Source organism: Thamnophis sirtalis, unplaced genomic scaffold (assembly GCF_051295495.1).
Source record: "Thamnophis sirtalis isolate CommonGarterSnake01/CBP01778 unplaced genomic scaffold, rThaSir2_p1.2 scaffold_18, whole genome shotgun sequence".
NCBI classification, from domain to species: domain Eukaryota; kingdom Metazoa; phylum Chordata; class Lepidosauria; order Squamata; family Natricidae; genus Thamnophis; species Thamnophis sirtalis.
In genome coordinates this window covers 1,557,293-1,627,218 of record NW_028261398.1, presented here as the reverse complement: position 1 = coordinate 1,627,218, position 69,926 = coordinate 1,557,293, and the positions used below count along the sequence as shown (strand labels likewise).

The window sequence follows — 69,926 nt, the reverse complement described above, 5'->3', positions numbered from 1 at the left end:
CATCTTCAAGTTGCCAAGGTTGAAAAACACTGCTCTAGAGTTCCTGTGTGAAGCTGCCTCTACTGTTCTGTCTCCTTATTTCAGAAGGAGCCGGTTAGCTTCCTTTAAGTGCAGGGCATTTCACTGTAGATCTGTTGTGAGCTGCAATTTTTCCTCTGGCTCCGTGGCTCAACAGGTACCGGATGAAGGGAAGGCAGGTTCTCCAAGCGGGTGGATCTGCCCAGAGGGAACCGGTGCATCATTTAACAATAGTGAGGTGGCCATTTTGAGATCAATAAAAGAATATCATTTATATCCTATCTATATTCTAAATCTTCCATCGTGTACGGATCTATGTGAAGCATCTCTCTACCATCCATCCATCCCTGTGTAGAAACCTCCATCTCCCTCACCATATTCTGGGAGGTTTATATCAGAGGTGGGTTCCTCCCGGTTCGGACCGGTTCAGCGCCATCTTGATTTTCTGTTCTGCACATCCACAGAACAATTTTCATTGAAAAAAAATGAATCCCCCCCCCTTTTCTTTTAATGTTGTGCGCATGTGCAGGCTGTTTTAAGAGCACCTGTGCACGCACGGGGAGCAAAGTTTTTTGGGTGCCAAACCGGTAGTAATTGCCGGCAGGAACCCACCCCTGGTTCAAATGCCCAGACTTTGTTATTGTTTGACTGTCAAATCTGAGGTCGAATTGCTTGGTGCCACGCCCAGCCTGTTCTTTGGCTCAAAACAGTTCAGAAATGTGGATGAGATAAACCTCTTACCGAAAACCGAGCAAGCACGAAAGCTTTGGAACGAACTCCCCGCGGAGATCCGGACCCTCACCTCCCTTCAGGCTTTCCGTAAAGCCGTTAAAACCTGGCTGTTCCGGCAGGCCTGGGGTTGACGAGTTCCCTTCCCCGCTCGAATTGTGTGACTGTTGATTGTTTTCAAATTTCCTCTGTATCCTGTTTGTTGTTTCTGCCTTGTCTGTATTACCCACCCCCTCCCCTGGGTTTGTTAGCCGCCCTGAGTCCCTCCGGGAATAGGGCGGCATATAAATGAAATAAACCTATAACCTAACCTAGCTCATCTTCATGGGGTTCCGAGTGTTTTACTTAACCGCAGAGTCCCCTGCCTCTTTGCAGTTGTCCTCATTGGGGACTCGGGCGTCGGGAAGAGCAACCTGCTTTCGCGCTTCACCCGGAATGAGTTCAACCTGGAGAGCAAGAGCACCATCGGGGTGGAGTTTGCCACGCGCAGCATCCAGGTGGACAACAAGACGGTGAAGGCCCAGATCTGGGACACGGCCGGGCAGGAGCGCTACCGGGCCATCACGTCCGCGTAAGAGACTCGGTGGCTGCCTTTGGGTGCCCGAGAGGGAAGCGGGGAGGGCTCCTCGGCTAGGCAAGGGTCTCCTTTTCTCACCCTCTGATCCGGTTCCTTGACCTGCATTCGCTGGTGAAGATTCCCTGCACCTCCGTCCTCCTCCTGCTTGGGAGCCCAGCCGAGCTTCACAGATCCATCTGTGCTAGTGTTTCTCAACCCCTGACAACTTTAAGCCGGCTGGACTCCAATTCCCAGAATTCCCCAACCGGCCATGCTAGAAACTGGACGCAAATGCCAATTCCTTTTGCAAAAACATCATAAATTGCGGTCACCCTCACCACCCTCCAGGCCTTCCGCATAGCCCTTAAAACCTGGCTGTTCCGACAGGCCTGGGGCCTTGCCCCCCTTCTCGAATGGTATGGTTGTTGTGTGTTTTTAAATTTTGTATTGTTACGTCTCGTCTTTTTTATCCCCCTGTCTGTACCTCCTTCCCTGATTGAATTGTGAGCTGCCCTGAGTCCCCTTCGGGGGAAAAGGGCAGCATATAAATGTAATCAATCAATCAATCAATCAATCAATCAATCAATCACCTGAGCACGAGAGGCTGGAAAGGGCAGTTCGGTCTGATCCAGTTCTGTGGGCTTAGCAAGATGCCCCCCTCCCCGTCTCTCTGCCAAGCCTTGCAGCCCCCTGTAAACGAGAGGGGCTCCTGTTGGTGGTGGGATGGAGACCCTGCTGAAGGTTCTGCTGGCAAGTGACTCTGCCTTCTGCTCCCCTCCCCCCCTGTAGCTACTACCGAGGGGCAGTCGGGGCCCTCCTTGTCTATGACATTGCGAAGTACCTGACCTATGAGAATGCCGAGCGCTGGCTGAAGGAGCTGCAGGACCACGCAGACGCCAACATCGTCATCATGCTTGTGGGCAACAAGAGCGACCTGCGGCACCTACGGGCCGTGCCCACCGACGAGGCCAAGAGCTTTGCAGGTGAGGCTCCCGGCCCACGGAGGAGCCTCTCCTTCCCCAGAGGAGATTCTGGCTTCCTCCGTTCCTCTTCGCCACAGGAAGTGACTGAAGCACATGACTCATCCGTGTTGTTAAATGCGCTCATTAGCCAAGCCCTTGGCTTAGCCCAGTGTTTCTCAACCTTGGCAACTTGAAGATGCCCGGACTTCAACTCCCAGAATTCCCCAGCAGTGGTTAGGACAGTGTTTCTCAACCTTGTCAACTTGAAGATGTCCGGACTTCAACTCCCAGAATTCCCCAGCCAGCATTCGCTGGCTGGGGAATTCTGGGAGTTGAAGTCCGGACATCTTCAAGTTGCCAAGGTTGAGAAACACTGGGCTAAGCCACTCTTGCATCCTGTGGGGAAGGGAGGGGAGCCCCGGAGGGTGGCTGAGTCATGTTGGCCCAGGTGGTTGGGCTCCCTGCTGGGTCTTCAAGGGTTTTGGCCAGGCCTGGAGCAAGGGGGTCGCCCTGCAGCTGTCAGTGCAGGGACGGGGGCTCAGCCGAGGGCCACAGCTCCTTCCTTGCCTTTTGTGTTACCGCTGCACAGAAGGAGCGTTGTGTTTGAGGGCCTTTTCCATTGGCCATTGGGGGCACGCGGGAACCCCAGGGGTTGTGAAGATGTCACTGATTTTTTTCCCATTCATTTTTAAATTAGGGTGGGGAGCAAAATCAATTCACTTAAAAACCCTTGTTTCCAGCAACACGATTCAAGATTTATAACTTTGAGGACTAAAAATGTGCATTTTTAAATTAAAAAAAAAAGACACCTAAGATCCCCGGATCTTCGTTCTGAACTTGGACTGTGTCTTCTGGACACACACAACGCTCCCCATCTTTTAAAAATGAAGGACTGTTTTAGAACATTCAGCCTAATTTTATTTATTGGTGAATTTGTAATCTACAGCTAAAAAGAGATTTTTCCCAAAGGGACTTACTAACATTTTAAAACCAGACGATGAATGATATACATTAAAGCATAACGTGGATCTGAAAAGCATAAAAAAAGTATTTAAAAGGGACAAAATCTGGTGGGGGGGGGCTCTCAGGTGCCACCTGCCAATGCTCTGAGGTTGGTGCCTAAACCTGGTGCCGCTCAGGGAGGGAAACCTCTCTAGACAGGTGGGAGATGAGCTCCAATGCGAACGGTTTGGCTCCCGGCACTTCTGGTGCTGAGCTCTGAGGAGCACCTGGGGGTTCGGTGGGGCTTCTCACAGAGGCTACCTGTGGGCCATGTGTGACTGGTGGTGTCCTTTTCTGTGTGTCCACCTAGAGAAGAATGGCTTGTCTTTCATTGAGACGTCCGCTCTGGATTCCACCAACGTGGAGACGGCCTTTCACAACAGCCTGGCAGGTATGTCTGATTTCCCTTCCCACCTACCTGGGTGGATGCAGGCTCAGATTCGCTCAGATCTGGGAGGGCAAAGGCAGGCGGACGCATCCCTTGGTGAGTGGGGCACCAACCCTGCCCCATCAGATGTCATCAGGAAACGTTACCTGGGGGTTCCCTGCAGGGGGGACACTAAGTTCAAGGCCAATTGGGGACTCCAAAGAAAACCAACCCCAGAACCACCAGACCCAAAGGCTTCGCTCGGAAAGCCTTTCTTGATCTCCTCGGGAGCTTTTAAGGTGGATGGATGTTAATTCTCCGGATTCCCCCAGTCAGCAGGCTGGTTGGGAGGAATTCTGGGAGTTGAAGCCCACCCACCGTAAAGCTCCTGAGGTCGAGAAACATTGTGCCTGACGTTAGAGCAAGAATGGGCGTTTGGGAGTGCTTGGTCGGTCTTTGACCCAGGAGGTCACGTGACGCTGGGCTTATTCTATCAGGTTGTATAAGGGTTGGTTCGTATTGTGTCTCCTTCCGTGACTGCGTTTCATTAGGCTATTTTATGCTTCAATAATGCCATGCAAGGCCGGGAGGTGTCTCTGGGTCCACAGCCTCTCCTCCTCCTCCTCCTCTGCAGGCGTCAGGAGAGGTGGCCTCTTCCCTAATTCTGCAGCACTCGGACTTCCCCTTCAGGAAGGCCGTGGCAATACCTGGGAAGTTTTACAGCCCAGCAGATGAGGAAGTCACCTGAACCCCACCCTTTGAGAGAGGCCTTTGGGAATTCCCGTCTGCTCAGTCTGTAAACCAGTGTTTCTCAACCTTGGCAACTTGAAGATGTCTGGACTTCAACTCCCAGAATTCCCCAGCCAGCATTCGCGTATAAACAATTCAGTGTCTAGGACAGTGTTTCTCAACCTTGGCAACTTGAAGATGTCCGGACTTCAACTCCCAGAATTCCCCAGCCAGCGAATGCTGGCTGGGGAATTCTGGGAGTTGAAGTCCGGACATCTTCAAGTTGCCAAGGTTGAGAAACACTGAAATGAGAAGGAACCACTTTGGCGGGACACCCGTGTTTAAGGACCCTCTTTGCCTTGAGAGCAGGACGTTGTGCCTTTGGAGAAGCTGATGACAACAGTGCAGCACTTGGTATACTTTAGAAGGGAGAGCAGTGGTGGGCAAGTCGATCTGTGGACCCAAGTTATTCTTTAGCTTGGATTGTCTTCTCCTCCCATGGCTGCTTCTGCTCAACCTCCAACTCCATTTGGCCTCCTCTCTGTTTTCTTCTCCTCCTCCAGAAATCTACCGGATTGTATCCCAGCGACAACTTGCAGGAGGGCAGCCTGAGACAGAGTTCAGCCACGGGACCACCATCGAGCCCATCAAAGTCTTGCCCACCCAGCAGGAAGCGAGGCAGACCCCTTGTTGCCAGAACATCTAACCTGTGGTGGGAAACCACCGGGTCTTTCCCTGGGGAAGGAGAGGGGCCAGCTCCCCTAAGGCCTTACTTGCTCTGCGCCCTGCAAAACCCATTTCTCCACACTACTTGAAGCTACCCCTTGGTTGCAAGCTGAGGCCCAGCCCTGGATTCTCCTTGGAGGCTGTTCTTCAGCCTCTGACAGATTTGGGGGGGGGGGGGAGGGAAGCATGGAGGAGCCTCTGAACAGACTCTTGAGGTTCTTGTGGTTTGCCAACTCTTTGCCCCTCTGGTTGGTAGGCAGCAGCTGGCCTGGTCTTGGGACAACTTGAGGGAGAGCCACAGGCATTTTGGTCCTTGAAGGTCCACCCTCCTGGGTGGCCACCAGCAGATGAAAAGGTCTCCTCCGCTCATGGCTTCTTCCAAGGCTGTTTTGGGGGACGGGATGCATCTTTAAAACACTTTCCCCACATGACCCCAAGTTCTTTGGATGACTTTAAAAGTCCCTGGGCTGCCCGGGAGCCTCGTGGCTGATTCCCAGGGCCAACCTTGCATCCAAGGTAGAGCCTGGCCTGCACGTCTGCCTCAGCTGGACCCCCCCCTGAGTCTGTGAGGAGTGGGGTTTCCTTGGGGATTGTCTCTGTGTGCCTGTCGCAGAAATGCAACTTGCCGGTCCAGCGTGACCTCTGAGGTTGAGGAAGACCCTCTTGGCCACAGGACTCTCCCAGGAGGTCAGGTCCTCCTTGCCGGTCACTGACGTGGACTTGAGTCTCACTATCCGACATCCCCAACAATCTACCTCTCTCCCCCTCCCCTCTTTTCCCCTCTGCCAGAATTGGCTCCTCCTTACCTTTGTGTCTTGCAAATATTTTCTGAGGCAGTTCTGGAAAAGGGAGTGTTACTTTTCTGGAATTCTTACACTGTTTGTGCCTGGAGAAACCGGTTCCTGTAGGGTCCAGCGGAGACCCCATTCCGATGGCTGCCTTTTGAAAATCCACAAGTGGGGGTGGGGGGTGGGGGTGGGGTGAACCTCCGAGGGTCTTTCTGGATGTTCTCCAAAGCCTTCCCAGCCGAGTTTTATTGCGGTTTTGCTCCAGTTGTGTAAATAATAAAACACGGGAATTTTAATGTGTGCCATGTGGTGGTCTGGAATTTGTGTTTAATGTCATCTGTGGGATTTTGAGTATTTAAATAAAAATGTCTAATAACCATGTTCTGGTCATAATTGAATCAGGCTTGCCCGCTCTCACTTTTGAAGCAAACGCTTGTCCTGGTGTTCAGATAGTGACGACGAGGAGGAGGTTGATCCTGGATCCTCAGAAGAAACACCTCTGGGGTAGTCCTCGACTTATGACTGGTTGCTTAGTGACCATTTGGAGTTACTACACGAGTACCTGAGGGGTTCAAAGTTCCAACGGTCATTCCCTCCCCGTCATGTGACCACACCTGGTGTGGTAACCAGGCTGCATTTACAGCTGTTTGTAGTACAGTCAGAGGGCCACATTTTACAACAGTTTTGCCCAAAACCTGCATTTACTTATGATGTCAAGTAATATCCGCAGTCACCCCCAGCAGCTGCCCTCCTCCACCCCGGCCTGGCCCTGCTTTCTCAGTCTCATTAGTTGCTGATGGGTGGGGAATTTAGATAAACTTGGTTTCCATATTGACAAAAATAAAGAAAATTGAGTCTGGGCATTAAAGGCATTTTATTGTTCCCACCATGCTTAAATCGCAGTTATCCAACCTTGGCAACTTTAATCCCTGTGGACTTCAACTCCCAGAATTCCAGATTGGAACAGGGGAATTCTGGGAGTTGAAGTCCACAGGGATTAAAGTTGCCAAGGTTGGAGACACCTGTTCTAAAGAGTTGAGTAGAAAAGTGGTATCAGCAGAATCTTGCAGCAGAGCCAAAAGAAGAAGAAGAAGAGGGGGGGGGGGGAGAAAAGCAGCCCTTGGACACTTTTTGAACCATGATTGAACCTCACTTTTGCATGGCAGCCTCTCAAGATGGAATGGGGGCTTGGGAATTCTGCAGCCGGAAGGAGGCATCCACCATGAGTCTCAGGACATAGAGTACTAGGGCTAGAAGGGACCTGAGAGATCTTCTGCTCCAGGCAGGGGTCTTCTGTCATCCCAGTCAAAAGGGTCTATTCTGAAAAGCCTCCAGTGAAGGAGCACCACAACTAGCCCTGGAGGCAAGCTCTTCCTCTGATTCATTGTTCTCGCTCAGAAAAGTTCTCCTTAATTCTAGGTTGGACCTCTCTTTGATAAGCTTCCATCCGTTGTTTCGTGTCCTGCCCTCATCAGGTGCTTTGGAGGATAGGTTGACTCCCTCTTCTCTGTGGGATCGTCCTTCAAATATTGGAAGACAACTATCATGTCACACAGCTAGTCCTTCTTTTCAATAGGCTACGCTGGACACACCTTGTTCATCATACAATTTGGTTTCCAGACCCTTCATTCTGTTTTTTCCACCTTTCTTATTGTAGTTTGTTGAACTTGAGAGACCGCCTGCTGCCAATTACCTCCCAAAGACCCATTAGATCAGTGGTCTTCAACCTTGGCAACTTTAAGACCTGTGGACTTCAACTCCCAGAGTTCCTCAGCCAGCAAAGCTGGCTGAGGAATTCTGGGAGTTGAAGTCCACAAGTCTTAAAGTTGCCAAGGTTGAAGACCACTGCATTAGATCACACAGGGTTGGCCTCCTCCGGGTTCCGTCCACCAGCCAATGCCATCTGGCTACTACCCGGGGGAGGGCCTTCTCTGTGGCAGCTCCCGCCCTTTGGAACGAACTCCCCGCAGGGATTCGGACCCTCACCTCTCTCCAGGCCTTCCGGAAAGCCGTCAAAACCTGGATGTGCCGGCAGGCCTGGGGTTGATGAGTTCCCCACCCCTCTCGACTTGTATGGCTGTATGATTCTGGTTTATTTTAATTACGTGTATTGTGTTTTATGTTCCCCTTTCCCCCCCCTTGTGTTGTTCGCCGACCTGAGTCCCTCCTGGAGAAGGGTGGCATACAAATAAACTAAATCTTAATCTTAGTCTAATCTTAAATTTCAGAGATTGTACTGAGTTGTAAGCCACTGTTTATAAATCACAGTGACTGAATTCACACACGTTAAAACAGAAACTACATTATTCACATATTAAGAAAATGCTACTCTTAAGCCAAAGAAGATAACACTGACTTTCAAAGAGGATAGGAAAGCCACTAAACTGAGCTATGCTTAAAATTCTGAGCGGGGAGGAGAGTCAACGCTGCAGAATTAGGAAACAGGAAGCAGAGCAGGAGATTGGGAAAGGTGGCGTGGGTGGTTTTGGGGGAGGGGAGGAGGGTGCAGCTGGGCTTGGAAGCCTTGGTGTCAGAAGCACCCTGAGGCTGAGAGAGGATCTGGGAGTGGGTGGCATAACGTGACCCTGACAGAGAATAAGCAGGCATTAGGGGCAGGGAAGAAAATTCTTGTGGTGATGGGCAGACATGGGAGTCGTGTGTGTGTGTGTGTGTGTGTGTGTGTGTGTGTGTGTGTGTGTGTGTGTGCACTCTGGTGCCCACCTTGGAGCTGCTGTCCCAAGCGGCTGGTCCAAGGGAGCTCCTAGATGGACCTGCCCAGGGGCACTGAAAGCAGCTCAGGGGGGCAAAACGCTTGCAGCCAAGTTGGTGTAATCCAAAGGAGGAACAGGAGCAGACTTTGCTAAGAGCTTAAGTTGAAGCCTACAACAAGTAGTAAGGCCGATGAGGAGGCCTACCTCCCTGCTCCTCTTGAATTGTTGAATAGCTATCTTAACAATTTGTTTAAAGTCCCATGATCCTTTTTGGAAAAATCTGGGCCAGACGATCTCCTGCATAGCTGAAGCTGCCCGGCGTCTGGAGGATAAGAATCACCTGAAGTGAGAAGCCAGCTGTCAAATCCAGTTAAGGTGACAGAAGTCGCATCTTGCAATATTCCCTGGCATTAGTTTGAACTTGTGGATCCTGGAGAAATGGGCTGCTACTCTGTTGTTGTTGTTAGCTGTGCTCTCTGCAGATTGGACCCTCTAGTACTTGGCTAGGAGAGGGGTAGATGGGGTTGGGTGCCGTTGGTGGTGAGGAGGGTTTTTCTTCCACCTCAAGAAATTATCACTCGCCTTGAATAATAATTGACCTGCCTCCCACCTTCTGTTTCCAGAAAAGATGTTTGAGAGGAAGATAGGATGTTTCAAGCTTGGATTTGGGACCAATATTATATTGACCACTCTTGATGATGGGATGGGATCTGGATCGTAGGGATAGTCCTCACGATCAAGGGCCATTCCAACAGGTAAAATGTCTAATTTACTTTTTACAATGGAATAGAACTACTCATTTAGGGATGGGTAGTTTAACCAGTCTAAAAAGTAGACATTTTACCTGTTGGAATGGTCCTTGAGCTTAAGTTCGAGGCCACAGAGACCAGTAGAATCGATGGGGGCATCTTTCAACTACTAGGAGACTTCCTTACAGAAGGAGACGGGCAGCCACTTCCTTCTCAGGCTGGCTTGATCAGCTGGGGTTGGCAAAAAGGATTTGCTGCAGGAAAACTGAAGTAGCAGCCATCACAACTGTAGATCAAGCTGTTAAAACTGCCCCTCGAGAGGCTTAACATTGCAATATAACATCGTGGAGCCTGGAACAGGTCTCTAAGGTTTCAAAGAAGATCACTTGGGCCATCAAGTGATCTTCTCACGCCTCCTGCAGGCAGAAACAGAGACGAGGAGACTTGGTAAGTGAATTTGCAGCGGCAAATCAGCGCTCCTTGCTGCTCCTTTTGTCATGAAATGCCTCCAAGTGGATCTTGTCAGGAGTTCTCCTCTGTCGCTTTGAGGTTTCTTTGTGTAGGTTTTGAGATAGAAGTCAATGGCTCTCGTGCCAGAGGTGTCAAATTTCTAAGCAGATATCAGTTGCTTGGTTTCAAGACTGCTAAGCGTCTGCTGGTTTGAGGAGGGAAAGGCTGGAGGTAGAAATGTTGAGTGGCAACAGCCGTGACTGTTGTGCGTGGCTAGGTTCTTGCCCTGCATGGCGATTCTTCTTCAGCTCAACTGTCTTGTTGAGGCTTCTCCCGAGCCAAGCCAAGTCACGCCAGGGAAGGAGAGATTTTGGGAAAACTGGACACTTCTCCATCAGATCTTCCTCAGTTAGCCGAGAAAAGTAATTCATTGAGCCATTATGTTGGCAGGTAACTCTGCTTTTTCAGTCCAAAATCTAACTTGGTGGATGAATTATTCAGAAAGTTGCAGAAGATTCCTGAGGGGTGGGTGGGTGTTTCTGCAGAAAAGAGATTTTTAAAAAGTTAAGATAGTGGCTACTATGTAAAAATAATGGATGGGGGTCCAATTCCAGGGCTGTGGTCACCATCTTTATTTTTTTAAGGCACCTCTATGCCTGATCCCACTGCTGGGGCAGCCTTCTCAAGCCTGGTGTCCTGCAGGTATATCTTAAGAGTCATTTCAGAATGTTTGGGGAAAATATTTGGAGAGCCCCTCACTTCATTTTTACTTTACAAATAACTTTGCAATCCGTCTTGCAGAAATTCTGCATCATTCTGGGAATCTTGCCTGACACTTCAGTGCCACACAAATATGAGTCAGCAATGTAGTATAAAAATAAGGAAAGGCAATTTTAGCCAGCATTAACGGAAGTACAACTTCCAAATATTGGGAATTTGTTTGTGTTTTGGCCAGATTGTACACTGAGTATTGTGCCCAATTCTGCAGCGCTTTAAAAACCGCGTTTTCCCAGCTCTGGCAGGTTTAAGATGTGTGGACTTCAACTCCCATAATTCCCAAGCCAGCTGCAGCTGCTGCGTCTCCCTTTCCTCTTGAGGGACAAAGTCAAAGAAAACCGGGACACATCTGGGTTGCAGAAGCACCTTCTCAAGGAGGCTTCTTGGGTGGTGGAGACAGAGCTGGATTGGTGATCCAGCTTCTTCGAGGAACTGAACTTGTCCATCCGGAGGAAACACTTGCTGGCCATGTCTTGAAACACCCTCCAGTGGTTTGTGTTGCTTCTGACTGTGACCAAGAGGCAGAAACCATGAGAGGCGTCCTTGCTTCCTTGGATGAGGAAGGGCCTGTCAGCCCACTGTCCCTCCATAAATCTCCTCAACCTTTTCCAAAAATACCATGGATGGGACTTCAATTGAATGCAATTTGGGGGAACCAGGGCAGGGGTGGGTTTCAAAAAATGTTCGAACCTACTCTGTGGGTGTGGCTTCCTTTGTGGGAGTGGCTTGCCGGCCATGTGACCTGGTAGGAGTGGCTTGCTGGCCATGTGTTCTCTCTCTCTCTCTCTCTCTCTCTCTCTCTCTCTTTCCTTCCTTTTGTCTCTCTGACCCTTTTTCCTTTTTTCTTTCATCTCTCACTTTTTCTTTCTTTTTTTTCTTTCTTCTTTCTTTCTTTCTTTCTTTCTTTCTTCCTTCCTTCCTTCCTTCCTTCCTTCCTTCCTTCCTTCCTTCTCTTTCCCTTTCTCTCTCTGTGTGAGTCTGTGTGTTTGTGTGTGTGTGTGTGTGGGTGTGTCAGTGGTGGGTTTCAAAAATTGTTGGAGCCTCTTCTGTAGGTGTGGCCTGCTTTCCGGGTCCACTGGTGGAATCTCTTCTAACCGGTTCGGTAGATTTGACGAACCGGTTCTACCGAACTGGTGCGAACTGGTAGGAACCCACCTCTGAACCAGGGTCTCCTTCTCATGAAGCTCTGCCTTGTACCCATTGGGGTCACCTTCTCTGCCTTTGGAACGGATCCAGGCCAAAGAAGAACCGGTCCAGAAAGGACAAGGAGGTTAACAGGAACTAGAAGCTGAGGGCACTCTGTTAATGGCCTCTGCTTTAATCTCTTGGAGCAGGCAGAAAAGCATGCTGGGATAACTTTCAGGTGTCCCCATGGCTGCCCTATATTCCAAATAAGGTTTGAGTACGGGTGGAAGAAAGATCCAGCTGCAAGACCACATGAGCAGCCACCAGAACTGAGGTGCCTCATGCTGATGCCTGAGCGTAGTCTAAAGCTCCAAATGTTCCAGCTGGCAGATATGAGGAGGGGGGCGTTGGGTTAGGCTGGGAAGACCTTTCTTGGGCAGCCCGAGGGCAAGAACCACAGGCAGCAGTTTCTAGTACCCAAAAGGTAGGAGTCCATGACCGTAGGCCTCTCAAGGAGTCAGCAGGAACCATTCCTGTCAATGAGGCATGGCAAATTCTTCACCCTACTATTAAGTGCTATATTAGGAGGGAAACACGGCTATAGGAGGCATAGAACCAGAAAGGGGCCATTTAAGTGGCCTCTCCAAAGAGCTGAGGATGGGACCAGTCAACATTCTGCTGGAATGAGCTTCGGCCACAGTGAGGGAAGCATCTTCCTGCTGTGGTGAGCAGAAGCCTGCAATCATTAGAAGAGGACGGAGTGGCTTTAGCTGAGGACATTTTGCCCAAAGAGAGCCGGGATGTTTAGCATCGGGAAGAGATGGCTGAGGAGGAGGAGGAGACTCCACTCCTCAAATACCTGTAAGAGTGCCAGTGCTTTTGTGAGGAGAGGGAAGGTTCTAGAAGCCTGAGTCAGGCCCTGGTCCACCAGCCCTCTTGGATCTTGGGCAACAACAATCAAAACTTTTTGGGAGAAGATTGTTGAGAAAATGATGGGGCTTCAGACAGAGAAGATTGTAGTGCAGTGTTTCTCAACCTTGGCAACTTGAAGATGTCCGGACTTCAACTCCCAGAATTCCCCAGCCAGCGAATGCTGGCTGGGGAATTCTGGGAGTTGAAGTCCGGACATCTTCAAGTTGCCAAGGTTGAGAAACACTGTTGTAGTGGATAGAACCCATAGCAGCTTGGCATTCTGACGAATGACCCGTGATGGGATCTGGAGAGAAGGATAATGATTTATTTAAGCAATTGACATGGCTGCCTGGGGATTCTGCACATTGCAGAAGGATTTGAGAGAACAATTGAACAAGTCAAACAGAGCAGGGCTCTCCAAACTGGCAGCTTTAAGACTTGTCCATTTCAATCATGATAGCTGGGGAATTCTGGGAGTTAAAAGTCCACATGCTTTAGCAATAGCAATAGCAGTAGACTTATATACCGCTTCATAGGGCTTTCAGGCCTCTCTAAGCGGTTTACAGAGAGTCAGCATATTGCCCCCAACAATCTGGGTTTAAAGTTGCCACGTTTCAAGACTCCTGTCCTAGAGTCACCATCCTTGTCCTCCTTCACCTGTCAGCAGCTTTGGAGAGGGTGCTAGGGGTGGTTGACGAGCCTTTCGTATCTCTGTTAGCGTTAGGAGTCAGGGGTCACCATTCCAGTGTTTCTATTCCCGCCTGAAAAGCTGGGAGCAACTGATGGGCCGCCCAGAGTCCCTAGGGAGCGGGCGGCATACGAATCTTATTAAAGTTGCAAAGTTGATGGAGTGGTCAGCTGTCTAGCTGCCCCATTAAGGAGCAACCAGAAATTTAATGTCTAAAAACAGACGCAACCAAAACAAAATGGAATAGTTATTAATTGGACCCCCCCAATGGGGCTCCTCCTACAGGCTCACATTTTGAGAAATCTCCTGGACCCTCAGCTCTCTTCGAGGAAACCCAGCTGGTGAAGCCTTGATTTTCTGGAAGAACCATTGGGATCAGACAACAGAGCTTTATTGTCATCTGTTCTTGCAGCATAATTGGTACTCTCTTTAAAAAATCTGCACACCGGTCACTTTCAGGTGGTGATAAAGCACACAGATGAAATAATAATAATAATAAGCACATTTCATTCAGAGGTTCAGGCTCCGTAAGGAGAGAACAGGGAGGGAGTCAGACTAGAAGATCCAAGGTCTCTTCCAGCCCCAGGATCTATACTTCGGCCCAGGACAGGAGTAGTGATGAGGCCACCATGAATACAGCAAGCAGATGGGTCTGTTTAGCATGTCAATCATCTCACTTGAAGGAGCTATCATTGCATTGGGTCAACTGTACAAATGGGGGGGGTTGGCCCTCACTGGCTTTATTTTTACAATTCCTCCAGGAATGAATCGAGTCCACAGCTGTGTGTTTCTTAAGTAACAATACTTTAATAAAATTAAGTTCTTAATGTAATTTAGCACATTTAATACAATAACCTTTTCCCTTCTTTGTTTTCCTACAAGTTGTGCAACATCATTATTCTCTTTTTAAAATTTTAACTTTTTAAAAATCTTTTTTCACTATATGCCTCAGCAACAACAATCTTCTTCTTCTTCCTCCTCCTCTTCCTCTTCTTCTTCTCCTTGTTCTATCTTTTTTTCTTTTGGATTTTTATATAGAGAGAGGAGAGATGGAATCAAAAACAAAATAAAATCTGAATCCTGCCAGGAATGTATGATCAGCGTCCAAAATTGACTACGAGTTTCCGATGTTAAAGAAATTCCAATATTTTAACAAAGAATGGGCTAGAAACACCCAGCATCATAGGAATACAAAGTGAACCATGAATATTAAATACATATGTGAATTAGAAAAACATTGCAACATCATATTAACAGAAAAAATGTTTAAGTCCACAATAGTCCTTATTTAACCTACAACAACTCTGATTCTTCAGATGTTGGGCTACAACTCCCAAAATCCACAGCCAACCAACTGCTGGCTGAGAATGATGGGAAATAGCTTCCATCATACTGGATGGAATCAATGCCTAAACCCCGTAATCTGAAGAATTTCAAGATTTCAGCCCATTCCTAACCAGTGAATTTAACATCCTAAACTGGACAGCAAACTTCCCATTTGTCCAATGAAAATGTGAGTTCAGGTGCAGAGGACTTTCCTCCTTGGACACCTAGAGAAGATGGTTTACCTGAAACTTAGAGATGCCCTCCCCCTCAGGAGATTGGCTAGAATTCCATTTTTATGGCAGTAATAGGTTTTCTACTTACAATTAGGTATTTAAGGGGAAGAGTGTGGAAAACTGATTTACTCTGTCAGGCTGCTTCCTTCCCTACCTCGTGTGCTCCAGATCTGTTGAAGGTATCTGGATGGCTTTCCTGAAAGATCTCTCAAGTCTCAGAAAGGACTGACTCCCGTCTGGACTAGAGAGACCATGGCTGTTTTCCAGGCCACCAAAGATGATGGGTTTGTGTCCTTCTTGTGTAGCTCTCAGCAAAACGTCATGAGAAATGTTTTGTGAAGATTGTTTCTGAAGGATCATGGAAGAACTCTATATAAGTTCAATCGTCCTTCCATTTGGAAGGAGAACCATATCTCCACTCCAAGAATTCCAGGACACTCGGAGTGCAGATTCCCCTTTTCTGCCCTCCAAGTGTGTTGGATCAGCTGCTCCAGAAGACAAGAGGTAGTGGAGGGCTCTCCATTCCTGCGGTCAACCTGGACCTGAAGGAACACCACAAAGCCATCTCTACATCTATCAGGTAGACTCCTTCTCCTTGGTCACCAGGAAGAAGTTGCTTGCTTTCCTCTAACCTAGGAACTGAATGTTGCTATCATATCAAAAGTGACTTCCAAATCTCAGTTATTCAGCTTTGAATCTTTCTACTTCGATCACTTAATGCAGTGGTCTCCAACCTTGGCAACTTTAAGACCTGTGGACTTCAACTCCCAGAATTCCTCAGCCAGCAAAGCTGGCTGAGGAATTCTGGGAGTTGAAGTCCACAGGTCTTAAAGTTGCCAAGGTTGGAGACCACTGACTTAATGCCCCGAGCAAAACCCCTCTGTTTCAGTTTGGTTCAGAAACTGCCTTGCCTTGTCCTCCACTGAATCTGGACCTGGTCAGTTTACAACACACACAGATCCCAACAGAATACGAGTTTTCCCTACTGATCTGGAAGGTGAAATATTGCTTTGAGATTTTGAGAACCTCTTTTTTGTTCCACAGCTGGAGAAAACTCCACAGAGCTGCAGGCCGGAACTGAACAAAAGCCCGCAAGATTCTCTACAAGCGCTCAAAGGAAACGGATCCTGGCTTTCTAACATTGCTTTCTACACAATGAAATCAAGTCTCCCCCAAGAACCATGATCTGCTTCTTGAAGAGCAAACATTCTGTCTGCTTCTAAGGACGGAGAGGAAAAGCTTCCACGTTGCCTTGATCCAAGCAAGGATTGCGGTTAGAAATAAATCTACTCTACGCGGATGAACTGGTTCCCTGTAACATGAGTGCAATGTTGGCAGCTTCAGAACCACCAATCAAGATTGGAAAAAGAATTCTCAGCACCCTGGTAAAAAGGCTCCTTGGAGGGGAAATGCCAGCGGCTCGAAACCAGTGGAGATTTGTGAGGTAACTATAAAGTGCACCTGAAAGTCAGTCCTGGCATTATTGTTATTAGAGTTCAAGTATCAAACAGAAATAACAAAGCGAGGCAAGAACGAATGGAAAGAAACGGTGGCTTGGAGGGGAGGGGGCTTGCTGACCTTGCAAGCCCCTTTTAAGAGGGAAGGATTCTCTGCATGCCTCCAGAAGAGAGAGAGAGGAGCGGAGGGGCCAGGGACTCTCCGGTGTTAAGAGAACGGGGGGGGGGATATACCGTGGGGTACCAGGGCAGGCATCCTCCACGCAGGGCCAGCAAGGTTCGCATTGGTTCATGACTGGCTTGAAGAAAAGGGATCCAACGGGCAAGAAAGGAAGAACCGGTAACCAAACAGCGACCTCAAAGGTAAAAGAAGCACGGATTGGACGGTTCCCACTCAGATGGACTCGCCACATCCAGGGCGAGAAAGAATTGGAAACGGACAGGTCCCCCCCTTGATGTGCAGGAGGCCACCCTCAGTTTTGGAAGAATGAGAAAAGGACATAGAAGCTTTCAGTCAAAATTACTCTAATAAGAATAGCACCTATTTGTTTTATCCGCGTTATCATTCGTTGTAATGCGCAATCTAAGACAGTGATGAATTCTTATCGCTCCTTTCGTGGTGCAGAGGCCGAAGATCCAGCCACTCTGTGGTTTTCCAGGTCAGAAAGGTGGAGGAAATGGAGAAAGGGCAACGCCCCCCCCCCCAGCCCTCCCTTTCTGGAATATTTAATATACACTCCTTCGCAGGGCAGGAGCTTCATCAGAAACCGCCCAGCTGACCCTCCACGTTCTCCCTAATCCCTTAAACAGGTCCCAATGCTGCCTCTTCCTCTCTCTCTTCCATTGGCTGCCTAGAGTGGCTTCCTTCCCCAAAGAGGGATGGGATCAGAGGGAAGAGAAGGTTTCTGCAGGTGGAGATCCTGTTGTATTTCTCTAGAGGAGGATCAGGGTTGGCTCTGGAGGCCTGGCCGAGGATGGAAGAGTGGCCGGCAGAGGGAGCGACCAGAAGGACCTGGGGGTGGAGGGCACAGGGGAAGGAACGCTAAGCAGGCTGGCAGAGCTGGGAGCCTTGGCCTCCTGCACAGAGACCCCAAAGGTCTCTGTCCTCCAGGGGTTCTTGGCAGTTTCACCTTGGGATGAGCCAGTTTCCTTCCAGGTCATTCCAGGGGGATTTGCTTCGGTTGCTGCAGATTCAGGAAGAATGGAAACAGGCGGGAGCGGGTGGAGAATACTAGCCCAAACTTTCCTTCACAGGCAATGAATCTACAGGACACCGGCAAAAAGGCCAAGGTGGTATAACAAAGGTCCCACCTGCTGGTGTCCAAACTGGGATGATCAAAGGTCCTTCCGTTTCACCTGTACAAAACAGGTGGACTTTGAGGTGTTAACGGCCAGCAACTCGATTTCTTTCACCGTATTCCAGAGACAGCCCTGTCCAAAAACTGTCTTCCCAAGTGCTTTTTTATCTATCCTGTTGCTTATGGTTAATTTATTTGATCTACATGTTGAAATTGTTTTCATAAATCTTCCAAACTTCTTTTGTATTTTCGAGAATATTCTTCCTTAACTTTCTCTTTTTTCTTCCAAGGAAAACAATGATTTATCTTTCAAGAAACCTTTAAAATTCTCCTATTTCAGTTGCATTTTTTTAAAAAAAGACAGCTTCCTAGCACAGTACAGGAAGTCTAAATTTAAAAGTATAAAGACTAGCATTTGTCTGGCATTGTGTTCCATGGATACACTTTAAAAGATCAACAATAAAAAAAAGGTTTCTTCTTTTTTTAAAAATACATATTATCAGATCTCATAATTTTCCCATTCTGTAAAAAAATAAGATTATAGTTTAGACTGAAAGAAAGTTGCAATAGTGGGGATCAAATTTCAGCCAAAGAGTAAAAGATCAGTTGGGAAATTAAACCGAACCAAAGAAAGAACAAAAAAGCTTGCTGTGATTATGAGTTTATTTTACATTCCACTCAGTCTGGGATTATCAATTTTCTTATATTTTATATGGATAGCATCTACTATTCATTATTATCATTTTCTATAGGATTATAAGAAATACATTAGAAAGCTTATACTTTTAGAAAGATTCTTCTTTTTTTATATATACTTAGCTATTCCTTTTCTCTTTCTCTCTCTTTTTGGTTAAAAAAAAAGGCTGTTGGAGTTCAGCTGGGACACTACAAGCAGAAAGAGCCAGAAATATTCCTCTCCTAAAACAAGGAGGAACTTGGAATTGCCATGATTGAGATGGAGAGACGCTTCCATCCAGAGAGTTCTGCGGAGCCCCTCACTCTCTTCCCTCCTGATTTCAAAAGAAGAGGGGGAAAAGAATCGGAAAACGGGAGAACTTTGGATGGAAGCCAATCTCCCGGATGAAACCTGCCCCACCAAGCCTCATCTGGAGGGTCTCTGAGGGGGTGAGACCCCCTCTCTCCTCAGTACACACACCCTGGCTTAATGCCCGTGCCTGTCTGCCCAGCCCAAGCCCAGATCCTGGGCATCCTCGCCAGTCTGCTGGGAAGGCGGCTCCCCAGCCTGGCTCTTCCAAGCTTGGGGACAGAATCTCTCCTAAGCCGGCCTGGAGAGAAAATGCCAAAGGAAATCTTTAATCGTAAGTCAAACAAGACTCTTATCTGTCCTGGGAAAAAAAGGAAAGAATTGCTGATGTTGTTAAAACTCCTGAAGAACGAAAGGGCTTCTAGCTACCCCCTTCTAGTCACTGCTACGGCTGAGAGTCTGGAGCTCCCCCACCCCACCCCTGGGGAGGAACTTCTCTGGACGGCTTCGTTTGTGGAGATCCCACAATTGTCCACTGGAGGACAACCGGGAGCCTCCTGGCGATCCATGCAGGAGGAGGCTGGCCAGCGGCCCTGGGGCCTGGCTCTCTGCCTTTGGCTCTTCGCCCTGCTTGGTTTGAGGTGGGCTTCCTCCTCAGTGCTGGCAGGACTGAAGAGCTTTCAAGCCCAGGACGGAGGATTCGTTGGGACGCCCCCCCACCCCCCAGTCCCATTGCAGTCAGAGCATCTTAAGTCAGAAACAACAACTTGCATTGCTAAAAGTGGTCCTGCCTTTGTCCAATTCCTAATGTTTTGCCATCTTTAATTATTTTAACATACAACTTTTGCGATAGCGTTTTAATTTCTGGGAAGGGCTATTTTTATCATAACTATTCACTTATACAGATACATACACACGCGCACGCACAAAAGGAAGGGGGGGAAAAGAAACATATATTAAAAACACTTTTTTTAAGCAATACTCTGGATACAAATGTATTTTTAACCTACATATATTCTAAACTTTCTACTCTTCTTAAGGATCACTTTATCATAAAATAAAATATCCTTTTTCCTTATAATAAATTACCTAATAAAAAGTATTTTTATTTAGCCCAGTTCCTTACTACATTTATATGTAATAAATGCATTTATTAAAATAGAAATATTAAATTATAAAGAAATGATTTAATTTTTTTCATCTCCCCCCCACCTCTCTATTAGGAAAAAAACTCAAAACGATTAAGCATGTAAATGAAACATCATCAAGGGGGAAAAAATGAATGGAACAAAAATTGGTAACATTGTTGCTGTTGATTTGATTCAAGAGAATTAACAGTCAGAGCCTTTGTATTGTTGGATACTTTAAAATTGCATCTGAGAATGAGTGAGGGGTGTTGGGGGGGGGGCAGAGACAATGTAAGTATTTCCCCTTAGCAAAAAAATATTTCTGCAGCTAGATTATGGATAGGACAGTAATTTTGATCATATCCCCTTGTTAAAATATAAAACCGAATTTATTTCTTAACATTAAATGCATTATAATACTATTTTCTATATATTTAATATCAGTCAAACCCTTATCACAGTATAACAATTGGAAATACCTCTCCCTTTTATAGAAACACACAGATTCCTCTGATTTCAAACCTTACACAACTTGGCATTATTTTCAACCCCCCCTCCCAAACCAATGCGGATCTCGAGGGTGAAAAACCTTTCAGAGGGAGCTGAAAAGGAACCCAAAATCTAAAATGGTAGGAAAACTGCTAAAGATCGAAAGCTCCAGAACTTTTAAAGAGTCACATTCAAGTTGAGCAAATGGTGGCACAGGCAGTCCCCGACTTACAACTATTCATTTAGTGACCACTCAAATTTACAACAGCACTGAAAAAAGCACTGACTTACAACAGATCCTTGCACTTATGACCTTGGCAACATTCCGACCGTAGCCACGCGATCAAAGTTTGGGCACTTGGTACCCAGCGTGTGTCTGTGCCATTTTTGCAATGTCCCAGGGTAACGTGTGATAGCTGCCCGAGGCCTCCCCCCCCCCCGCCAGCTTCTGGGAAAGGAAGTCAGCGGAGGGAATCAGATTCGCCTAAAAACCGTGTTAGCGTTTTCTTGCTTAATGCCTGCAGTTATTCACCTAACAATCGTGACAAAGCAAGGTTGTGAAATCAGCTGCAACCACCATGATTTAGCAACCAAAATTCTGGTCCCAGTTGAGGTCGTAAGTCGAGGACCACCTGTACGTCAGAGCTAGGGCAAGATTTTTCTAAGAAAGGAATCCAACCAATTGGAGCGGAATTGCATTCTTTTTGGCAGCTGCTGGCTAGCCTGGACTGTCCAGCCCTGGGTGGCTTTTGGGGTGGGAGAGCAGGAGAGTATAAAAAATATGGCCACTTCCACATTCTTCTCCAACCGACAGGTAACTTGTCCCAAGGAACCACCAGAAAACAAGCTTTGACTCACAGGAGTCCTGAGACATTTTTAAAATGGTTTGTATAGAAGAGTTTAAAAAACTAACAAGGTTTTTCTGGTCTATACTATAGCATAAAGCACCTCTGTTTAAGGCAGTCTTTCTCCATCGTGGTGGTCACTTTAAGATAGGTGGACTTCAACTCCCAGAATCCCCCAGTCAGAGCAGCACAGCTGGCTGGGGAATTCTGGGAGTTGAAGTCCACCTATCTTAAAGTGACCACGATGGAGAAACACTGCTCTAGATCAGTGTTTCTCAACCTTGTCAACTTGAAGATGTCCGGACTTCAACTCCCAGAATTCCCCAGCCAGCAAATGCTGGCTGGGGAATTCTGGGAGTTGAAGTCCGGACATCTTCAAGTTGACAAGGTTGAGAAACACTGCTCTAGGGTATTGCTGGCATAAGGCATTTTGTAGTATATAAAAAAAACAGCCCTGGGTGCTATTTTTCTCTCAGATAGTCATTTCTGCAGATTGCAATTGGATTGATCATTCAATTTAAAATAAAATCAATGAATATTCCTTTAACTGGACGAGACTCTATTTTTTTAAACGTTGCTAGTTACTTGACAAGAATGAAAAGCAAACAATAAATATCCCCAAAGTTTTTTTTCTCCTTCTGTTGATAAATTGCTGATAAGAAAGCACCAATCCGTGAAGATCTGAAAAAACATTCCCAAAAATCTAAACGCCAAATTATGAATTTCAGTTCTTAAAGCGACAAACCTTAGTGGTTTCCTGAATTTTAAATTTCCCATTTAAGAAGAGGTTGGATAGCCATTTGCTTTCAGAATGATATTATAGGGTCTCCCGCTTGTTCAGGAGTTTGGACTAGAAGACCACCAAGGCCCCTTCTAACGCTGTAAATTCCCCATTAAAGATGGATAAATTCCAGAAAACTGGAATTTTTCTTTGAAAAGTTCTGCTCTGCGACTTGAAATCAATTTCTTCCCCACTCCCTTTTGTCTCCTGAGGGTGTGTTTGGGGCTTGGGGCAATGCCAGCCAGGCCTGGGTCCTTTTGAAAATTTGAAGCTTTGAGGTTTGGACTTGCCAAGGTTGGAAGGGACCATGGAGGTCTTCTAGTCCAACCTGTCCAAGGCAGGAGGCTTCATTTCAGTGCTTCTGATTCAGTTATTATAAAATACAATAACTTCAGTTATTATTCTGTTATGGTTTGGCAAGAGGGCCCTGCTGGACTGATTAAAATCTACTCTGGCCTCTCTTTAGAAAGGATGCCATGAAAGGCACAGGAGAGATCCTTAGCTTCCCTTTCAAGCCTCAGCGCTGGGACCTTCTGCAAGGGGGCTCCGGATGTCGCCATCCCTACACAGTAGAACCAGCCAGAACTTGGGGTAACCACCACTGGCTTGATTGGGTGCCTAGGATCTCCCCCCAATCACAGCTTGGCACATGCTTGGCCGAGGCCCGCATGGAGTTGCCAAAGCAGGGTTGGTGAGTGGCCAAGCAGCTTCCTCAGGCGCTGGGCAGGCTGGCACTGGGGAGGTTGATGGTCTGCTCAGATGACACCAACACACACACACACCCTTGCGCTGGTGAAGCACCATTAATGGCTTCCTCCAAGGAATTCTGGGAAGTGTTCTTGAGGTCGGCCGGCAACAGACATGCTCTTGATTCCCAAATCTCCCGTTTTGGTTCTCCAGAAAACAGGCTCCCATCACACAGGAAGAGACCCAAGCTGGCAGCAGTGATGCGGGCAGGGAAAAACTTTTGCCCGATCACTCAGAGACGAGTGGAGGGTCAGTTGATGCCATTCCTGGGGACTGGCATCCTTTCACCTGGTGCCCAGCTGCCCCCCCGCCTGGGCCCAGGTGGACCCCCTGGTGCCATCTCTGCTGCAGCTCAGTCTTTTGTAGGGGGGGGGCAGTTGGGAGGCAAGACATTTTGGTGCAGCGACTGAACTGACCATTTCCCAGACTTCCATGAGCTGCCCTGATCCTACAGGAAGGATTATCTGGAGGGAAAAAAAAGATCTCGTCCATTTTTCTCCCCTTTATTGCTGGTGACTCAGACCAACAAGAGATCTCGCCCTCCCTACCAAGGAAGATACAGGCCAGAGCAAAACATTTAAGGTCATGGGCATTTTTTAATCTGTTTTGTGTGTGTGTGTGTATATATATATATATATATATTATTCTCACGCCCTTCCTATAAGAAGTGCAGGGGATTTCAATGTGTGGATGCCTTCCACAGGGCGCTCCTTTTCAGCAGAATGCAGGAGCCCCTGCCCCGCCCCCCCAATCAAAGATTGATCATGATTTTGCAAGAGAAAGTCTGCAACTCTGCTCAATTTCTCTTTCTTCTTTCTTTCTTTCTTTCTTTCTTTCTTTCTTTCTTTCTTTCTTTCTTTCTTTAACATTAAAAATGACAAGGACAGGTGGGCAGAATATATATATATATAATCGTGTTTTCCCCAAAATAAGACAGGCTCTTATTTTCTTTTGACACCCCCTCCCCCCAAAAAACAAGCACTTGGCCTTATTTTCAGGGAGGTCTTATTATTTTTGAGGTGCAGGAGGCGGTGAGCGGGGTCACCTCATGGCTGCTGCTGTGTTGCAGTATTTTCAGGAAGGTCTTATTTGGGGGAAAACAGGGTATATATATATATATATATACATGCACACATAATATATGAATGACAAAAGATTATTGGAATGAAAAAATGTTATTCTTTTTTAAATATTGAGAGGGGTTCCTTACCCCTCCAGTTTTAATCAGGTGGATTTTATATTCACATTTATTCTTTAAAAGGGGAAATATTTTAATATATTCATGATGGGTGAATATGGCGGAAAGGTTGTTTCAACTTCCCATCTTACTCAGGAGACAACAAGGGGGAACAGGAGGAAAGGGGCCAATTCACCTGCCCCTCTGGGCACACAGTCCTTCCATGCCCCCCCCCACACGCCCTGTATAAGGGCCAGGTATCTATTCAGCCCCCAGCCCCATATACAACTGGCTGCCAGCAAAACCTCCCTCGCCTGGCATAAAGCAACCCAACATTGACCCAAAATGTTCTCACGTGAATTACAAAACAGACTGCATTCTGCCAAGAACACCTAACCCCAAGAACCCCTGGGGGGCCCCAGCGTCACTTCCTGCCTTGCCCCCAAACCTCAAAGCCCCCCTTATCTACATCAGCAGAAGTGGGGACCTGCCTCCCCCCCATCCCCTCCCCCCAGAAAGGACAGGGTTTCCCTGCTCGATGGCCCTGCCCCCCCCTTGCTTCGTCTTCTCCTGGAACAGACATATCTGACCGTGTGTGCGTGCGTGTGTGTGTATCCCAGTAGTAGAATAGATGTGAAGGGAGACTGTCAGAATTTGTGGTATCCATGAGGGGTTTGCGGTGAAAAAACCCCCATGAAGCCAGGGAATCACTCAGGCTTTCTGGCTCCAGAAAGGAATGCATAGAAAGTTGCTTGGCTGGTGTGCTGGGAGCCTCCCCTGCAAGTGGGGGGGGGGCAGGGGATCCGGGCAGCTGCAGACGGACAGGGAGCAGCCCGGAGCCTTTGCCGACTCGGGGCCAAGGGACCCCCCCCTTGTGGTCCACCTCCGATTCCCTGGTGGGCCAGGAAACACTGCTGCTGAACGCCTGGCTGGGGCTGCTCGGTTCCGGCCGGGTGCGGAGGGGAGCCTCCTGAGAGACTTCGGTGCACACAAGGGGGGAGCTGCTCCGGGTATGGAACTGGCACGAGTGGCATGGGGATGAAGGGCCACTCATTGGGATGACATGGCATTCAGATGAAGCTGCAGGGCAGGGCGGGGGCAACAAAGGCCCAGGTGAAGCCGGCAGGTCCCCCCCGTTCACTCAACATTGTCTTTGCATGCAGGGCCTCCGAGCGAGTGAGCGGGCAGCCTCAGCTCGGCCCCGTTCCTTCCACTCCTGGACAAGACCTGGATGTTCTCATCATAAAGAAGAACAGCGCCCGCCACCACCGTGGCCTCCCCAGGTCCTCCCCACAGAGAGAGATCCTGGCCAGGTGACACCTTTGGCCCAAGAAGGTTGGTCGGGCTGGCCACAGGTCAGGGCTGTGGGTATTCTCTGTGCTGAGAACGCATGGCTTGAGGTGGGATTTGGCATCATGAGAAATTGGGGGTCCCGTGGGCCACAGTGGGGCTTCTTCTGTGGCCAAGGGAGGAAGCGTGGGGTACATGCATAGCTGTGAGCATCTTCCCAAGGCAGGGATCGGCTACGTCAGGAAGGGGTGGCCATAGCTGCAGGTGGTGGACCCGGCACCGTCCGTGAGGGCCCGGGACAAATCAACAGAGGCCAGAGGGTGACGTTTGGGACAGAGAAAAAGAAGGAATTTCCCCCAAGAACAATACGGGGCGATGAAACAAGTCTTCCATAAAATGCAGAAGGCAAAACCCAAAGCAGAATCTTTTGTCTTCTCAAGCCGTCTCTGAGCTTGCAAAGTTTCCTTCTGCAAACGAGTTTAAGCCAAGGAAAACGGGCAGAAAAGGAATATGTATGTGTGTTGGTGTGTGTGTGTGTCGTTTTGTTCCACCCTTCTGCAGTTTGGCACCCAGGTAGCAAGTTGAATAAATCTACCCACGTGACGTGGCTGGGTGCGAATCCACAGGGAGGCCAGTGAGGCAGCCGCCTCTGTCCCAGAAGTCGGGCCAAGTATCTGAGATGGCAAACGCAGCCGTCAATAGTCTTGAAATGATTGAGGAGGATATTCTGCAAGGCAATTCAATATTAGGGGTTTTTTCCCCCCTTTTTTTTTTTGAGCACGTGTCTGCTTCATTCTGAAAAAAATAGAATATATAAAACTAGATAACCTCAGGAAGATCCAGATGAGGACAGTGAAAAGAGGTTTTGGTCCATAAGGAAATACTCTTTCTTTTTTTTTAAATCTTTTTACTTGATTTTGAGTAACAAAAGTTTTGGTCCACTTAGGTAACAAAATTATATATGAACGTGTTAATTTGAATAGTTACTGGTGGTGTTTTTGCATTGTGTTGGGTTGTGGATTAAGATGGGGCTCTGATGCCAGTATTGCGCGATGGTTTTCTTAGGTTTTTGTGTGAAACTGTTGTTAAAACCAAGTGAGAAAAAAAGGGGGGAAATTACTTCTCTTCTGCATGGGTGTGTCTTTGAAATTGCATCACGAAATGCACGCTTTATGGAGGTCTCAACCCTCGCCCGAAATCTGGGTGGGTTGATTGGCATGCGGGATTTTTGTTCTTTTTTTTTTTGGAAATACCCTGTTAGTGACTCCTGATTCTTATTAGATGAATCCCTGCTGGAATAGAAAACGAAAGATCAGTGTTCAAAACCCTTTGCGGTGGCTCAGAAGACTCCAAATGAAAAGGTTAAAGAGCAGCCAGGAGGAATTCACCCAGGGCTTCTTCCGACCCCTCGTTTCCCTGGCCCAAATATGATTCATTTTCATTAAACTTTTTTTCTTAGAAAAAAAAAATACAGGAAACAGAATATAAAGGTCTTTAGCTGCTTCTTTTTTTTCTTCTTTCTATATGTTGAGGTAATGCAGTTGTGCCCTCGTTTGATCAGCTCCCCAGAGGCTCCTCTCTCCTTTATTCCTTCCTCCTGTCCTTCTGGTTCAGTTCTTCTTCCCAAAGCCGTTGCCTGGCCGTGTTGTGAGCGCCACCAGATCTGGGTTGTTGGGGAGGAGCAGCTGCTGCCCCCAAGGAGAAGTTTCTCGGTCACCAGGAGGCACCACAGATCCACCGGACGGTCAGCCTGCCCTCCAGCCCCCCCCCAGACCATCTTGAGAAAGAATTCACCACCAAAAATCAGCACCGCCAACCACTGCGTTATCAAATCTCCTGCCCAAATATTTATAGGTTCTCCAGTTAAATCGTATCCGTCATCTTCATCATCATCGTCGTCGCCACTATCATTATTTTTGTTAAAAATAACATACATTGCTCCTAAAATAGTTTCTTCCCTCTTTAAATTAATGTCCATTTCTCTCCCGTGTTTGTTCAGATGTCCTCCCATTTGTCTTCTCTCTCCCTCGCCTCTCTTCCTGCTCGTCAGGGTTTCCACGGCTGCTGCTGGTTTTAAGAAAATATCCTAATGGCCTGAGTCGCTGCCGCGTGGCAGACGGGACACTCGGGGTCGGTCCGCTCGCAGATCCGCACGGCACACTCCATGCAGAAGAGGTTGTGGCCGCAGGGCACCAGGGCCGCCGTTACCTCGCTTTCGAAGCACACCATGCACTCCCGGCTGCTTGAGAGGGATGTCCGGCTGGTCGCGGAAGCACCCAACTTGGAGAACCCTTGCAGGGGCTCCCCCTGAGACCGCCTCGGAAGCCCGGAGAGGGGGGGCTCTTGGATGGATGACGAGGGGGAGCGGTGCGAATTGGGGTGGAGGGTGCTGGCGTTGCCTGAGCGCTGTTTGGAGAAGAGCACGGAAACCGGGTTGGTGTTTTCCTGGCCAGCCCACAGCGGGGCTCCCGACTCAGGGACCCCGTAATATAGATCTTGCTTGTTGACCCCGTAGTTAGGGAAGAGGTAACTGTAATTGAAATCATTTTGGTCGTTCAGCCGGGGCGTCTCGTACGCAGGGTCCAAGGAGCAGTCGCCGATGCACCCCAGGCTGTTCTGGCGGAAGGTAGAGAGGGGTTTGCAGCCCGGGGCTGGAGTGTGGACCCGCCAGGCCTCCGAGTAGCGGTTTTCCATGCCTGAGTCAGGACTGCTGGACAGGAAGTCATTCTCGTTGTTGTACTCTAGGATTTTGCCTGTTCGGACAGCGATGTGGGTTTCAATTTCCTCCCGGGCTCGCTCCACGTTGCCGGGGGCCCCCGTGATCTCAAAGACGGGGTCTCGGTCGCGGCTGGGCGTGATGATGTAGGTGTTGGTCTGCTGCTGGATCCGCTTGATGGTGGCTCCTTTGGGGCCCACAACTAAGCCCACCACACGGTAGGGGACCCGGACCCGGATGGTGACCTGGCCAGGCAAGGTGGGGGCGCTGCCAAAGGCGGGGCCGGCCTTGTTGCGGGAAGCACGGATCATGGAGAAATGCTCAGCGGCCGAAATGATCTCCCTCCTGGCCATGGCGACGTCCTCCCGTCGCCCAGTCACCATGAAGACGGGCTCTTCGCCGCGGACCGGGGTCTTGATGTAAGTGTTGGTCTTCGCTCTCAGAGCTTTGATTTTGCAACCTTTGGGAGGAGAGAAGAAACAGAGGAGAAAGAAAACTTAGTAGCTGGACACAGATCTGAAGGACACAAAGGGCTCAGGAGGACACACGACACTCGGACCACTGAGGAAAAATGGCACAGAAGGGGGCTGAAATGGGAAGGCAGCGGCTCCTCCTCCTCCTCCTCCTAATATTAAGAGCAGTTTGACAACACACACACACACACACACACACTGAATGTGTTCAAGCTCAGGCTGGATACCATTCACCTAGGACACTGTTTCCCAAACTTGGCCACTTTAAGATGGGTGGACTTCAACTCCCAGAATTCCCCAGCCAGCCATGTGCTAGAAACCAGAAGTAAATGCCAGTTCTCTGCAAAATCGTCACGGATCGCTATCATTTGCCCTTGGGATGCTGGAAATTGTTGTAAATGTGAAAAATTGCTAAGTGGCCAGTCACAAATTGAGGACTACCTCCTATTCCCTTCTGTTCTGTTCTAAGTTCTATTTTGTTCTATAGTCTATGTTCTTTTCTATTCTATTCTACTATATTCTATTCTTCTTTATCAAAGTTGTATGTTGCCTATCTCTTCAAAGGCATCTCTTTTATATTCAGTTCTATGCTCCTATTTTTCTCCTCCATTCTGTTCCATTCCATTTATAACAATGCCTAACTCCGTAACTCTGACTCTGGGTGATACACAGTAAAAATAATCATAAAACACAATTAAGAATCCAAATGTTTGGAAGGAAAACATTCTTGAAGATGAATCAAACATCCTTTGTAGGGATGAGGGTAAAGAAAGAAGAATATAAATTACAAGCATTCGCAGATGATTTGGTGTTTATTATGGAAGATCCAATAGAAACAGGGCCAAAACTAGCTGAAATAATAGAAAAATATGGAGACGTAGTCGGCTTGAAGATTAATAAAAATGAAAGAAAAATTATGGTGAAAAATGACAGAAAAACAGAAAAGAGAGTTGATGGGGAAACTGGACATGCAGGTGGTGGAAAAAGTGAAATATTTGGGTTTTCAATTGACATCAAGGTGTGTAACACTGAAGGAGGATAACTATTATAAGGTGAGAAAATAGAGATAGATCTGGAAAGATGGAAAAACCTACACTTATCATTGATGAGAAGAATAACAGTAGTAAAGTTAATATACTACCAAGATTGCTATACCTATTCCAAACAATACCAATAAAATTAGAGAAAAAATACTTTGAAAGTATGAATAAAATAGTGGGGAAATATATATATAGCGGGGGGGGGGGGAAGCAAGAATTAATATAAAAATGTTGCAAGATGCTGGAGTTCAAGGTGGATTTGGATTACCAAACTGGGAATTGTATTATCAAGCAGCAGGATTAGCTTGGATGAAAAAATGGATCTTACTGAGTAATACAAGATTATTGACACTGGAAGGTCATGATTTGCAACTAGGTTGGGATGCTTTTTTGTGGTATGGTAAAACTAAGGCACATGGCCATTTTCAAAGACATTATGTAAGGAATGGATTGTTAACAATATGGGAAAGAGTGAAAGGGAAACACTATTTAGAAATACCAATTGGCTTTCAACAATGGAAGCATTGACACATCCAAGTATTAGTAGTATGGAAAATATCATTAGATACAAAGATATCTTAACAGAAAGGGGGGGGGAACTAAAACAAAAACAAGAATTGGAAAAACAAGGAATTGATATAGGATAGTTTTTACAATTGCAAATACAATCAAGATATGAAAAAGATAAAAGGGAATACGGTTTTACCTTAGGAAGTTCAGAGTTGGAGAAGATACTTATGGGAACAGAAGAAAAAATAATTAAGAAACTATATAGCTACCTATTAAGAACTAGCTTAGAAGAAGTGATTAAAGAAAAGTGGGAAAGGAACTATAAATTAACTATGTCAACAGCTTACAAAGAAAACGTATACAAAATGTTTTATAGATGGCACATGTCACGTGGAAAACTAGCAAGGATGTTTAAAGACAAATCAGTGAAATGTTGGAAGTGTCAACAATAGGCTCCTATTACCATATGTGGTAGACACGTGCAGAAGCAAGGAAACATTGGACTAAGGTAAGAGTGTGGTTAAAGAAAATGTTAGAACAAGAAGTAGAATTTAGACCAGAGATATTTCTACTAGGTATTATCCCAGAGAAATTCGAGAAAAAGGATACTTATTTGATTATACATGTAACTACAGCAGCAAGAATTGCATTTCCCCAAAATTGGAAATTAAATAAGCTACCAACAGATGAAGGGATAATAAAAAAGATATTAGATTGTGCAGAGATGAATAGGTTGACAATGAAAATAAAAGATAAAGAGGAATCGGAGTACTTCAAGACATAGGGAAGATTTTATGATTGGCTAGAGAAAGGGAGCTAGAAAAGAAAGTAGGGAGAAGAAGATATAGAACGCAGACGATGCACTGTTAAATGGAAAAAGGGAGGAGGGGAGAAGGGGAAAACTGAAAAGAAAATATTATATATATATATATATATATATATATATATATATATGTATGTATGTATGTATGTATGTATGTATGTATGTATGTATGTATATGTATATGTATATGTGTGTGTATATATATATATATATATATATATATATATATATATATATATATATATATATATATCCAAAAGCGAGATATAAAGGTTGGGGGCGAGGGGAAATATAGTTAGGATAGATTAGCGAAGGTAAGGGAATAAGAAATGATATCAAATTATATTTGGGTTTGCGAAAATACCATCCCAAGGAAACATAAACTGAGATCTGAAAGAGACACCTACAATAATAGAAAAAGAGAGAGAGGAGGAGAGAATGAAAGGAAGACGGGGGAAAGAAGAAAGAGGTAAGGAGGGGAGGATGGAAGGGAGAGGAAGAGAAGGAGAGGGGGTAGGAAGGGGAAGGAGAGGAGGAAGGAAGAAAGTAGAGAAGGGAGGGAGGGAGAAAAGAAAGGGAAAATAAGGTGGTGTTACAACAGGAGGAAGGGATGGTAAACAAAGCAACCCAAACTGTATATTATAACCTATTAAATGAAATAATAAATGTATAAGAATGATAGATGTAAAGAAGAATAACAGTATGTGAATGTAACTTAAAATGGTATGTAAGAGAAGAAGAAAAATTCTGAGAAAGAAAACACCCTTTGTAAAGGTTTGGGGGGAGGCAGGGCAGGAGCCAGGGGTACCTTGTGGGGAGAGCATTTCAGAGGGCGGGCGCTGGCAGAAAGGGGGGCCTCCTTCCTAGGGCCTAAGCCAGGGTTCCTCAACCCCAGCAATTTTAAGGCAGCTGGATTTCAATTCCCAGAATTCCTCACCCAGCACGAAGGCCGCCCATTTTAAAGTTGCTCGGGTGGGGAATCGGTGGCCCAAGGGAAGGCACCAGGACTGTGCCCATTGTGCCCAGGCTGAGGAGAAACCAGGGAAGACCAAGGGTCCCTTGGGTAAGGAGGCTTCCTGCCATTAAGGCTTTGGAGGTGATCATCATCGGGAGCTTGGATTGCTCTGGCAAGCTTTGGATGGCAGAATTATTGCTGTAGCCCATGCCCAAGGGGACCCGGGCAGGAGTGGTTGTTGGAAAAGTTTCTGGAGGACAGATTTGTGCAAAATTCTTCTTAATTAAACCTCCACGAACCTAAATTGTCCATCAGTTGTGTGTGTGTGTGTGTGTGTTTGCAATTTATAAGGAAAGATTATATAACTAGCACAACTGGGCACCCTCCTCCCTGCCACTCTGCCCCAAGGCCTGACTTATGCCCATCAGGTTGGCTGCCTCATTCACAGTAAGTAGCCGATGAGGAGGCTCATTCAGCCGGAATTGAGGGCCCCTCAGGATCAGACACTGTGGCCCCCAGGATGAGGGCTGAGGACTGGAAGGAAACGACCAGATCCCCCATCTTGCTCCTAAATAGCCCATCCTCAGCTTCCCCATCCGGTCTTCCTCCACTGGTCCCAGCCACGGTGGAGTTCCTGCCTTCTCACCCCACTCATCAATGCCCCCCCAGCCCTAGAAGACCCCCAAACACTCCACACTCATCCCTCGCAATTCTCGGTTGGGATCCCAACTCAGGGGTAGCCAGAAGGACTTCACTGGTGTGTGTGTGTGTGTGTGTTGCAAGAGTGCTTGGCTGTGTATTTGCAGCAGGGCTGAAGGGGATCCACCATCCACCGCCAACCCTCCAGGCTGCTTCCTTTGCCCCCCCCTCCCCTGGTGTGGCCCGCGCCTCCATGCAGGAGAGCCCTTACAGTTCCTTTGCACCCCAAAAGGGAGGTAAAGAGAGAAAAGACGGCTGCTTTGAGGGCTGAAACAGAGCGGCTCCCGCATCCTCTTTCTCAGGGGTCGCTCCAGCCCTCCTCCTCCTCCAACTGGCTTTTGCAATTTCCCAGCATCTGGGGACCATTTTTGAGACAAAGTCCTCCTGGGGAGGCGGCCTTTCCTAGCTGGCTGGCTCCCCCCCTCCCATCTGGGAGAGAAGAGGGTCGTAGCGGTGCTGGCAGGAGCCGCGGAAAGATGGAGCTGACGGCAACAAAGGGGTCATGCAGACGCCGAGACAAAGGAAGGGGGAGCCCAGGCAGGCGGCAGATGGAGGGAGTCTAAATCAAGCCAGGAGCTTAACCAAGAACAAATGTCATTTGCACCAGCCTTGTAAAGGGGGGGGGGTCTGCAGAGGGGGGAACCAGCGAGAACAGGAGTCGGATTGGGTTGGGTTGGGGGGGGGTGCTATGCCTTTCTGCAGGAGGGACTCCATCTCTCCCCACCCCCATCCTGCAGCTCAGCTCCGGCTGGAGAAAGTTGGAGGAAGGGCTGGGAGGGGGGGGGATCCCTAGCGCCGGTCTCTGCTTTGCGGGGTCCCCCGTTCTCAGCAAGGAGGCCGTATCCAGGCTCAAGAGCCCCGCGTGGAGCCCAAGGCTTCGTTCCCAGTTTCCAGCCTTCACCAAATGGACGTTGGCCCACCTTGCCCAGCCAGCCAGAGCACCAGGGACCAACCCCACAGGGTTGGAGCCGTGAGGCCGTTCTCCCAGGGGCTGCCTAGGGGGGGCGGTCATTCCGGGCACCTTCTCAAGCAGGGCAGGGAGCCTGACGCTGCTTGTACAGGAACCGAGGGAGGCTGCCCAGGACAGCAGAAGCCGCGACAGTTGTCGAGCGGGTCATGCACGCAACCCATCCGATTGCCCAACCATTTTTGTGGTGATTGTTAAGTCAGCCCTGGGACGTTTTTGCTGAAAACCAGAAGGGCAATTTTTGACAAAAACCGCCATAGATCCTGGGCAAATGGCCACGGGGTGCTGCAAATGCCTAAATGCTGTTTACCAAGCCTGCAAAATGCAGTCAAGTGACTGGGTGTGTGTGTAGGACCTTCGAAAGTTTGGAAAGTGGTGAAAGTTAAGGCCATAAAGACCTTTGAGAGGGGGAATCTACCCTAACTCTGAACGGTTGTTAAGCAAGTCAAGGCCGTAAGTCAAGACCCATCCTCATCAAGCACCACAACAAACGGAGGAGGCCAGAAGAGCAAGTCCCCATCTCTGCAAATCCTTCGTGCTCAGGAGTTCCCCAGATTTCCTTTGGCTGAAGGTGCAAAAGGAGGGGGGAGGGGCTTCATCTCAACTCACCCAAGAGGAGACTTGGGAGATCTTGGACCCAGATGCCCCAGCCCTCCCCCCCCCACACAAAAGACAAGCTCTCCAGCGGATCAGAACCTGGAGGAAGAGGAGTCAACCTCCCCATGGGATCTTTCACAAGATGCCCCTTGTAGGACCTCTGCCCAGCCTCAGGGACCCTAATTTCCTCTGGTTCCGGCTACTATAATCCATGTTTATCACCCTTAAGAACACACAGAACCCCAGAATTAAAATTCTCCCGGGTGCAGCTAAGCCAGAGACTGACCAACACACCAGGCACCAGGCAGGAGCTATTTTACCCACTGGCCCCAATCCATCTGGCCAGGAAGCCTTCCGTTGCCTTTCCTTACTCCTTTAAGGAGGCTGCGATTGTGGGAGTACAGAAAGTGATGGAACTATGTAAAGTGGTGGGTGATCCTGACTGCAAGAACAGAAATGTTTACACTCCACCTGTAATCCACGATTTGTAGAAAATGCACAATGATATTCCTAAACCTCCTTTTAAAAGTGCATCTGTCTGAAAGAGCACAAGTCGACATTTGCACCCCCCAGATGGGCAGGTCAGGGAGGCAGAACAAAGAGAAAAGGTTTTCTTATTCAAAGAGATCCAAAATGTGGGTGTCCTAACAGAAAAGATCCCTTCTCTCATGACCCAACTATGTAACGTCATCAGTGCTAGAGGGAGAGGGGGTGTGTAGAGAGGGGGGAGAAGAAGGAAGTTGTGGGGTCCTTGGTGCTCTCCAAGCTCGGCTGTTTTCGTGCAGATGTTTCATTTCAAACTAGGCAAGCTCATCAGTGCTACTGGCGCATTGATGTTGCCCAGCTGGGTATTGAAACATCTGCAAGACAAGGAGGGTGGGGGGAGGAAATGGCACGAAATGGTCTCAGGGCCAAACAGGCTAAAACTGTCCGTTCACCAACCAAGTAATTGTGATCGAGTCCAGGATTTCCCAGCCTCTCGGCAACTTTAAAATGCGTGAACTCCAATCCCAGACTTCCCTGGCCACCGGAATGCTGGGAGTTGGAGTCCAAATATCTTGGATCTCTCTAAATAATGGCCAGGTTGAGAAAAACCTGAGCTAGTAAGTGTGCACTGCAAAGATTGCAATCACAAAGACATTTGATTTTTTAAAAATTTGTCATACAATTTTGCCCTGAGAACTTTTGGGCATCACCGTGCAGCAAAACTGGAACAGAGGTAGCCCCAGGAAGGTCCTGAGGGGGCTCCCTGGCCTCCCTCTCCAGGAACTTTACTCCCGAGGAATCAAACGTTCTCTATTGGGTCCAATGCAGTTATGAATCTGATGTCTTAAATCTGGCTCATAGTGCAGAGCGGATTAATCATTGATATTCTTTTCTGATATCTGGACAGAAAAAAGTGCCTTTTTGTGCTGAGGAATGACGCTTGCAACGTTAAATGCAACCTTTTAAAAAACCAAAATAAGTAAAGATTTACTTTCCAAAACCCATGTCCTGGAGTGGGCCAGCCAGCCTTCATAAGTGTGCCCCCACCCTGCTGCCTTTTCCACCTGAAATTGGCACCATCGCCCTAGCAGGGCAGGTTGGTGGGCTCTCTCCAAGGATTGGGGGCAATTGGGGGCTGCCCCACCCAGCTGGGCTTTGAGGCATCTTCTCAGGGGGCTCTCAGGAGGCGAGATGGGAGGCAAGGAAGGAGGCTCACCCAGGGGGCAGGAGCTGCGGAAGGGGTCCTGAGACAGGGACCAGCAGGCAAGGGAGGCCAACAGACCCGGTGCCCCAAATTCACAGCTGGGACTCTCCATGGGCAGGCACAATGCTGTGATCCTGGACCCTTGGCAGGCCTTGACCAAGACACCCTGGGCAGACAGCAAGGGAAACCAGCCGGTGGCAGCCCTTCAACAAGTTCGGCTCCCCCTAATCCTAAAACACAAAACCTTTAGTGTGTTGGGAGGCTTCAATTCTGGAGCTTCGGAGGCAGAACTGGGCTCCTACATTTCTGCATCTTCCCCGTGAGCAGCCACACTTCTGGCCCTGGTGCTTACACTTCAACACACGGGAGATTGCGAGAGCCACGGGGCTGTTGCCAGGAACCAGTAGTGGCCCACGGTCTCCCCGTCAGCAGAAATGGACCACGAACACGGGCAGAATGGGACTAGCAAGTCTTCTTCCCGTGGCCTTCGTGCTGCCAGGAGGCAGAGGGGGGATCTTGGAGAGGCAGAAAGGCAACCCCGAGGGCACCTCCAGATCCCTGCAGATCCCTGCCCTTCACCTCTGAAAGAAGCCGACGGTCTCAGGGGGCAGAGCAGCCAATTTGTAAAACATCTGCATGGTAAAAATGGGGGCCTCTGAGGGGCTATTGACTCAGCCCAGCAGCTGCTTCCAACCGTCCCTCTCCGGGAGGCCCCAAAAGTATTTCCTTCCAGGGGTCCCAGGGGCCAAGACTCAGGCAGCTCCATTGTTCTCTGCCCCCCCCCCAATCTCAGCTGCTGCAGTTGCACTGACCTCCCTTTTCTTTCAGGCAGGGCGCAGGGATGAGGGGGGGGGCAGATAACCTCCCACCTCCCATACCTGCTTTGGCTCATTGCAGCATCCAGGAGCTCAAAGCTTCCCCACCAAACTGGGCACTTTAGCTCTCAACTTTCAGCATCCGGAGACTGCAGGAAGGGGGGGGGCTGCAGACTCTGCAGGAGTGATCCCCCTACGCCCCCTCCCCCAGTTGCTACCAATAGCCCCACCTCTCAGCCTGGCCCCTGCGCCCCACGGAGCATCTGCCTTCCTGGCCTGGGCAGGAGGAGCCATTCGCACTGGGCAGCTACCCCCCCCCTTCCCCAGCCTTCCTGCTCTGGGTCCCAATCCTCAACTTCTCCTCCCTGTTGAAAGGGCTCCTCTGTCTACAGACTGCAGAACCAGGGAGTCGGAAGGGAGACCGGAGGCCTTCTAGTCCACCCTCCTGCTCAAGCAGGACACACGAGACCATCCTGGACAAGCGGCTGCCCAGCCCCTCCTTGAAAGCCTCCAGGGCAGAAGGGGCACCCACAGCTGCTGGAGGGAAGCCGTCCCACTGTTCTCCCTATCAGGAAACCCTCCTCAGTTCTTCCACGGCCCTAAGAAATCATAGCCACACACACACCCCACACACCCGTGGGGAACGCTGGGCCGATGGCAGCTGCCAGCTCTGCAGGGACTGCAGCTCTCCTTCCTTCCTTCCTTCTTCTTCCCCTCTTTCCCTTTGCCATGCTTCCTTCTTTCTTCCTCTCTTTCCCCTCTCCATCCTTCCTTCTTTCTTCTTCCCCTCTTTCCCCTCTCCTTCCTTCCTTCCTTCCTTCTTCCCCTCTCTTTCCCCTCTCCATCCTTCCTTCTTTCTTCTTTCCCCCTCTTTCCCTAACCCTAAAGGCAGCTGAGGCAGGCCTGGTCCTCGGCCTCCGCCAAAGGCAGGGGAAGCGGGCACAGGCTCTGCAAACAAGGCCCCCACCTCCCTCCCTGCCCCCAATCCCCAGCTCCACGCTGCCATTCGGGCTTCCAGGGCCGCTTCTGCTGCAATTGAAGCTGGAGCCACGTCTCCGATTGCAGGGAGGGCAACCGGGCAAGAGCCTGGCAGGAGACGGAGGGAGCCTCTCGGAGACTGCAGGGCCCAGTTCACAGGACGGGCCCTGCCGAGGCTGGCAGGTGGGCTTCATCCGCTCGGGTGAAGAGGGCCAGCCTCCTTCAGCCAGGAGCCGGCGGCCTTGTTTGAGCGGAGCGACTCAGGTGAAGGCAGCACCTCCTGGCTGAGGGGGGCCTGGGAGTTGGGCCCCAGGACGAAGACCCCACCCGCAGAGTCCGAACAGGGGCCGCAGGTTGAACTCCAGACTGGGTTGAAGGCAGCCCCGGAGCAGCTGGCGCTACCGAAGGCTCTTGAATGCAGCGGGGGGGGGCAAGGGGGGGCGGAAGAAAGGCCCGGAAGGGTTCATGGAGAGGTGTGGCAACCAGAGTGGCTCAGAGGCCTGGCTTGGCCGAGGGGGGTCACCCTGCCTTGCTCCAAGGGGGCCCTCCGTGCAGGCTCCAGGGAAGTATGGGGTTGCTGGTACAGATGTGGAAGGAGCCTCGGCACACCTTGTGGCACCAATCCTGAAATGCTGAATCCTTTCCTGGTCACAGCGCCCCTCCCGACGGGCTCTCCCCCCCCCCACCCGCAGGGAAGCAGCCTTCGCTCCAGCCACTGAGAAGGACGGCCATGTTCACCCCACATTCTCCTCCTCCTCCTCCTCTCTCGGGGATGACCCTGAGCAGCCTCTTGGACAGGTGGCCAGGAGACCTTGGCACGCCTTGAACTCCGGATAGGAGGAAATGCAGGTTGCCCCAACTCCTTTGTGGATCTCAAGGCCAAGGCAGGGGCTGAGTAAAGCCTGCTTTCTACATTAGATCCATTTGGTTATAAAGGAACCAGCTCAAAATTTCTGTTGCTAAGTGAGTCATTTCTTAACTGAATTTGGCCCCATTTGTCGACCTTTCTTGTCGCGGCTGTTAAGTGAACCGCTGCACTTGTTAAGTTAGTAACACGGTTGCTAAGTGAATCCGGCTTCCCTGTTCTTCTCCAAAGGTCGCGAAAGGGGGATCCTGTGTCCCTGGGACACAGCGACCGTCATAAATACGAGTCAATTGCTAAGTATGTACGTTTTGATCACGTGACCATGAGGAGGCTGCAATGGTCGTAAGTGTGAAAACTGGTCATAAGTCACTTTTTGCAGTGGCGCTGTAACTAAAGAAAGTTGTATGTCGAGAGGACCATTTGCGTATCGCTTGTTCATGCTGCCTTTGGGGAAACTGGGACTCTGGGTTAGCTGGTTGTGTGAACGTTGTTTGTGGGCCCAGTTTGCCTGCAAGGGAAAAGGGGGGGGGGAAGGAGGGAAGGCTGCCCCAAAGACAAGAGGGGCTTGGAGCCCTTGGAGAAAAGGCCAGAAAGGCGGAGGGGATTCTGGGAGATGAAGTCCAAGCATCTTGAGGTTGCCAAGGTTGAGAAAGATTCTGAGCTCATGAATAAGGTCATCAGCTGAGTTTGGGGAACGGCAGCTTCTGTCTGTGATGATGATTTGATCATCTGAGTCACCACTTCCATTTTGTGATCCCGGAGGCTACCTCATCCACTCGCTCAGGAGTTACCAATGCCAGGGGGGTGGATGCTGGTTCGAGTCCAGCCCCTCAACCTCTGGAAAAGAGCCCAGGGTGCCCTCCTGTTCAGTCGCCATCAGTCCTCCCTCTGCTGGAAAAGCCTCCGCGGCCACTTCATAGTACGAGAATCGCACTCTGCAGCTGCTCAGAAGCTGTCTGTGCATCTGGGGAGTAGGAGGCAAGGGGGGGACGGGTCCCAGGGGCAAAATTAGGCCTTCATCACAGGCTTTGAGGGGATCTAAAATCCATCCGGAATGAAAGAGGCTAAGAGCTTCAGCTAAGCCAGTGTTTCTCAACCTTGGCAACTTGAAGATGTCTGGACTTCAACTCCCAGAATTCTGGGAGTTGAAGTCCAGACATCTTCAAGTTGCCAAGGTTGAGAAACACTGAGCTAAGCCACCCAGTTTTCTTGGAATTGGCCTGCCAGCCCCGTGCCACGGGCAGGCAGATAATCCTCTGGTGGCTCCCATTTAATTTCATTATTCCACGAGGAAACTCTCTGTATATTAACAGCATTGTCACCTTCAGGCCTAGACTATTAAGGGGGGGCCGACAAAGAATCTTTTGTGCTAACTTGCAGCCCTGCAGGACAATGGGTGGACCTGCCCCCCCCATCTCCATCTCCATCATCCTTGTCTCCATCACCTCCCTCCATCTTCATCTCCATTATCTCCATTTGCCTCCATCTTTCCATCAACTCCATCTCCATCTCTACCATCTCATCTTCATTTCTATCCCCATGCCCCTCCATCTCAATCTCCTCCATCATACCTCTCCATCTTCATTTCCATCATCTCCATCCATCTTTACCTCCATCTCCACCCTCTCATCTTCATCTCTGTCCCCAACCTCATCTTGACCTCCATCATATCCCCTGTCCCAGCTAGGAAGGCAGCTGCCGCACAGAGGAGGCTCCCCATCAGGTGAGGCCCCTCAACTCCAGCCCCACACCTGCTGTACAGAAGGTGCTGTGGAGGCAGCTGTGGTTCCATGGCGGTTCTTTCTCTTGTCAGGTTAATCAAAGCGGCTATTGGGAAGCCCCTCCCTTGATCCCGAAGGGGCCTCCCATATGCAGGTGAAGGCCCCACAAGGGGCCCCACCTGAGGGCAGACCCTGCCGTCAAAGAGGTCCCATGCCTGTCCTCGGTGGGATCTCCTCTGGGTTCAACACAAGGGGAGCCAGAAGAAGCTTTTGGAAGTGCCATCTGCCCTTCCGTCACCATCTGAAGGCCACTCTGCGGCACCCATCATCCCCAGCGCCAGCCCGAAGAGAAGGGCATGTGGTGGAGGGTTGCCACGCTCATTATTCCCCCCTGGAGACCCAGCCAAGGGGGTTCCCAGCCAGATGGCTCCTGCAGCCACTCATCAAAAGGCATTTCTTTTCTTCCTCAACACATTTTGTTTCCCCAAAAGAAGGAAGGTGGGAGAAGCGAGGAAAGATTATGCAAAGTCCCGGGAAGGGGGAGGGATTTCCACCCAAGAGCCTGGAAGCCCCCCCAGGCTGGGCCTGGGCCTGTTCCCAGGAGCATTGCCAAGCACTGAGCACCCAGCTGCCCCTTCATAGCAGCCACTGACCAGATGCAGCTGGGTTCATACAAGACGCTCAACCCTGAATGCAGGTTAACAAAAGGCCGCGTGACAGGCTCGGCCCAGAGAGTTTGGGGGCTCCACGCTGTGCAAGGGCTCCATGTTTTATTCATTGAATTGGCTGGCAGGTATCTGCCCTCTTTTCCATCCAGCCCTCCCGCCCCCCACATTTGGCCCACGGCAGCAGAGGAAGTCCGGGCCTTCGATTTGCCCAGGGAGGTTCCCGAGGCCGAGAGAGGATCTGAACCTGGATCCCCAGGGATCAGCGCAAAATCCTCACCACCACACGCCATATCCTGGACTCAGCCATTGGCTCAGCGAAACCAAGGTTGAAACGTTGCATGTCTCAATTGGCTGCTATTGTTTCTCTCCTTTTTTTGGTAGCAAATTTCTTGCTCTGTTGGCGAGCCATTAGGACGGAGCAAAGTAGGAGAAAGATTAATAATTAAATAATAATGAAAGAAACGGAGAGTTGGGCAGAGGCTGGCACTTTGCACACAAAGCTATCCCGCGTCCTTCGCAAACTGCAGCGGAAGAGCCCGGATTGTCCCCCTCCACCCTCAATGGCTTTGCAGAGACACAGGATGCAAACCAGCCATTCTCAGGCTACCTTCCCTGTCAGCTGGATCCACTTTTCCACCTCTCTCCACGTAAATCCAGTTGCATGGGAAAAAGGACAGGTGTTTCCACACTAAGCCAGAGACCCACTTTTTGGAAGCTGAACTCAGTTCTTGGCTGTTGGGGTTGGAGTCGTCCCCCCCCGTTTTGTTCCTCCAGCCTGGGGGGGGGGGAGCAGGAGAGAATGCCCGCTCACAAGCCTTCTGGGAGTCTTCAATGGGCCCTTTAATGGGCACAGGCAGCTGACCTCTCTCATAGCTCACCTTGTCAAGTCTTTGCCTTGCTGGTGGAGGAAAGAACTCCCTCCCCCCCCCTTGAAGAAGGCGGTGAGATTTAAACTGGGTGCTTTCACAAAAGCCTGCTTGTAAGCAAGCCCTGTCTTCATGGCTTCCTAGGTTTTCTTGCACTCAAGTTAAGTCTCACCCCCCTCCCTCCCTCCCTCCCCCCCTTCTCTGGACCTCTTCAACATCTGGAGAAAGCCAACTGGGAAACAGGACTTGGTTCCCCAGGAGTGACCCCCATGAATCACACCGGAGTGGGGGGCGAGACACGTCTAGTTACAGCCATGTATGGGAAAAGGGCAAGCAGAACCGAATGTCGCTTATCCAAGAGACCCCCGATTTCTCCTCACTGGCTCAGACCACAAGACATTTGCAAAGCTGAGATTCTCTTTCATTTGTTTGCAAAGGCCGGGAAGGAGGAGGAGGGCCGTTTTCTGCCATTCCCCAAAACTCTCAAGGCAGGTAAATGGAGCGGGGGCCCAACGGAAGCCATGCTGCCTGCCTGCCTGCCTGCCTGCCAGAGAAGGCCCTTCCCCCAAAGCCCCACCGCCAGGCCCCTTGGGGAACAATGGGCCAGAGAAGCCTCTTTGTTGCCTGGAGGCAGCGGGAGACCCTTTCAGAAGCAGCCAAGGAGATGCTCGGCCTTGTCAGGGCTTCTCTGCTTTGGGGGTCGTGCAAAATACCCCCCCCCTCATTCCAGGGAAAATTTAAAAAAGAAGAAGCTACGAGGACCCAGTCAGGCTAAGAAGGCAGCCCAGGCGTATTTATGTGAGTTGCAAAGGGTTGCAGAGGGATTTCTCTGTGCCCCCCACCAAAGAATCCGTTCTTTCCTGCCAGCCCCACTGCCTGCCATGTGGGTCACAAAGAGCCCCTTTGGGTCAGCAGGTGAGCCTGCCTGCGGAAAAGGAGCCTCTGTTGTAGCCACGCACACAATCCCACTTGGGAGGGGGCTTCAAAGGCCGCTTCCTTTGGAAGTAAGGCGAGCGGGGACCCTTCCAGCCCCTCGCAAGAACCCAGCCTAATTAAACAAAGAGCAGAGCGGCTTCCGCTGCAATGCACCTTCCCAGGGCTCTGCCTGCACCACTGCCGTGGCGGTGGAGGGCTTGGGCAGGGGGGGATTTGGGTTGGTGGGCCAGCCTGGACAGAGGGGAAAACAAGGGGAGGGGGAGGAGGCGCCTGAGCTCGGGTGCACAAACACACACACACACACACACACACACACACACCCGACAGAGCAGAATGTCCTGGGCTCTTCTCTGTACCTTTTCTTTCCTTCTTTTGCAGAGCCTGTGAATGAACCCTGAGTGGTTTTAGGGTACAGGCAGATCTTTTTAACCCCCCCCCCACTTTCTGAAGGATTTATAACCAGATTTGCCGGGAGGCCTGAGAAAGGTGCTCCTGGGAGGGGGCAGGAAGGCTCCTCTCTGCTGCGGGAGCACAGCTGGTGGGCCTCGAAGCCTCCGTACCCACCGATGCTTCCATTGTTCTAACCGGGGCTTCTGGATCCCAACTTCACCTAAGTTCCGTTCCCACCACAGCGAGACCCCCATCCTGAACCCCAGTTCCTCCCTTCTGCCCGCAGCCCCAGCGAAGACCCTCCCCCCTTTCTTCCTGGCGCCCATCAATATGGAGCTGCAACCTCTTTCCAAGCCCTTCCTAGCCTCGCTTGGGGGTGGGGGGGTCATCTTTCTTTTCCACAGCCGTTGCCTCCCGCCCCTCTTCAAAGGACGGGACTTCAGCAGCGGCCGGCATTCTTTCCTGGAGGGTGGGGCACCCCGAGTTTCCCCTTCCCCGCCTCAGGTCGCTCTACGCCGGGCGACAAAGCCGAGCTTGAAGACCCCGGGATGGAGGCAGCCTCGGCGGCCCCTCAGCCGCCCCCGGAACGCAGCGCCGGGGACGGGGGAAGGCCGAGGCGGGCAGGCGGAGGCTCCGAGGTCCCCCTGCCCAAGTCCCACTCCCTTCGGCTGCTCCCGAAGCCTCCGCCGGGTCCAGCGCTCGCCTCCTTCCCGGCTCCCCCCCCCCCCACTTCAGCCGCCGCCGCCGCCGCGAGAGAGTCGGAGAACCACACCCCCTTTCGCTCCCAGAAAGGCTCCCAACAAAAGAAGGGATTTTCTCAGCCTCCCCCCGGCTCCCCAGCAGCCGCCCATTGACAAGCGCCGCGCGTTCTCACGGCTCCGAACGGAGGTTCCCGGGAACAAAGCGGGGAGGGAGGGAGGGGGCTGCACACAATTAAAAGTAAGCGGCGTGTTTCTGGGCAGGCTGAGCGCCGAAGCCGCGCACCCCCCCCTCGCTTCCCTCCCGCCAAGCTCGGCGCCCGCCGTGGCTGGGCAGCCGCTTCCAGAGCCGCATCTGGGCACCGCCAGGCAGACAAAGAGAACGCAACTTTCCGGCATCTCCAGCGGCAGGAGAGGGACCCCCCCCGCCTCCCCTCCCCGCCTCCGCGGGCCTCGCTCCGGAGGGCCCCAGCGCCGCCCCCTGCAGTGCCCGTCCGTCACCTGCGCCGAGGGCCGCTGAACTTGGGAGGGAGCCTTCCCCGCCCGCCGCCCCGGCACTAACCCAGGGAGCCCCAAAGCGCCTCCGACCGAGCAGAGCGCGGGGCGCCGGGAGGGTCGGACAAGGGGCCGGGCTGGCTTGGAGGACGAAAGGGCCGGGCGGCTCGGTGGCGGGAGCGCCCAGAATACAAGTGTAGCCGCCGCCGCCGGCCGGCCAGAGCACAAAGGCAGGAGGCGGGAGCTCGGCCGAGGGGAGCGGGCGCCGCGGGACCGGGCGGGCGGCTGAGGCGCGAGCGCGGCGGGCGAGGGGGAGTGGTCCTCGCCGAGGCAGCGCCGGGAAGGGGAACGGGCGGGCGGGCGCGGCGGAGACAATGGGCCTGGCGGGGGAGCCCCCTCCCTCCCTGCCCCCGACGCCCCGGCTCACCTTGCCTGCCCACGATCTCGGCCACGTGCTCGGAGCTGGGCACCGGGACGCACTCGGTGGTGTTGGAGCTGCTCTTCAGCCGCAGGTCGGCTTCCTTGTAGAGGACGCAGAGCTTGCCGGCCTCGGGGACTCCGGGGGGCGGCGGCGGCAGCGGCGGGGGCGGCGGCGGGATGGCGGCCCCCGAGGAGCCCTTGGGGGCGGCGGGCGGCGGGGGCTGCTGCGGCTGCTGGGCCGAGGCCGGCGGGGGCGGCGGCGGCGGCGGCGGCGGGGGCGCGGGCTGCTGGGGAGGCGGCGGCGGCGGGGGCTGCGCCTGCTGGCCGCCGCTGCTGTCGTCCGCCGCCCCGCCGCCCCCCAAGGCCGAGGCGGCGGCGGCGGCGGAGGGCGCGGCGGCGGCGGCCGAAGGCTCCCCCAAGCCCAGCAGGCAGAGCTGGTCGAGGGCCAGCTGCAGCGCCCGGTCGTCCTCCAGCAGCGCCCTGTCCTTGCTGCTCCCCGGGAAGCAGCCCAGGTCCCCGAAGCCCCCGTTCCTTTCCATTATCCCTGACACTACCAGGCTAGGCATGGCTAACAAAGGCTGGGGAGAGAGGGGGGTGGGGGGGCGCGGCGGCGGGATGGCGATGATGATGGGGCTGCTCCTGCCTTTCGCTGGGGCGGCTGCTGCTGCCGCCGCTGCTGCTGCTGGTGGGCTGGGAGGGGAGGGGGCTGGGCGGCGGGGGAGGAGGAGGAGGAGGAGGAGGAGGAGGGGAACAAAGAGCCTGCGAGGAGGGAGGGGGAGGCACAAAGAGGGGGAGCGAGGCGGCCGGGAGGGAAGAGCCGGAGACCCCCGCCCACCTCCCTTCTTCCCCTGCTGGCCGAGCCCCAGCTCCCCGCTCCTTTCGCCTCTGGCGGCTCGGCTCGGCTCGCCTCCTCGCCCGGTGCTGCCTGCGCTGAAACCTGATCTTCCTGCCCGACGTGGATCCAGCCGCACAGAGCTGTCCCGCGCGTCCGCCCGCTTTCTTTCTCTCTCTTTCTTTCTCTTTCTTTCTTTCTTTGTCTCCCTCTCTCTCTCTCTCGTTCTCTCTCCCTTTGTCTCCTTCCTCCCTTCGCCTTCTCTCTTTTCTGCCTCCTTCCCTTTCCTGCTTTCTGCTCTCGCTGCTCTCCCAGATCCCGCCTGGCAGAGAAGAAGGGGGTGTGGAGATGGAGACCGGGAGAGAGGCGAGCGGGAGCGCGCAGCAGAAGCGCGGAGGGGCGGGGAGACCCGGCAGAACCGAGGAGCGCCCGAGTCCGCCCGCCTTGGACCGCCACCAGCCAGCCAGCCGCCGAGCCGGAGTCCGGTGCGCGGGAGGGCTCCGGCCGCGGGAGGGGCGGGCGGGCGAGCGGGCGACGCCGGAGCTTCTTTTGTTCCCGATTCCCTGGCTGCTGCTGCTGCTGCCCGAAGCCGCCGCTGGCGGAGAGGCCCGGAGGCTGATGGGGGATGTAGTTTCCCGGGCGGCTCACACACCCCCTTTTCGCTCTCCGGGCGCGAGCGGCGGCGGGCGGGGCGGGCGGGCAGCGCTGCGGAAGGCGGCCAGGCGCAGGCGGGGCTGCGAGCCTCTCCCGGCCCCCCGAGCCGCCTCTCTCCGGCAGCGCCCCCTCCCCTCCCTCCCAGACCCCCCGGCCGCCGCCGCCGCCGCTTGGCCAGCCGGGCCCGCCGGAGCCGCTCCGTCCTGGCAGCGCGGGGCCGTTGCAGCGAGCCGCGTCCCGGGCGTGGCGGTGCCCTGCTTGGCTCAGGGCTCGCACGCTTCGCGGAGAAAGCCCGGGAAGGCTTCGGCTGCTCCGGCCTGGCCCCGCGCTCGGCCTGGAAGGCGGTGGACGGGAGCGGCGCCTCGGGGCGGGTTGCTGGGGGAGGAAAAGCCGCCCGAGCGGGGAGGGCGGGGGCTCCTGGCCCGGCTGGGGGCTCTTGGCATCCAGAGCCCCGGGGGGGAGAGAAGGCTGGCCCCTGCGGTGGCCCCGTGGCGCTTGGGCTCTGCCCAGCGGGGATCTGCAGGCTCTCCGGCCAGGAGCCCAGGGCCCTGAGCCTATTTTGCCCCCTGGAGGGTCCCTAAGGCTGGCCTGAGCCCAGAGGCCCCTCGGTGGAAGCAGCCCAATTGAACTTACTAACAGGGCGATTTGGAAACAATGGGAGGCCTCTGATAAACTTCTCTAGTTGTTCATGAAGGCACGGAGCATTGTTAAGGGCCAACATGCTTGGACCAGAAGCCAATTGCTAAGTAAAACTGACCCTGCAGTTAAGGGGCAGCCCCCGTTCCCTCAGGTTCTGGCGGTTGCCCTTCGTGATATCCCACATAGTGACCATTTGTTATTCTGAGTCAAAAGCTCAGCCATTCAGGACCCAGAGATGCTGATTTCATCCCATGTCTACAAGGGCAACACTGTTAAAGATCTGACTGCATCCCACTCAATATCAGGAGCTTCCACACCTGATCATCTGTCACTCGTGTGTGTTTGTGTGTGTGTGTGTGTGTGTGAGAGAGAGAGAGAGGGAGGGAGGGGGGGCATCATTTACTAGCAGTGCCCATGACGCTCGGTCTTAGGAGAGAGAGAGGCCTATCGTGTGTTCAGCAGCACAGAAAGAGAGCGGAAACATCAGAGGCTTCTCAAGCGGCCTTTGCTTTGTGAATGGAGAGCATTCATAAAGTAATTAGCACTGTCTAGAGACCCTCGTTCTGCCTTGCCACTCTCTGCCACCCTCATTCCTGCCGCCAGGCACACATTTCCTTGTCATTTGGGGTACGAACTGGGCAGTGGCCCACCAAATGCTGTAATAAAACTTTGGAAGGGTTTCAGGCACCACAAAGCCTCTGTCACCTGTGCAGGAGTTTGGGGAGGGGGGATGTATATTTGTTTAATGAATAGATAATCAATCCTGGGTTGGGTTGTTGTGTCATCTGACCCACGTCCGTCCAAGGAGCTTCTGGCCTGTCATTAAACCCCGTGGATCAGCAAAGGGGTCAGGCGGCTCCTTTGGATTCCGGGCGGAGTGGTGAGGGTGCGCCATGACGCCATCAATTTCTGTGGGAGGCCCTTTGCCCCCTCCCAGGCCCTCCAGTTGACTAAAATCTGCCTCCCCCCCCCCACTTCCCCCTGTGGCCTTGTGACTTGAAACTGGATTTCCCCCCCCCCCCCGCTGGTCCTGTCATCTGAGGGTCCCCGGCCCCAACTTAGCATTGTAGAAATGAACCCAGGGACTAGAGAGAGAGAGAGATCCACACCTGGGGTTTTCTTGAGTCTGACGGGGATCAGCATTCGCTCCATGTAGGACTTTCTCTACTTCATTTGTTTCAGCTGCTGTTTTTGTTTAATGTGACAGAAGTGACGGAGCTCGTGAAAAAGGAATACACCGGTTCCACCACAAATGCGCGAACGACAAAAGCGCGTGTGACTAAACCGCGGTGACAAAAGCGCGTCGTCAAAACCGCGGCGATGAATGAGCGCTGAAGCACGCCGACAACAGCGCGCCGACAGAAGCGCGCTGTAACATAACCCTAAACCTAACCCTAAACCTTACCTTAACTTAAATCGCGCTTATGTCGGCATGCTGTTGTCGGCGCGCTTTTGACATCGCGGTTTTAGCACCGTGGTTTTGTCGGCGCGCTTTTGACGTTCGCGCTTATGTCGTGCCACGGAATGCACCTACTTGTGAAATATCCATGAAATGAAAGGTAGTTTTAGCCCAGGCACCCTTCTCCCTTTGTGTGAGGATTCCCTTGGATCCCCTCTGCTTCATTGAGGAGATGGGCCTTCCGGCTGTCCTCTGCATCTCCCAGTTCATGATTTTTCTAAGGATCCTCCCCCTCCTGCTCCCACTGCGCTCCGGAAGCCCCAATACTCTGGCCCAGCACCCACTGCAAGTCCAGAGCCCCCTTGCTGTCCTCTGTCTGGGGCCTGGGAATTGGGAGCAGAGATGGATTCGCTCTAAGCCGTCTTCTTCTTCCGGCAACTGGTGTCCTCCAGGAATGGTGGGCCTGAAATCCCGGGCCAATCAGGTTGGGAAAGCATTCTTGAGGGTAACCCTGACTTAACCATGGTAGTTTAGTCTCCAAAGGAATCGATCATTTCTTCCAAAAGAAAGAGGGGGGGGGGGTCAGACACAGAGACAAGCAGGAGAGTTTCTCGGTTCTACCACAAAACCGCGGACGACAAAATCGCGGTCGACGAAAGTGCGTATGTGACGTCATCACAGTGCGACGAAAAAGATCGAAAAAGATCGAAAAATGTAAAAATAAAGCTAAAACCTTCCCCTAACCCCCCCAAACCTAACCCTAAACCTAACCCTTAACCTAACCCTTAACGTAACGAAAAACCTAACGCTAACCCTTAACCTAACGCTAAACGTAACGCTAACGCTCTAACCCTAACCCTTAACCTAACCCTTGCCTTTATGTGAATTGGCTTGCTGTAATTTAATTTTTATTTCAATTTTTCGATCTTTTTCGTCGCGTTGTGATGACGTCACATACGCGATTTCGTCGACCGCGCTTTTGTGGAACGCGCTTTTGACAGGTCACGAGTTTCTCAACCTCAACAGCCTCGTGTAGAGCCCAGCTCCCAGAATTCCCCAGCCAGCATGCTTGATAGGTAGGGACTCCAACTCCCGTGCTGGCTGAGGAATTCTAGGCCTTGAAGTCCAGACAGCTTGAAGTTGTTGAGACGTCAGACAAGGTCAGCTCCAACCTGTCACCAGCCTCTCCGAGACTCTGCCCTGGGGATGGCACAGCTTCCAAGCTCCTTTGGACAACTCTGGGATTGGATTTAACAAAGGGGGTCTTTTCATGCTCTGCCTTCTGCCCACAAGAAGAAGGAAGAGACAGTTGCCACCTGGAAAGAAAGCGAGCCCCCCTCCCCTTCATTCCTAGCCGAGACCCTTCCCTCCACCCGGCTCTGACCAAGTCTGATCACTATTCCATGGCAGCCCAGTTCTCAGCCGCAAAAGTGTAGAGGAGAGCAAAGGAGACCTGGGCAGACACAGCCAGCTCTCTGTGCCAGGGAGGGACCCCGGGTGCTGCTCTGGGCTGGAAGTGCTGGAGGCCACAAAGACCCCAGGCTCTGGGCCCCTCCCCTTGCCCTTTTATCATCAGCAAGGGGGGGCAGGCGGAGAAGAAAGGAAGCTGTGCTGGACTGAGTCCTCTTCCCAAATCTTGGGTGGGGGGGAGAGTGGTGAGGAATGCCTTTTCTTCTCTCTGAAATGGGGAGGGGGGGAGTTGAGAGCTGGAATGGCTTTTGTTCTTGGAAGGCTCCAGCCCCACTTTGAATCAAAACAGATGTCTCTCCCACCACCGCCATCCATTGCATGAGCTCATGGAAGGGAGAGGAGGGGAGGGGCAAGGGGATCGGGAGGGAGGGAGGGGCAGAGGGGAGGAGGAAGAGCCCTGGGGAGATGCTCAGGGGGCTGCTGCCGGCAGGCTTCTTCCTCTGCAAGGGGTGGGTAGGGGAAGGAAAGGCAGGGGGGGAGCCAGGCACAGCCCTGGGACTCCCCTCTCTGCCGCCTGCCCAGTAAGTCTCTTCCATCGCCCTCCTCGCAAGGATTCCCTGGCCATCCAGGGGGGCTGGGCAGGGCCACAGCAGGTCCTGGAGGCCTGCCAAGAACTTGGGGGGAGGGAGGGGCAGGGGGAAAATGCTCCCCATCCCAGCACCCTCAGCACCAGCCCTCCATGAAGCCAGCCATCTCCCCTGCCACCCTAAAGATGGGTTCTGCCCTGGCACTTTGGCTGGAACAGTGTGGAACTTCTGGCACTTCTGACTTCCCACCTCTCTGGAAAAGGTTTCTCTCGCCTTCTCACAGGCCTTTCGGCTCCCACACAGTTGGCTGTTCACAAGACAGTTCAAATGGCTTGGAGAGCAATGGGGGGGGGGTTCCTTCCTGAACCAATGAGTTTCTAATTTGAGCCCCTGGGGGTTAATTGAGACCCTGGGTGTTAATTTGAGAATTGCGGTCAACTGGCCCAGGATGAAGGGAAAGAACGCAAAGGCGGAGGCTTAAAATAAGGCCGTCCACATTCATGCCTGACCTTGTGAAAGAGGGAGGGGGGGTATTTCAGGGGCTACTTAGAAGTGGACAAGGGGAGAAGTTGACCTTGCACTCTCAACTGGGAAGAAAGAAGGAAAGAAAGAAAGAAAGAAAGAAAGAAAGAAAGAAAGAAAGAAAGAAAGAAAGAAAGAAAGAAAGAGAAATTTCTCAAACTTATGACCGTGGCAGCCTTGCCCCAGTGGCCAAGATTCAGATACTTGGCAACTGCTTCATACTTAATCATGGTGAAAGTGTCCTGAGATCCTGTGACCCCAGAAACCTGATTCACTTAACAACCGCGCTACTCCCTTAACAATTGTGGCAAGAAAGGTCGTAAAATGGGACAAAATTCACTTATCTCTCTTGCTTAACAGTGGAAGTTTTGAGCTCAGTGGGGGTCGTGACTACGTAGAGCTGGCCGTGTGCAGCTGGCTTTTCAGAAGCACCTTGGCCTGTTTCAATCCTCACCAATCGCCCTGAAGACTTGAACAAGTTCCTTTCTTTCCCTTCAGCTCCACGGATTTTGACAGGAATTCAGTTTTGACTTGAATTTGGCAAAGGCTGCTCTTGTGGCCACCGCCCACATGTTCTTGGTGGCCTCAGGCAAGCCCCCCCCCTTTTGAGAAATGGGAGGTGGGCAGAAGGTGGCTGAAATTCCAGACAGCCCAACACTGCCCCCCTCCCCCCCCCAGCGGCTCTTCCCTTCCTTTTCCTGCTTGCGCTGAAAAGGGGTTTTCTCTTTTTTTTAATCCCAACATTATTATTGTGAACAACTGGGAACTGTGAGCCTTGAGGACTGGTGGCCAGAGCCTGGGAGCTCCGCTTTTCGCCATGCCCTGAACAAGCCCTCTGGCCCTCTTCACAGGACACCGATGAGGCCGGGGAGGGTGGGGGAAGGGAGGGCCAGAGTTGTGGCTCTCTTGGAAAAGGCTTCGGTGGGGCTTCGGCTGCAGGGTGGCGGCCACCATCTTTCTGGCCCACTTCCTGCGGACACCCCCGGTTGGTGGGGAAAGGGTTAGCATCAAGAGCTGAACGAGTCGTGAATCTGCCCCTTTGTCAATTCCACTTCTGAAACGGGAAGACTCGCAGCTACGATACTTGCCAGCAGCTAAAGCCGGAGTTCGGCAACATTTTGAGGCTAAAACAAAGAAAAGGGGAATAATATAAAACAGACGATAAAATCGAAAGACAACAAGCAAGCTAAGAAGAAGGAAGCAAAAGGACTGGAACGCATCCCCTCAGCGGGGTCTTACGATAACGGGACAAGAGATACATTAATATCGAAGAAATGGTGGGATGGAATCATTAAGGAAAGGATGCCAAAGGAGGAACAAATGAAATATGATAACAAAAATTAAAATATTTTTATAATTATTTCAAATAATTACGTTGAATTATTGAAATGTCCCGTGGTGAGTTTGCAGTGGCAAGTTGTGCCATTCTGCCTTCAGCAGGCAACACCCAGATAAGCTGGGATTCACACCAGACAAACATCAGGGGGGAAAAAAACCAATGCCCTAATCAAGGAATTATCAAGGAGAAAGCATACCACCCACACCGGCAGGGCTAGGGTAGGTAACCAGGGAGGAAAACCCACACCCAGGACCATGGATGAAGTTACCTAGTTGGGTAATGAAATGTCTGCAGCAGCCAAGCTCAGAGAGCACCGAGGACCTCAGAATGGGTGTGTGTGTGTGTGTGACAGGGATTCTCTTCTAGTCCAAGGTCATCACAAGGGAAGCCTTGGGTGGGTTTTCTCCTTCCGGCTCAAGAGTCGCTTTCTATTCTTGCTGGAGCAGAATTGGACCAAGCGCTGGACCTGCTGCAAATGGATCCAGGGTAGGTTTACGGACAAGGGTTGCCCTCCCCCTACCGGCTGCCCAAGGCTACTGTGCCACTTCCCATCGGACCCTGAGTTCCCGGGTTCTCTGCCTGTGGGCAGCTGGGGGGAGGGATAGTCCTGGGCCAGAGAGTCAGCTGTGCCCCCTAGCTCGCTGCCCTGGGAAGGAGGGGAAGTGGATCCCTGGCACCAAATAGGACCCACTTCCCCAAGACCCAGAGCGAGGCGTGGACCCCTCCTCTTCCCTCTGCCATTACGGAGCGTCTCTCTCATCTGGCCCCTGCCAGTGGGAAGGCCACAGCTGTAAAGCCAACATGCCAGGCTGCCTGCCCTGCTCCCTTGCTCAGCCAGGCCTGCTGGAGTGCCAAAGGAAGACGGCCCACCTCTCACCTTCCCCAGAAGGCCCTGGAGCTCAGCTGCGGCTGGCAGAGCATTGTGGGAAGTTTCAAATGCCAGCTCTCTAACTCTCTCATCCCAATGGAGCCAGGCAGGAAGATGAGCCCAGCAGGGATGCAGAGGTGCTGGTGCTTAGGGCAACAAGGAGAGCGGCATCAGGGGGGCATCGGGCTTGCGCGTGAGGAGCCAGCAGGGCCAGGCACAGGTGCAGAGGATTCAGGCACCAGGCCTGCCTTGTGGGACCCTTCTGGTGCCAGGGAGAACCCACGGGATGCCGAGGGGCCGCTGGGGGCCCAGGGGAGGGGGCCAGAGCCTCCGAAAGGGAAGGGGAAGGGAGGGGCTGGCGGCTCCTGTTTCTGGCGTTAGGAGTCAATGAGCCGCTTCCTTCCTGACCTCATCGGAGGGTCTCGGGAGCCCTTGGCATACTCACAGACAGAGGCTGCCCTCCTGGGAGTCTGGCGCAGAGACAGCTTATTAGGAGACCAACACCAGGGCGGCCCCCCGAGGGTTGCACGGTGCCAGGGGTGGAACCAGGCAGAGAAAACAAAGAGAAAACACCAGACAGGCTCCACGCGTGTTGAAAGACCAACAGGTAGAAGAACTGATGCTGATGCCGTAAAATCACCAGAACTGAAAAAACAGGGTCTGGCTAGGAAGGGGCCCCAAAATTCTGCAGTCATGAGAATTGTGAAATTGACTATCAAATAATTGGGAATTTTCTAATAGGAACAGTGAAAAGGGAGGGAGGGAGGGAGGGCCAAAGGGTATCCAGAGTCCTCTCCCACCCCAAAGGGACGGTGGGAAATGCTGAACGCATCCGAATAGCAATAGCAATAGCAGTTAGACTTATATACCGCTTCATAGGGCTTTCAGCCCTCTCTAAGCGGTTTACAGAGCCAGCATATATTTCCCCCACAGTCTGGGTCCTCATTTCAGCCACCTCGGAAGGATGGAAGGCTGAGCCAACCTTTGAGCCGGTGAGATTTGAACCGCCGAACTGCAGATAACAGTCAGCTGAGGTGGCCTGCAGTGCTGCACCCTAACCACTGCGCCACCTCGGCTCTCGAAGAAGCCAACTTTGGACCTGTGACTGCTTGCAAACGGAAGCCAGGTGAAAGCCGTCTCCCGGGGGAGGGGCTGCCCCCTTTGACCTCCCACTCTTAAGTTTTGTGATTTTGGGGACTCCCCCTTCTGAAATGTCTGAGCGCTGAAGGTGCCTCTCTATGGGGCCCCTGTGCATTGGGGGGCATGCAAGGATTCTCGCTCACGCGGCTTCTGCCTGCAACTCCTGAACGCAGCAGCTTCTCTCCCCCTGACTCTGAACACGGCTGCTTTGAACAGCCATGGGGGGGGGGACCTGACCCCCCCCCAGCATCAGGCACTTCCCTGGCCTGTTGTGCAGCCCCTGCAGATCCTGAGCTGAGTTGCTGGGTGTTTTGAAACTCGGCTCTCTCGTGTGGCTCAGTCTGGAAAGGAAACATCAACATATAAAGCAAACCCCCGTTTGCCGAAGGTGGGATTGGCCAATCACCCTCCAGTGGGATCCCGGCTGGCTTTGTTGTTGGCCAAGCCTAGTGTGTAAGAAGCTGCTGCTGCTGCTTCAGGTGTCGATGTCAAGCGAGTGGTCCAGGTGAGCCACCCCCAAGCCACGCCCACCTCAGCTCCCTGAATGGGGGGGGGAATGCCATGTAACTTCATGTGACAGCAACGTGACATGGCGGGTTTGACCCCCGTGGTGTAGAGGTTTGTACCAAGAGGTTGAAGGCAGCTGCCACAAAGAGCTATACCAGTGTTTCTCAACCTTGGCAACTTGAAGATGTCCGGGACTTCAACTCCCAGAATTCCCCAGCCAGCATTCGCTGGCTGGGGAATTCTGGGAGTTGAAGTCCGGACATCTTCAAGTTGCCAAGGTTGAGAAACACTGTCTTTTTACTAAGAATTCATGTAGTGACTGTTAAAAGTTACAACAGCAGCACTGAAAAAAGTGACTAATGTCCATTTTTTTCACACTTATGACTGCTGCAGTATCCCCATGGCAGTGGTGGGATTCAGCCAGTTCGCACCTATCCGGGAGAACTGGTTCGTAACTTTCTAAGAGGTTCAGAGAACTGGTTGTTGGAAGAAATCTTCCAACAACCAAGCCAAGGTGGCGCAGTGGTTAAATGCAGCACTGCAGGCTACTGCTAGATCAGCAGGTCAGCGGTTCAAATCTCACCGGCTCAGGGTTGACTCAGCCTTCCATCCTTCCGAGGTGGGTAAAATGAGGACCCAGATTGTTGGGGGCAATATGCTGACTCTCTGTAAACCACTTAGAGAGGCCTGAAAGGCCTATGAAGCGGTATATAAGTCTACTGCTATTGCCTATTGCCTTTTGGGTTTTTTCCCGCTTTACAGGGCTAATCCTGTAAGGGAGGCAGGAAGGAAACATTCTGGTGTTGTTTCTAGCTTAATCTTTATTGCCCTGCTTACAGAAACTGCCTCTCCGGTTCACCCTTATTCCGTGGTAACAGCTAAGGCGAAGCGCCCATCAACCTGAGTGACGTTGAGCTGGCCACGCCCACACGGTCACATGACCACTGAGCCCCACCTACCCAGCTGGTCATTAAGACAGAGAACCGGTTGTTAAATTATTTGAATCCCACCGCTGGCCCATGGTCACATGATGCTTGGCAACTGACTCACATTTATGACGGTTGCATTGTCCCGGGGTCATGTGATCTCCTTTTGCGATTGAGTCAACGGGAAAGCCAGAATCTCTTCACCAGCATGTTATGAACTTAATGACTGGTGGTGATTCACTTAAGAACAGTGGTAAGAAAGGACGTTAATGGGGCAAAATTCACAACTAAAGTTTCACTTAGCAACAGAGAGTTTGGGTTCAGTTGTGGCTGTACGTTGAGGGCTACGTGTAAAATGAAGGCTAAAACGTAAAAAGAAAAAATAATCATCATCAGCATCAACTTCAAAGGTTCTGAAGAGGCTTCTTGAGACAATGAGGAGCATTTTTGCACCGAAGGTTTTCTCTGGCGGGATCGTCTTCTCCAGCTTCTGAAAGGTGGTTAGTGGTAGCGTTCACACAACCTGGTTGATCTTTGTTTTGCTTAACCAAGGGAATAAACCACAGCCGGCACAGCATATAACCTATAAACCAAGATTTGCAGCCCCTGTTGGTGGAGCTGCACCTAGCAAACCACCATCTTTGACTGTTGTGTGAATACAGTCACTGATCAAATAAAATGGACTTTCTTTGAAAGGAGACCAAAGTCCAGAGGGAGGTAAATAAATACAATGAAATAGTTACAACTAGTAGAATATATCTTGAAATATAATATTCACAACACTTATTTACGTGTATTAATGAATACAATTATTTACACAGGTGATAAATGTAAAATATTAACAGGTATAAAATAAGAATAAAAACTATATATCGCCCAGAGTTAACAGTTAAGCTATATCAAATCATGGAGTCTTTTGAAACAAAGGTAAACATGTCTTTGACCAATTCTACCTTGCTTTCATTGCAGAGACACAAAATTTAGCTACTGCATAAAGATCCAGGGAAAGTTCATGTAAAATTTACCTGGACTCTCCAGGAATTTATTTCTTAGGGGTACAATGTAGATTCACAAAATGCCTTTATAAAATTGACAATGTGGTAATGCACGTGAGACAATTTCAATCATCCACAGCAAGGGGGGGGTGACTTTCATTTTTCCAAGGGGCCACATGAGAACCTGGGATGGATGGGATGAGCTGCGCCAGTAGGGCTGCGAAGGTGCAAAGGCATCCATGCGCACGCATCCATCAATTGCAAAAAAAAGAACCGTTGCCTTCAAAATGGAAGCAATGCCATTGAAAGTCTTTGGGCGCTGGGGGGGGGGGGGCAAAGAAGAGCCGAGGTGGCGCAGTGGTTAAATGCAGCACTGCAGGCTATTTCAGCTGACTGTAGTTCTGCAGTTTGGCTGTTCAAATCTCACCGGCTCAGGGTTGACTCAGCCCTCCATCCTTCCGAGGTGGGTAAAATGAGGACCCGGATTGTTGTTGGGGGCGATATGCTGACTCTGTAAACCGCTTAGAGAGGGCTGAAAGCCCTATGAAGCGGTATATAAGTCTAACTGCTATTGCTATTGCTCTCCCATTCACACCAGGCGTGGGGGAGTGGTCTCACCCAAGCAGGGCATGGCTGCTTGCTTGGGAAATCCAGGTGGTCTCCAAGATGTTCTCTCAAGGGATGTTGCCCTCCTTTGGAGCCCTACAACTGGCCTCGGAGGGGCTTATCTCCTAACCGGGATTGGCGGTGGGGTGGGGTAGGGTGGGGCTTTGTCTTCCTCCCGTCCCCTTGACCGTTGAGGTGGAGTCTGCTGGGCATTGGGCTTTGGAGCAGAGTGGGCAACCCCTGAGGGAGGGAGAGAGGTTGTGCAGAGCTGGTGAGGAGGAGGCCTCCAAGTGGGACGTCCTGGTTGCTGGACGCCTTTGGTGAACCTGATCCATGTGATCTGCTTGGCCTTTTGGGCCCAGCTGCTGGGAGGCCCACTGTGCTTGAGGCAGGCACTGGGTGGGAGGGGGCAGGGAACAAAGGCACAGGGGGGGGGGAAGCACACTTGCCCAGAAGAAAGCAACCCCCTTCATTTGACCCATGGAGAAGGATCTGCCATTTGAGGCCAGGTAGGAGAGATTCCCCGGTCTGCCTCTGTATGAGGAGCACAAGGGAGTCTGGGGTCTCCAACCTCTCCCAGGGCAGAAGGAAGAGAAGTGGGGAAGGAGGGGGAAGAAAGAGGGAGGAGGCTCTGCCAGAGAGCTTGAGCGAGTGACCAAGGGGCGGACTGAGCCACGGAGAAAGGGAAGTGGGTTGGGTCTCTTTGGGGGCACAACAGAGGCCCCGCCCTGGGCATAAAATACCACACCTCTGGGGGGGGTGTGTGGGAGTGGCTGCTGAACCGCACCGAGCCGAACCTTCTGGAGACCTGGAGAAATTGGCTCGATGGGGCAGCCATTTCTTTCCTTTGGGGTTTACTGACAAAAATCTTAACCCCTGCAGTAGATCAGAGGCGAGGCAGGCTCCCCGGGGGAATGGGTGGCCCACCTGCCCACCAACTTTGGGGCTGGGCGTCTTCAAAACTGTGATGCATCAGAGAAACCCAGGAGGAACATGGCTTAATGGGGCCCACTGAGCCAGCTAGAAAAACTTTCTCGGCTGCAGGGAGGCCATCGGGAATTCTGCATCGTTCGCAGGTTAGGACGTTTCTTTCACTGAAGTGACTTCTTTCTTAACAGATTCACAGAACGCCATTGTTGGAAGGGACCACGGAGGTCTTCTAGTCCAGTGTTTCCCAACCTTGGCAACTTGAAGATGTCCGGACTTCAACTCCCAGAATTCCCCAGCCAGCATTCGCTGGCTGGGGAATTCTGAGAGTTGAAGTCCGGACATCTTCAGATTGCCAAGGTTGGGAAACACTGTCCTAGACACTGAATTGTTTATACGTGAATGCTGGCTGGGGAATTCTGGGAGTTGAAGTCCGGACATCTTCAGATTGCCAAGGTTGGGAAACACTGTCCTAGACACTGAATTGTTTATACGTGAATGCTGGCTGGGGAATTCTGGGAGTTGAAGTCCGGACATCTTCAGATTGCCAAGGTTGGGAAACACTGTCCTAGACACTGAATTGTTTATACGTGAATGCTGGCTGGGGAATTCTGGGAGTTGAAGTCCGGACATCTTCAGATTGCCAAGGTTGGGAAACACTGTCCTAGACACTGAATTGTTTATACGTGAATGCTGGCTGGGGAATTCTGGGAGTTGAAGTCCGGACATCTTCAGATTGCCAAGGTTGGGAAACACTGTCCTAGACACTGAATTGTTTATACGTGAATGCTGGCTGGGGAATTCTGGGAGTTGAAGTCCGGACATCTTCAGATTGCCAAGGTTGGGAAACACTGTCCTAGACACTGAATTGTTTATACGTGAATGTTAGCTGGGGAATTCTGGGAGTTGAAGTCCGGACATCTTCAGATTGCCAAGGTTGGGAAACACTGTATCTAGTCCAACCCCCTGCAGGAGCAGGAGACCCCAGACCACTTCAGACAAATGGCCGTCCAGTCTCTTCTTAAAAGCCTCCAATGATGGAGCCCCCACCACGACTTCTGGGGGGGAAGCCCTTCCATTGATCAGAATTGTTCTCCCTGTCCGGAAATTTCTCTTTAGTTCTAGGTTGGATGCCTCTTTGATAAGCCTCCGTTTATTTCAGTTAAGATTCTTCTGATTTTATCCGTCCATTTTAAGGGCTGAAAGTGCCCCTTTTGGATGGACCTTAAAACAACCATCCAGGTTGGTGAGGCTGGAGGAAGACGTGGCCCCTCTCAGGCCCAGGATGGGTTAGGATTCCTTGAGCAGGGAATTGCTTGAGTATCCAGGAAGGAGTAGGGGGAGAGAGAGGTGTGGTCCGGTGCACAAACCCTGCATGGTGTATTTCCTTCAAAATGGGGCCAATCAGTGCGCCCAGCCTGGCACAGGTGGATGGGCATGGCTATGTGGGCACAAGAGGTCGGGTGCAGATGAGTTAGTGAGGCCAGGTCGGTGCACATGGGTGGGCACAGAGGGGTAGGTGTGGAGGGGAGGAGGGCGCGGCCATCCCGGCAAGTCACCCCAGCCAACTGGATGTGAGGACAGCTTGGGAACCCCCAAAAGAGACAACAGTCCCTGATGTGTCGGCAGATGAGATGCAGGAGTGGGGCAACCTGCGCTGTGAGATAATTTGGACCAAGTGGGTAAGGGGCACTGCCCCCATCACCACTAGAGGAAACGTCGTCTCATTCTGAGGTGCCCACCCAACCCTCAGTGCCCACCCATCTGCCAAGTCATCCATGCCCATTTGCCCACAACCCACCCACACACCCGCCTGCTTGTGCCAATCTCGCTGTGTTGAGTTGTTCTAGACCAGTGACGGCAAACCTTTCCGGCACTGAGTGCGCAAACTGGATCGTGCCTCCATGTGAGCGCACGCTGGAGCTCTGGGAACACGAAGGCCAGCCGGCCAGCCCCTCCATGCCCATCACTTGGCCGTTTTTCAGGCCATTTTCAGTCCGTTTGTCGGGCTGTTTTTACCCCAAATAAGTCCAGGAAAATGGCCCCCAAAATGCTCTGTTTTTTGGCCGTTTTCAGTCTGTTTTCCGGCACCTGTGAAGTCCAGAAGAGCAGCCGGAGACGGTGTGCGTGCCAGCAGAGAGTGCTGTTCGTGCCACCTCTGGCACAAGTGCCATAGGTTTCCCATCACAGTCCTCTTGCTCTTGCCTTTAAAAAACCCATTTAAAAATCCCCGGATGTTTTTAAGAAGAGCCCAGGCCAGGGACGTCAAGCGGAAGGCCTGGGGGCAGGATCTGGTGTATGGGGTGCTGAAATCTGCCCCACGGGGCTGCCCTGAAAGCAGCAAAGGATCTGTGGTGACTCTGCCAACCGGAAGGGGGCTGGGGAGGGCCGCAGAGTCACGGCCAGGAGGCAGTCACAGTCGAAAACGGAGCTTGGGAGGCCACTTTTGATGGCAAAGCACTCAAGCCCCCACAGACACCCACGACATGAGTGAGGGCTAGCTGGCCACCCCCACCCTGGCCACCCCCCACCCTGGCCACCCTCCAGCCTGGCCACCCCACCCTGGCCACCCCCACCCTGGCCACCCCCCCACCCTGGCCACCCCCCCACTTTGGCCACCCCACCCTGGCCACCCCCCACCCTGGCCACCCCCACCCTGGCCACTCCCCACCCTGGCCACCCCCCACCCTTGCCACTCCCCACCCTGGCCACCCCCCACCCTTGCCACTCCCCACCCTGGCCACCCCCACCCTGGCCACCCCCCCCTGGCCACCCCCCACCCTGGCCACCCCCCACCCTGGCCACCCCCCACCCTTGCCACTCCCCACCCTGGCCACCCCCCACCCTTGCCACTCCCCACCCTGGCCACCCCCCACCCTGGCCACTCCCCACCCTGGCCACTCCCCCACCCTGGCCACCCCCCACCCTGGCCACCCCCACCCTGGCCACCCCCCACCCTGGCCATCCCCAACCTGGCCACCCCCCTACCTTGGGCCCTAGAAGTCAAACACAACCCTGATGCAGCCCTCAATGAAATCCAGTTTGATACCCCTGGTCTAGATAGTCACTTGTCTGAAACGGTATAGGATCTCCTGCTTGATCGGGGGCTGGACTAGAAGACCTCCAAGGTCCCTTCCACCTCATTCTATTCTCTATTTCTAAATAATGATCTGAAACCCCAAACAACGTGCAGTGGCTTTGCAGCATATAAAACCCCCCATAAATGATCCCTTCACAATTTCTACGATCCTATGTAACAGTGAAATCTGAACTCTTATTAATGCATTGCGGAACATTCTTTTAATTAACACTCATCTTCCCCTGTTTAAGTGTGTAGCCACTTCTGGCTACAAGGTTTTGGCTGACAGAAAGTAGCAAAATCCAGAAACATCTCAGAGAAAAAAAAAGGTTTGGATTATCTTATTGTAACAATTGTGGTGTAACAATTCCATTTATTTATTTACTTACTTACTTTTGCTATCAAGTGAATATCCCACTCACCTAAGGATAAAATCCGCCATATCCACCCAGGGTTTCATTATCACAGTAGGAGCAGTCCAGAACAGCACAAAAAGTCCAGAAGAACAGAAAAGGAGGACCGGGGGGACGGGGACGGGGGACGGGGACATGAGAGCAGCCTTCCAGTATGTGAGGGGCTGCCACAAAGAAGAGGGAGGGGCTCCGCCTATTCTCCAACCGCACAGATGGAAAAGAGAGACGCAGCCAGGAATCAAGGAGAAACTTCCTAACAGTGAGAGGACAATTAACCAGTGGAACAGCCTGCCACCAGAAGTTGTGGGTGCTCCATTACTGGAGGCTTTCAAACAGAGATTGGACAACCATTTGTCTGAAATGATAGAGGGTCTCCTGCTTGTGCAGGGGGTCGGACTAGAAGACCTCCAAGGTCCCTTCTAACTCTGGCATTCTATTATTCTGCTTTTGCTCCTCACAATAATGTTTGTGCGTTTTATTATCTTGTCATCTTCAGTGCATTTTTTTTCTGAACAAAACTAACTCTACTTTATTTTTTATGTATTGAATTTATTTGCTGCCAATCTTGCCACGAGGAGAGTCTGAATTTTGATTTCCAGATGGAATATTTTACCTATTCCTGTAAGTAATAAAGCCCGGACATTTCTGTTTCTTGGGCAAGGCTCTCGCAGAAACCCAGCCTTTCCCTTCAGGCAGAGCAGAGATTTCTTCTTCTTTTCAAAGATCATTTTCACTCAAAGGAAGGAACCACCCAGACGTTACTTTGGTGTAATTTCCTTGGATTTGGGCAGCGGATGGGAATATCGATTTGGATCCACAACCCCAAAAAGCATTTGGTTTGGTTTTAATGTTATGTGAATCTGAGATTGGAAACCATGATTTGTGGCTTAATGTGTTATGATAATTGAGCTAATCTTGGTTTATTTAATAAACCAAGACCCCCCCCCTCTCTCCCCCACCTCTCTCTCCCAGTTCTGTGAAAACATTTCAGGCTGACTTGTGGGCAGAAAGCCAACAGCTGGCGCCTCCCACTCCCCCCTAAACCCCTCAACTGTAGCTTGGAGTGAAAGCCAACTCAGGCTACGAGCCTTATCTCCTCCAGCAGATGTAGGCCTGCTAGACCAGTGTTTCTCAACCTTGGCTACTTGAAGATGTCTGGACTTCAACTCCCAGAATTCCCCAGCCAGCATTCGCTGGCTGGGGAATTCTGGGAGTTGAAGTCCAGACATCTTCAAGTGGCCAAGGTTGAGAAACACTGTGCTAGACTCCACTGAACCACAACTCCCAGCATGCACTGCTGCTGGTCCGGAATCCTGGGGGATATCAGGAGTTGTAGTCCTGCTCCATCCTACAACAAGGTTTTATTGCTGTGTGCGCGTGCGTGTGCGTGTGCGTGCGTGTGTTAACTTCAGCAGGTTCCCAGAGTGGCTGGGAGTTGGGGCTGTGTGCAGGTTTGATCAATAATCCATAAATAAATCCAGACTGCCACAGGTTTCCCACCCCCTGGGAAGAGGGAGAACTCCTGGCCAACCCGGTGTTTGCTCCATGTTGCTAGGAGTTCCACCGACTGAAACCCAACCAAACTTCTGGCTGCCACCAAAACAGGGAGAAGCTTTGTCTGAAAGAGACCCGGCGTGGAGGGGATTCCGGTGGGCTGCTTCTTCCTCGGAGGGAGGACATTGAGAGCCGGAGGATATTTCTGGGGGTATAAATTTCCCACTGCCTAGGATGTCGGAGGGAGGGTGAATCTTCACCAGCTGGACGGCCTCTGCTGGGGGCACCATCCTGCCCTCCTTTTCCCCCCCCTGCCTCAGGCAGAGCCAGGGGCTTTCCTGGGGGTGGGGGGGACACACTCTGAGAGCCGCTTTGTGCCGGGCCGACTCTGAATGGGGATTACCCCGTGAAGCAGAGCGCCGTCTGGCCTCCTTGGGGACAGCGCCAGGGTGGCTCAGACTCCCAGCCACGTGGCAAGAGCGACATTCAATACCAGGCCCAGGTGGCCGGAAGGCAGCCTCCAGGGCGATGCCAGCTGGAGACACAGAGCAGCCCTTGGAAACAAAGAGTGGGCAACTGGCACACGGGGGGGCAAATTGGGCATGCTGGTTATGGAAATGTGTGCTGTGGAGGGCAGGCAAAGGGGCTAACCGGAGGGCTGTGGAGCAGGGCTTGGGGAACCACAAAGCAGAGGAAAATCCCCAGGGCCCAAATGGCCAGGAATTAAACCTAAAAGAGGCATTGAGGGCTGTGGGGTGGCAGCTTTGTGTGCCTCACACACACTCTATTGTCTAGGGCTGGGTGTCCAAGCTGGGTAATACTCCCAGAATTCTCATTAAAAAGTCTAAAAGTTGTCAAGGCTGGGCACCCCTGCCCTAGGGTGTGATCAATTTTTGTTCCGGGATATATTGTGCCAACTCAGAAAACAAGGCTGAGGAAAGAATAGTTAACCCCAAGTAAGCGTATTGTGTGAATTCAGCCACTTGGACCTGGTGCCTAAGAAAAAGCCATGAAGGTCCCAAGGAAGGGAGTCCTGCAGAAAACCCTCTTTGGGGGCTCTCTGCACCTCCCCCCCCCCTGTGAACAGCACCCTACGAGGTGCCACATCAGCTCCTGGGCCCAGCAGGCAGAAGGAGGCAGTCCCGGTTATGGCAGTAAATGGGCGAAGGAGTTGAGGGGGGGGGTCTGTCCTCAGCTCATCGATGGCTGAGTTGTGAGCCTAAGAAAGCTGTTGGCATCTCCCTTCTCGGCCCCAGAGGTCCCATGGGGGCTTCTTGGCATTTCTGGGTGTTTTAATGGGCTAAATGGGGATCTTAAGACTGGCAGACAGATAGCAAAGCTGCTCCCCAGACGCTGGATGGGAGTGGGCTGAAGGGGGCACCACACCTTGACTGAGCTCCAGGGTGGTGGCCCAGAAGCCAAGAGAAGGAACGAGGCAGGGGCCACCTCAGCCCCAGGTTTCTCTGGCACTCTTGGCATTTGATAGCCCGGAGTGGCCCAGGTGCCAAAGGGCAGGTAAGACCAGCCCCCCCCCCCATTCATTTGGAATGAAAATGAATTTATGCTTCTCCTCTGGCCCCTTTGGCTGTTTCTTCTTCTGTCGGCTTTCCAGGGCAGAGCAAAAGGGAAACACAACCTCTTGTGAAGAGCCAATTCTACATCAACACAACCAGGGTCCCTTCTTCCACCCCTGTGGCGCAGTGGTTAAATGCAGCACTGCAGGCTACTTCAGCTGACTGTTATCTGCTGTTCAGCGGTTCTAATCTCACCGGCTCAAGGTTGACTCAGCCTTCCATCCTTCCGAGGTGGGTGAAATGAGGACCCAGATTGTTGTTGGGGGCAATATGCTGACTCTGTAAACCGCTTAGAGAGGGCTGGAAGCCCTATGAAGCGGTGTATAAGTCTAACTATTGCTATTGCCTCTTCTTGGCCTCTTCTCTAGGCAGTGCCTCCTTCCCTCTTCTTCTCCCAAAGTCTTTCTCAGGCACCATAACAACTACAGGTGGTCCTCGACTTACAATGGCTGGTTTAGTGACCGTTCAAAGTCACAACGGTACTGAAAAAGTGACTTATGACCATTTTTCCCACTTATGACCTATGCCGCATCCCGATGGTCACCTGATCAAAATCCAGTTGCTTGGCAACTGATAAATATATGAGGCCGTCAGTGTCCCGGAGTCACACGATGCCCTTTGTGACCTTCTAGCAAGCAAAGCAAATGCAGAGGCCACGACCCATTTAGCAACCACGTTACTAATTTAACAATTGCAGGGATCCGCTTAACAACTGTGGTAAGAAAGAAAGAAAATGAGGCAAAACTGAATTAACAAATATCTCAGCAACAGAAATTTTGGGTCCAACAATTATGGTCGTAAGTCGAGGACCACCTTGTACAACTTGGTAGCACCATCTGGAGGGGCTCTGAGTCCTCATCCCAGGCTTCCAGAGCCGCCCCAAGGGCTCCTGTGGGGGGCAGAGGAGAGGCTGGAAGCTGCCCCCTGGATTCTGCCGAAGCCCCAGGCCGACCAAAGGGCCCTTGAGCTGGAAAACACCCCTGCAGAGCCTCACCATCCAGCTCCCCACCCCTGGGGGCTCGGCCTTCCTGCAGAAACCAAAGCCCCCAGGTGACCCTCAAAGAAGAAAGCAGGGTTCCCAGGGAACTTGGCATCAGGACCCAGAAAGTTGGTGAATGAACAGTTCAATAAGTAAAATTATAACAGGGAGCCTAGAAAAACCATCCATCGGATCCTTTTATTGATAACAACACAAGGGCCGAGGTGGTGCAGTGGTTAGGGTGCAGTACTGCAGGCCGCTTTAGCTGACTGTTATCTGCAGTTCGGCGGTTCAAATCTCACCGGCTCAAGGTCAACTCAGCCTTCCATCCTTCTGAGGTGGGTGAAATGAGGACCCGGACTGTGGGGGCGACATGCTGACTCAATTTGTTAAAAAAAAAATTGTAAACCGCTTGGAGAGGGCTGAGAGCCCTGTGAAGTGGTATATAAGTCTAATAAATAAATAAATAAACAAACAAACACAAATATAACAAAAAGGAAACCGTAGAAATATTGGGTTTCTGTTGTGATGGTCTCTTGTGACGAGCTGATGGACAGAGAATGGAGGCAGTTAACTTCCTCCCATAATTGGGGCATATCAGGGGTTGTGACATATATATATATATATATGTGTGCGTTTGTGTGTGTTATATTTGTGCTGATAAATAAATAGAGACTAGTATAGATCTATTTCAAGCTATTTAGCTCTCATCAGCTAGCCATACCCTTATTGGGATTTGAACCTGTGCTGTGTTACATCTTAGGCAGATGTGTTAACCACTGAGCCACAAGGTCCTCCTCCTTATCAGCTGAAGCCAGGGAGGAAGGTATATATTTAGTGTTTAGTTCCTCCCAAATATGGGAGGAAGCCTACTGCTTCCATTCTCTGTCAATCTGCTCGTCACAAGAGACCATCACGACAGAAACCCAATATTTTTACTGTTGCCTTTGTTATATTTGTGTTATATTTGTGCTGATAAATTATATATATATATATATATATATATATATATATATATATATATGTATATGTATATGTATATGTATATGTATATGTATATGTATATGTATATGTATATGTATATGTATATGTATATGTATATGTATATGTATATGTATATGTATATGTATATGTATATGTATATGTATATGTATATGTATATATAATATAATATAATATAATATAATATAATATTATATATATATATATATATATATATATATATATATATATATATATATATATATATATATATATATATATATATATATATATATATATATATATATATATATATATATATATATATATATATATATATATATATATATATATATATATATATATAAATCAATGACTCTCCCACTCCTGGGAACAACAATCAATCACTCAATCGATCAGTCACTTGAAGGCTCCATCCCACTCCGGGTTCCCCAGGACTGTTGGCAAAACCAGGGGCCACCCGGAAGCGTGTTGGCGGCGGGGAAATGACGCTAAACTGCCACTTTGGGAAACTTTTTGAAGGCACCTAAAGTCATTCAGGGCTGCACAAGGAGATCCCAGGTAGGACAGAAAGTTATTCAGCCTGTTAACTGCAATCAGTCAGCCAGCCAATTAATCCAACCATTCTCCTTTGCATTACTTATAGAGAACGCTGCCTCTTGCTCACAGTCCCTCATCCGGAGCGAGGGGTTCACACAACTCACCAAATCACATTCAGTCCGACTGGAGATCATTTGAATTGGGGGGTGTGGCGGCACCAGGATGGCCTGGGAAGCACATTTCGCCACTAGGTGGCAGCCTCTCTCTCCTTTGCACTTGGAGGAGTCCAAAGTGGTTTGCATACTATTTGCATATGCTAATGAGGAGACTGGAACCGATCAGCATGTAGGGAAATCAACCCGAGTGAGTCATTAAAAGAGCAATCAAGGGGGGGGGGGGCGCAGAGAGCCGCAGCTTCTGCCTTGTAATTAAATGTGTTTGTCTGATAAAGAGCCACAGAGGAGGAGAGGAGACTCCTTGCCCAGATGGGCCCCTCCTCTGACTGCCTGGGGGGGGGGGCTTCTGCTTTGTGGCAGAGCTGAACTGGGGGGGGGTCTCCCAGGGGGCCACACTTGGAGGGGGATGGGGCAGGGGTCTCAAAGCAGCTGGGAGGCCGTGTCTGAAAGCCCACCCGGGCCCCTCTCTTTGTTCCAGAAATTACTGCAGAAATAAGGCTGGCTCCCCTCACAGGGTCGTTGTGAAGGAATGTCAAACTTGACTTCATGGATGTGGGGCGCCCTTGAGAAGGCCGGGACTGGAGTCTTAGTAAAACCCAGTGCAAATGAGAAAAACTGAATTCTCATCTTGAAAAATAACCTTTTGTTCAAGGAATTCTCTGCAGCTGGGCTTCTCCAGCCCTTTTTCCCTAAGCCCACCGCCCCTCCCAAAGTTGGCCCATTAACCCTCGCCTGGCCTGAGAGGGTTGTGGGGAGGAAAAGGGAGACATTCACCTTAATGCGGGACTTCCACAGGAGTGGGGTGGTGGTGAAATAGAGCTAAGCTGTGTTGGCCTGGCTTATGAATTGAACCTGGTTAGTTTTTGAGTTTGTATGAGTCACTGCATCTTATAAACAATCTTATGGTGGGGGGGCTGGTTGATAGAACTCATTAGGTGAATCGCTGGTCCAGACGCATCAAGGGGGACTCGAGGGCTGAGAGCAGCATTTCTCAAGCGCAGCAATTTTAAGATGTGTGGACTTCAACTTCCAGAATTCCCCATTCGGCATCTCCCCTTCCCTCCCTGAAACCTTCGAGGCCAGTGTTTCTCAACCTTGGCGACTTTAAGTCCTGGGGACTTCAACTCCCAGAATCCCCCGGCTGGGGGATTCTGGGAGTTGAAGTCTACAGGACTTAAAGTCGCCAAGGTTGAGAAACACTGTTCTAGGCTGTCACACTCAAGGCCCAGGGCCGGATCTGGAAACCGTGAAGGACCAACCCACGGTGCCCCTGCCGGCCAAAACAGAGCCTGGGAGGGCCCCATGTGGCCCCCTGCTCTCCGTTTTCACTTGCGACAGCCTCCTGCAGCCCTCTGCCAGTGTAAACAGGCTCCGTTTTTTGCTGGCAGAGGGCTGCAGGAGGCCGTCACAGCCAAAAACGAGGCCCGGGGGGGGGGGGTCTGTGCATGGCCCCCAGAGGTCTGTGCCGGTTGGCAGAGGGCTAGCAAAACAAGCTAAAATCAAACAATACAAAAGGAGAAATCCAAGAATGGTCAGGAAAGGAGGAAGGGAAAGCGGAAAGAGAAAGAAAAGGAAGGAACGATGGGAAGGGAGCAAGGGAGGAAAAAGAAGGAAAGAGGGGAAGGAAGAAGAAAGGAGTTTATGAAGAGGGAGCGAAAGGGAAGGGAGGAAGGATCCCCTCCAGCCTTGCCCATGCCATCACGGGTGCCCTGGACACAAGTGATGGTGAGTTGGGACACACACACACACACACACAGACACAGACTGCTGCCCCCCCCTTGAGGTCAGAATCAACCCTGATGGGACCCTTGAGACCCTTGTTCTAGGAGAAGCGCCTCCAGTTTCCCAGCCACACAGCCAAATCGCGGAGGGGGCCTGTGAGGAAAGCCCCTCCCAGCAGCCTAGAGATTTGGGAGTAGGGGGTGGCGAGTAGACTTTAAATCAGCTCCAAGGGGGCCCAGCGAGGAAGCTCCCTCCCCTCTGGAAGCCTGCTCAAGTTCACGTCCCAGGGCAAGGGGCATTTGGGGGAGAGGGAGGTTAAGAAGGCCAAGGTGGCCCTTTCAGCCTCTCCCAGGGATGCCCTTATCCTGGTGGATTGCCCCAGTTGTGGGAGGGTGGCCACTGTTTGGACAGTGTGTGTGTGTGTGTGTGTGTGAGTGTGTGTGTGTGTGTGTTCCCCTTTAGACAAGGGTTGGCCCAGCTGCTTCCGAGTGCCAGAGGCCAGCTGTGCTGACCAGTCCCCTCTTCGCTGCTTCCCCAGCGCATGATGCTGCTGCTGCTGCCGCTGGGGGGGAAGCATGTGATGATGTGGTTGTCACACCACAGAGGCTTTGGGGTTTCCCTGATGTCTCTAAGGAAACCACGTCAAAGAGCAGCCTCAGCTGCCAGGGAGGGGGGAAGGAAGGTCCCGTGGGTGTGTCCCTGTGTGTGTGTGTGTGTGCGTGTGTGTGCGTGTGCGTGCATGCTTCTTTCCTTTTAACCCAGTGCTGATCCATGGAAACTGAACAGGAGGAGATCCCCTTTGCAGACACTGAACCCCCAAGCCAGGGCTCTATGGGGCGCCCTCCCTGCCCCCCACAGGTCCCATTGCTTGGAAAGTCTTCTTTCTCTGTAGCTTAAGGCTCCTTGGGGTTCTCTGAGCTTGTTTCCATGCAGACATTTCATAACTCAAATAGGTAACATCCATGCTTGGAGAGCACCAAGAGCCCCTCGCAGAACAGGGGATTGGAGGGCTGGGAGGGACTCTGGGGGGCTTCTACTCCAGGGGTGCCAGACGTCCGTTGAGGGCTGCATCAGGGTTGGGTTCGACCAAAGAGGGCTCCATTTCGGCCTGTAACAGCCAGGGGAGGTCCAAACGGAGCCTTGGAGGGCCACATCTGGCCCTCAGAGGCTCAATTTCAGACAGCCACGGGTCGGGGGAGGCCTCTAGAGGCCCCTGTGCCCCATCTTGGC

At 51.4% G+C, this 69,926-nt stretch overlaps 2 protein-coding genes across 3 annotated transcripts in view; one reads left to right on the top strand and one right to left on the bottom strand.

Annotated features, from left to right (window-relative positions):
• The window catches only part of LOC106557204 (ras-related protein Rab-11A), an 8,062-nt gene extending 1,808 nt beyond the window's left edge, over window positions 1-6,254 (top strand). The window contains exons 2-5 of the mRNA XM_087703043.1: window positions 1,123-1,318; window positions 2,093-2,286; window positions 3,578-3,658; window positions 4,927-6,254. Coding sequence (XP_087559169.1) covers window positions 1,123-1,318; window positions 2,093-2,286; window positions 3,578-3,658; window positions 4,927-5,069 — 614 coding nt within the window. The 3' untranslated portion in view covers window positions 5,070-6,254. The remainder of the gene's footprint in view (window positions 1-1,122; window positions 1,319-2,092; window positions 2,287-3,577; window positions 3,659-4,926) is intronic.
• Window positions 6,255-25,644: 19,390 nt separating this feature from the next.
• MEX3A (mex-3 RNA binding family member A) lies at window positions 25,645-44,932 on the bottom strand. 2 transcript variants are annotated; one of them, XM_087702938.1, is made up of 3 exons: window positions 44,563-44,932; window positions 44,374-44,502; window positions 25,645-28,220 (listed from the first exon to the last, which is right to left on the bottom strand). In XM_087702938.1, the coding sequence occupies exons 1-3, from the start codon at window positions 44,930-44,932 to the stop codon at window positions 27,118-27,120; spliced, it is 1,602 nt and encodes a 533-aa protein (XP_087559064.1). In that variant the 3' UTR covers window positions 25,645-27,117. The 2 variants fall into 2 exon arrangements, with proteins under 2 accessions (XP_087559064.1, XP_087559063.1); XM_087702937.1 differs by having other exon boundaries at window positions 44,374-44,932.
• Between the last annotated feature and the right edge of the window lie 24,994 nt (window positions 44,933-69,926).

Coding starts and splice junctions, on each gene's coding strand:
- MEX3A (XM_087702937.1), bottom strand. CDS start 44,932: ATGCCTAGCCTGGTAGTGTCAGGGATAATGGAAAGGAACGGGGGCTTC. Junction 28,221..44,373: donor CGAGATCGTGGGCAGGCAAG/GTGAGCCGGGGC, acceptor CTCCTCCCAAAG/GTTGCAAAATCAAAGCTCTG.